The sequence below is a fragment of the Hyla sarda genome, chromosome 4 (genome assembly GCF_029499605.1).
Source record: "Hyla sarda isolate aHylSar1 chromosome 4, aHylSar1.hap1, whole genome shotgun sequence".
NCBI classification, from domain to species: Eukaryota; Metazoa; Chordata; class Amphibia; order Anura; family Hylidae; genus Hyla; species Hyla sarda.
In genome coordinates, this window is record NC_079192.1 from 96217553 (window position 1) to 96289641 (window position 72089).

General features: G+C 46.0%; 1 long non-coding RNA gene across 1 annotated transcript; it reads right to left on the minus strand.

Moving 5' to 3' along the window:
- Positions 1-26716: 26716 nt before the first annotated feature.
- Positions 26717-45527, minus strand: LOC130368271 (uncharacterized). Its single transcript, XR_008892397.1, has 4 exons — positions 45473-45527; positions 45018-45156; positions 44302-44352; positions 26717-26845 (listed from the first exon to the last, which is right to left on the minus strand). It is a non-coding gene; the product is annotated as an uncharacterized LOC130368271 (long non-coding RNA).
- Positions 45528-72089: the final 26562 nt, after the last annotated feature.

Here is a 72089-nt window from a genome sequence, read left to right on the forward strand (position 1 = left end):
TTTCAGTATGCCCGTTGGCATTCTGATATGCAGCGTAAAAGTCTAGGCTGCATATGAGAGCACCGATGGGCATACTGAAATGCTACAACAATCCACATAAGTACCCAGGGGTGGACACAGACAGCAGAGGGCCCCTGTGCAAAGAATGTACCTGTCTCCCCTCTCTCATATGTCAATTGTTCAGGAACCCCCCCCATATATGTCACCTGCTCAGGGGGGCCCCCTCCCATATCAGTTGCTCAGGAAGACCCCCCCCCCCTTAATATCAGTTGTTAAATGGGCACTGTCATAAAAAAAACATTTTTATTAAATAGATTATGTAAAAAAAAATGTTTCTAATATGTTTTATTTTAAAAAAATCGGGTTATATGTGTTTTTTTTTTTTTATTTGTAAACCTGGCCACTAAGTGTCACCCTATATGGCTCAGGATTACTTTTCCCCCCTGACGTTCAGCACGTTTGGACCAACGCTGGCCGGGCAGTGTGGCACAGCTTGGTCCGGAACGCGCGTTCACATGAATGAGGAGAGCTCCTGCAGCAGTTAAACATAAGGTATTTTTATGGGGATTTGTAGAAATATAAAGACAGGGATAGATGTAGTTAGTGTCAGGGACAGATGGGGAGGGGGAATAGGGAAATTTAATTTAGTAATAGCTACTCTTTAATTATTTATTAAGACACCTCATGTGCTGCAGTTCATTCAGGCCCCCCCACACAGGAATAATACACAGTGATGTCACAGTACAGGGATGATACACCGAATGATGTCACAGTACAGTGATAATACACAGTGATGTCACAGGTGTAGTAGTATTAGTAGATCACATAGCATGGGCCAGCACCAGAGCACGGTCAGTATTTACTTTATTTTCCTCATTACAGCTGGCACCAGGCACTAAACCCCTTGCCGCAAATGGACGAAAATTTATGTCCATTGCGGCATCCCGAGGTATCATACCCGGTGGGTCGGGGTTGCTGATAGCGGCTAATACCGGACATCGCCAATCTGGCTGATGTCTGGTATTAACCCAAAGCTGAAATGGGAGTTAACAGTTGCCAGTTAGCTCAGTGGGCTGTTCGGGACCGCCGCGGTGAAACAAACAGATGAGAATACAGTGGGAGGGTGTTTACCTTCCTTCCTGCTGTCCGCTTGTCGCATCATTGCTCTAAGCCTGAGATCCAGGCTGGAGCAATGGAGCACAGATTACACTGATAAATGCTATGCTATGGCATAGTATTGTTCAGTATATGCAATCAAAGCATTGCAAGTAATAGTCCCCTATGGGGACTAAAAAAAAAAGTATAAAAAACAGTTTAAAAAAAGTGAATAAATGTGATATAACCCCTCCCTGAATAAAAGTTTGAATCACCCCCCTTTTCCCATTAAAAAAAAATATATTTGTAAACAAAAATACATATGTGATATCGCTGCATGTATAAATGTCCAAACTATAAAACTATAACATTAATTAAACCACACGGTTAATGGCGTATACGTAAAAAAAAAAATATCCAAAATCCAAAATTGCGTATTTTTGGTAATTTTGTATACCCTAAAATTTTTTTATAAAAAGCAATCAAAAAGTCTGATCAAAACAAAAATGAGCCCTCAAACTGCCCCATATGCGGAAAAATAAAAACATTATAGTGGTCAGAAGATGATAATTTTAAACATACTAATTTTAGTGCATGTAGTTATATATTTTTTTAGAAGTAAAATAAAATCAAACCTGTATAAATTGGGTATCCTTGCGACCGCATGGACCTAAATGGTCCGTATGGACCTACAGAACCAAAAACTGCATTGCATAGAAATGGAAGCTGCTAAAAAATACAAAATGGCATTTTTTTTTTTCAATTTTGCCCCACAAATAATTTTTTTATTTTTTCTTATTTGCCCATAGATTTTGTGGTGAAAATATTAATGGTATTACAAATGTAATTTGTTGGCACAAAGATCAAGCCCTCACATGGGTCTGTGTAACGGTTGGTCGTGTGGATCCACTATACCTGTTGTGGATGATGGCGTGAGCCATACCAGGGAGCGGAGTTTAAGGAGCCGCTGGTTTTCACCAGAGCCCGCCGCAAAGAAGGATGGACTTACTGTGGCAGGGGAGTCACAGGTCGCTACCCCTGGCACGACTCGTCCACAAAGGCAGCTGAAAAGATGCGTGGCACAGAAGGAATGAGATGGAGTCGTATTGAGGGAAAGGCAGGAGGTCAGGGCTGGTAGCACTGTAGCAAGGTCAGGTCACGTAGCAAGAGGTCAGAGGGCAGGCGGCACAGGAGCAAGGTCAGGATACGTAGCAATGGGGTCACATACAAGGCAAGGCAAGACACAAACAGAACGCTTTCTCTTAGGCAGAATGGCACAAAGATCCAGCAAGGGTCAAGAGGAAGTGCAGGGTTAAATAAGGTCAGGACCAGAAAAGCACCAATCAATGGTGTGCTGGCCTTTTAAATCACAGGAAGCCGGAATACGCGTGCTCTAGGAGGCGGGGAAGCAGACGCTGGGCGGTGAATGACGGCCCGGCGTTCGCATGCGGGCATGTCCCGCAATGCAAACCGCAGCAGAGCCAGCACGGCAGGATGGGGCAGGAGTGTGCTCTCGGCCAGTGCGCCTGGCCGCAAAGCTACTCATAACAGACCCCCTTAAGTCTCCCCCTCTTTTTGGGCTGCAGGAACCTCAGCACCAGGTCCCGATCTAGGATGTTCTTGTCAGGTTTCCGGGACCTCTCCTCGGGACCAAAACCCTTCCAATCCACCAAGAAGTACCGTTTCCCCTGATAGTCTTGGTGGCAAGAATCTCCTTACCCTCAAAAACATTGGCACCGAAGGACACGGGAGTAGGAGAGACTTTGCCCTGGGAGAAACAGTTGAGGACCAGTGGCTTGAGGAGAGAGACGTCGAAGGAATTTGGAATGCGTAAGGAAGGAGGCAGGCAGAGCTTATAGGAGACCGGATTGATTTGATGTAAGATCCTAAAAGGACTGAGGAACCGAGGACCAAGTTTGTAGCTGGGGATCTTCAGTCGAACATATTTGGCAGACAGACAAACTTTATCACCAGGAGAGAAGAATGGAGGTGGTCTTCTTCTCTTGTCTGTGTGAGACTTCATAAGGGTAGAGGCGTGTACCAAGGACCGTCGAGTCTCCTGCCAAATAGTCATGAAATCCTGGATCTGGTCATCCACAGCAGGTACCCCAGAAGAAGCAGGAAGAGGAAGAGGAAGGCGAGGATGGTGGCCATAGAAAATGAAGAATGGAGATCTTTTAGTAGCCTCAGAGTCCCAGTGATTATAAGATCACCCAGCCCACGGCAACAAATTGTCCTATTGTCCTGACGTGCGGAGACAAAGTGATGGAGGTAGTCACCCATAATTTGGTTCACTCTCTCTACCTGGTCATTGGTCTGTGGGTGATAAGCAGAAGAAAAGTCCAACTTGACTTTGAGGCGTGAACAGAGCGCTCGCCAGAATTTGGAGACAAATTGTACCCCTCGGTCAGAGGCAATGTGTAATGGCAAACCATGTAAACGAAAAATATGCCTGAAGAATTGATCCGACAGCTGAGAAACAGAGGGAAGTCCAAGCAAAGGAACAAAATGAGACATTTTGGAGAAACAATCTGTGACAACCCAGATGACTGTGTTGTTAGAGGAGGATGGTAGGTCAGTGTTGAAGTCCATGGTGATGTGTGTCCAAGGGAACTCTGGAATGGGCAAAGGTTGAAGAAGGCCTGCAGGCCTAAGACGTGGAGTCTAGTCTCGGGCACAAGTAGTGCAGGAACGGACAAAATGAGAAACATCGCATTCCAGGTTTGGCCACCGATAATGACGAGAGATGAGCTGAGTAGACTTTAAAATTCCGGGGTGCCCGGCCAATAGAAAAGAATGTCCCCAATTCAATACCTTAATTCTAAGGTGGGATGGTAAAAAAGACTTCCCAGACTTCCCTTGCTGAGGGGAGGAGTCCAGACTCACCACATCAGAAGCACTGGAGAGAGCATCAGCCTTGATATTCTTATCCACGTGCTGAAAATGGATTAGGAAATTGAATCTGGAGAAGAAAAAAGACCACCTGGCCTGCCGGGGATTCAGATGCTAAGCGGACTGAAGGTACAAAAGGTTCTTATGTAGATACTGACTGAATGAGTAGAGCCTTTGAGTAGGTGACGCCATTCTTCCAAGGCGAGCTTAATGGCCAATAGTTCACGATCTCCAATGCAATAATTCCTCTCGGGAGGCAAAAATGTCTTGGAGAAAAAAATCACAAGTCATGGTTTTACCCCTGGAAGTCTTTGGGTCAGAAAGCTCCAGACAGTGGACCCCCAGTGGGTGATTTCACCAGTTTGCCAGTCTAGAGCCGGAGCATGACGTTAAAGCCAAGGGAGACTGAGAAGAAGTTCTGAAGTACAATGAGGAAGCACATAGAACTCGATCGTCTCCTTGTGCAATACTCCCACTTGCAATAAAAGAGGTTCAGTGCAGAATTGCACCGCATAGTTTAGGCATTCTCCGTTGATAGAAGAAATGTTACAATGGCTTAATGAGCTGTGTCAACGGGACACTGTATTCGTGGACCAAGCAGGCGTTGATAACGTTTCTAGCAGAATGTAAGTCCAGAAAGGCTGAGGCGTAAAACGAAGCACTGGTAGAGGTATATATTGAACTAGTGTGGTTAATCGAGGAAAGGTGGAATTCACACCTAGGGTCGCCTCTCCCACATTTCCTAGGTGCATGCGTTTCCTGGACGTGGTGGTCGGAAAGGACAATCTTTGAGGAAATGCTCCAGGCTGGCACAGTAGAGACACAAATTTTCATATAGTCAGCGGAACCTCTCCTGCTGGGTTAGATGGGCACGATCCACCTGCATAGCTTCTTTGGCTGAGGGCAAGGAGGGTGGTTGAGGTGGCCACTAGAACACAAGCGCCAAACGGAGAAGACAACGTGTCCGAACTGGTTCACGTTCTTTGTGAAGTTCCTCCTGCCTCTCGCCAAAACCCACATCTATTTGAGTGGATAACTGTATGAGGTCACTCAGGGAAGATGGAGGATCTTGTGCAACGAGAGCATCCTTACATCTACTGGAAAGTCCTTTTTTAAAGGTAGCACACAGGGCCTCGTCATTCCAGGCCAATTTGGAGGCTAGGGTGCGGAACAGAAACGTGTAGTCACAGTAGAGTCCCCTTGGCGGAGGTTCAGTAGTGCGGTTTCAGCCGAGGAGGCCCATGCAGGCTCTTCAAAAACACTGCAGAGAGCTGAGAGGACGGCTTGCAAGTTGGAAGATACGGGATAATTTCGGTCCCAGAGAGGAGTAGCCCAGGCGAGAGCTTTCCCGGAGAGTAGACTGACCACAAAAGCCACCTCAGCTCACTCCAACTGGTCAGCCATTAACTCCAGATGCATGGAACACTGAGTCACAAACCTTCTGCACAATTTTGGCTCACCTTCGTACTTTGTTGGCAGGGACAGACATGGCTTGGAGCCGATGGAGGCCACGGAAGCTGCAGACACCGATGGAGCCACAGGAACAGGTAAAGGCTGTTGCGGCTGTTGAACGGAGAGAAGCTGCTGCATCATTGCGGATAATTGATTCAACTGTTGTGCTTGATAAGCTAGCTGCTGCGATTGTTGAGCCATGATGGTGGTGAGATCAGCAACGTTAGGCAAAGGCACCTCAGCGGGATCATGGCCCGATATTACTATAACAGCTGGTGGTGTGGATCCGCTATACCTGTTGTGGACGATGGCGTGAGCCGTACCATGGAGCGGAGTCTACGGAGCTGCTGGTTTCCACCAGAGGCCTCTGCAAAGCAGGATGGACTTGCTGCGGCAGGCGACTCCCAGGTCGCTACCCCTGGCACGACTCGTCCACAAAGGCAGCTGAGGAGATGCGTGGCACAGAAGGAATGAGATGCAGTCGTAGTGAGGGAAAGGCAGGAGGTCAGGACTTGTAGCAATGTAGCAAGGTCAGGTCACGTAGAAAGAGGTCAGAGGGCAGGCGGCACAGGAGCAAGGTCAGGATACGTAACAATGGGGTCAGATAGATGGCAAGGCAAGTCACAAGCAGAACGCTTTCTCTTAGGCAGAATGGCACAAAGATCCGGTAGGGGTCAAAAGGAAGTGTGGGGTCAAATAACGTCAGGACCAGACAAGCACCAATCAATGGTGCACTGGCCCTTTAAATCACAGGAAGCCGGAGCTAGGAGGTGGGGACGCACGCACCGGTGGCCAGGGACAGCTGAGGGGACAGAGACACTGGGAGGTGAGTGACGGCTTGGCGAACCGCAGTAGAGCCAGCACGAGAGGACGGGGCAGGAGTGCACTCGCGGCCAGCGTGTCTGGCCGCAGCGCTACTCGTAAAAGTCTGTAGGTGGAAAATTGAAAGTGTTATGATTTTTAGAAGGTGAGGAGGAAAAAACAAAAGCGCAAAAATGAAAACTGGCCAAAGACGCAAGGGGTTAATGCTTACTAGCCACTGCAGAATAATGGAGGCTGCGTGATAAACACGGGTTGGTAAGGAACACACCTGGAACAGGAAAATACACAGGTCGCAGGCGTGATGAGGCAGCTGCTGAGGGGACTCTCCTCTGCGCTCCTCTCTGATGAGCATCTAGGGGCGGGCAGGGATATAATAGACAGGACTACACGCAGCACAAAGTATCAGAGGGGTTGATTGGACCAGGACACTGATGTACAGTACTTGCCAGAATGAGTCCCTCACCAGCGTAAGGCATTAGTTGGCGGTCTTAATGGCCTCACAGAAGAGTTGCCTCTGACTATACATATACATCATATACACACAAAACAAACTGTACACATTTCATACATATACACTTTATACAGATACACATGTGGTAATAAAGGGCAATAAAGACTCAGACGCCAAGTTACGGACAATGGTAGCTTTACTGAGGTTGGACAGGTGGAAAAGTCTATACAGTTCAGCCAGGGCCAAAGGAGGTGACCAGTGACTCAAAGACCTTAAGGGCTTGCTGGGAATTGTAGTAGATGGGGTCAATTTAATGCAGGCCATGTCGACTTGACAAGTGATGACTGTGACTGACTTGACTGATGACTGACAATACTGAGACTGTGGTTACTTGTAGCTGCTTGTGGCTGCAGACTGGACTTGAGGCCTCTTATGACTCTGGACACACACTTAGGCATGACTTGACTGATGACTGACAATACTGAGACTGTGGTTACTTGTAGCTGCTTGTGGCTGCAGACTGGACTTGAGGCCTCTTATGACTCTGGACACACACTTAGGCATGACTTGACTGGACCTCAGCAGGAAGCAAGAAAGCAAGGAAAGAGAGGGAGCTAACTCCTCCCAGGACTTATATGGGGGAGACTAGCAGGGAGCCCATAGACCACCCTTGGGTCATCAGGTCACTGATACCTCTTGGGTAACAATCACATGACAACTCACATGACAACCTTCTGAAAGTTTTAACACCTTTTTACACATTTTATAATGCAACAATTGGTGAAACATATGTACATGGGGGAACAAGTGCAAGGGGATACTGAAGGAGGCTGCCTGACACACAGTTTGCCAAGCAGGGTGCCTCCGGCTGTTGCAAAACTACAACATGCCAGTGGCTGTCCAGGCATGCTGAGAGTAGTAGTTTTGAAACAGCTGGAGGCACCCTGCTTGGGAAACACTGCACACACACAAATATAGACACATGGCCACTTACTAAGCCTCTAGTTGTAAAGTTAGGTCCCTCTGCATGACCTCTTCTGCCTCCAGTCGGTGTGCTCTCCGCTCCTCAGTCCGGACAGCAGAGGAAACAGCATGAGAGGAGCAGAGGCCGGGGAGACTGTGAGTGCAGGGGAGTGCGGCAGCCGTGCGGTCCTCTGAGAGGCTGGCTGGAGGAGTATTTGCCCAGTCGGCTGAGCGCTGCACGCCGGCTCCCAAAGGCCATTGCATCATTAATTTGTATTAGTGCATTAGTATGAAAGGGCGGCGGGCCCCCTCACATGCTGGGCGATATGTCCACCCCTGTAAGTGCCTAAAGGAAATTTGCAATTTTTCTTTAATATTGCCAATACATTTATGATAATTAATGGCTACGGTTATCGTACATTCAGGGGCGGACACAGACAGCAGAGGGCCCCTGTGGAAAGAATGTACCTGCCACCCCCCCCCCCCCCAGTACCAGCCTGATCCTCAGCACTGTGCCACCTCATGTAACCAGACCCCACAGGAGTGCCCCCACTTATTCCTTGCATGTAGTGTCTCCACCTCCCTCGTCCGGCACAGCCCTGGGTGCAGCAGCCCAAAGGTGGATGGTACTGCTCCTGAGGTGGGCTTCGGGGGGGCCCCTGTCCCTTTCAGTGTGCGGCCCAGGCCCGGCGAGTACTCACCCCTCCCCCCCCGGGTCAGCATCTAGCTGGGAGGCGGAAGTCAGAGGTCCCCCTTATACTTGCACTCCTGGACTCTGCATGACACCCCTCTGCGCCCCCGCTCCTGCTACCTGGGCAGCTCCTGGTTCCCTGGCTCCTTAGGAGAAAGATGGGATGATTAGGAGGTATGTGAAAGGGCGGCGGGCCCAGGGGCGTAGCAAGAAAACACAGGGCCCCGATGCGAAAAATTGTCCTGCTGCCCACCTACCCCCCAATGACCTGCTTTCCCAATCCCTGAAGACCCCCTTACTCGGCCTTGGCCGCACAAAGATATCATTGACAACAACACTGATGGGACACATTCAGGAGAATACACATTGATATAAGTGACTTACAGGCAGGGCCGGAATGGGACTAAAAATAGGTCCGGGCATTTTAAAATAAGCAGCCCATTTTTATGGTAGGGGTCTGACTGATAGGACCTCACCAATCAACTCGGTTCAAGTGGCTCTCCAGATGTTGGAAAGCTGCAACTCCAATCATGTCTGGAGAGCCTCAGGCATTATGGAAGTTGCCGTTTTGCAACAGCTGGGGAGCCACAGATTGGGGTACAGCATCTCTCATCACAACTACAGAAGTGACTCCAGCTCTGATGGAACAGTAAGACAGAATACATAATGATATCAGTGACTACAGCTCTGATGGGACAGTCAGAAGAATACACAATGATGTAAATGACCTGAGTGACATCTTCTCTGTTGTCTTTACTTTTCTTCCTCATCTGGTCCAGACACCAGGATTTCTTCCAGCTACATCTTCTCTCTTCCTTAATTTGTCAGCAGATCCTCATCCTCTGTATGAACACAATAGCCATTTTAATTCTCCCAAATACTGTACCCCCTGAATATAATACTGCCAACCACTGTAGCCCCTAAATATAATACTGTCAAATACTGTACCCTATGAATATAATACTGCCAACCACTGTAATCCCTAAATATAATACTGCCAACCACTGTACCCCCTGAATATAATACTGCCAACCACTGTACCCCCTGAATATAATACTGCCAACCACTGTACCCCCTGAATATAATGCTGCCAACCACTGCACCCTCTACATATATGAAGGATATGTGTATGTATGATGGTTGTATGTGTGATGGATGTGTGCATGTATAATAGAGGAGTGATTTATCATACATACACACATCTATCATACATACATCATACATACACACATCCATCATACATACATCTATCATGCACACACACATCTGTCACATATACACACATCATTCATACACCCATCTATCATACATACATGCACACAAACACACATCTATCATACATATACACACACACACACACACACCTTCCTCGGTTTCCTCATCAACGCATACCCCTCATCCCATCCTGGGTCTCCTCGCCCACTCCATCATTGGTCTTCTCATCACCCCAATGCTACCCCCCCAAACCCCATCCTTGGTCTCCTTATCACCCCATACAACCCACACACATCATCCTTGGTCTCCTCTTCACCCCATACACCCCACGCACTCCATCCTCGGTCTCCTCATCACCCCATACACCCCATCCTCGGTCTCCTCGTCACCTCATACACCTTACACACTCCATCCTCGGTCTCCTCATCACTGCATACACCCCATATACCCCAAGCACCCCATCCTTGGTCTCCTCCCACCCACCGCCACCCCACAGACCCCTCTCCCCCCAAAAAAACAACCAGTCCTCGGTCACCTCATCATCATTAACCCCCCGGTCCTCCTCATTATTATTACACCCCTGCCCCCCCCCCCCTCGGGTCCTCCTACTGTTCATTACAACAACCACCACATCCCCCCCTGGTCCTCCTCATCATCATTATACTGCTGACCCCCCCTCTGGTCCTCCTCATCATTACACCGCTGACCCCCCTCTAGTCCTCCTCATAATTATTACACCCCTGACCCCCCTCTGGTCCTCCTCATCATCATTACACTGCTGACCCCCCTTTGGTCCTCCTCATCATCATTAAACCCCTGACCCCCCCTCTGGTCCTCATCATCATCATTACACCCCTGACCCCCCCTGGTCCTCCTCATCATCACTACACCCCCCTCCCCACCCCCAATCCTCCTTATCACCCACCCCTTCAAACCCCCCCGGTCCACCTCATTATCATTACAACCCCCTCATTCTCCCCCCCACCCCGCATCCGATCGTCCCTCTCCTCACCTGCCTACAGCTCAGCGATGTGGCAGTGTGAGGCGGGAGGGTTTGCCACTCCTGCTGCTCCTGCCAGGGTCAGAGGCTGTGACAAGTGACACATCAGGGGCTTGGAATAGACGTGTGTGCCTGCCCGTGCCAGTTACAGAAGATTTCAACAGATAATAAAACTACAATTGCGGCAGAACGGCCAGGCGGATCCGACCAAGGTAGGGCTCGTTTTGATCAGCGTCTCCCACACTATCCACCAGTACCTGTGGATAGTGCGGGAGAAAATATCTGACAGTTTTCCTTTAAGGTAAATAAGTGCTGGCAGTGGCAGGCCCGGGACCTGTTGCTGCAGCATATACAGCATATAGTTTGAAGTAGTGGAAAGCCCCCCCTGCAGGGCCCCCAGGCTTTGAGGCCCGACCTCTATAGCTATGCCACTGGGTGGGCCCCCTCACACGCTGGGCCCCTGTGCAGCTGAACCGGCTGCACAGGCGATATGCCACTGCCTACATTGACTATTTTCCATATGGATATCACAATATTTCTTGATTCTCTATGTGGTTAGGGCATAATTTATAATAAAGTTTTACTTTCTTAATACAGTAAATACGTACATTATTTTACTTTTGGATGCAGTCCATTACTACTTTTACCTTGAGCTTTAATAATAGTTCTGCATTTCTCCATTTCAGACACCTGGGGGTATAGGTGTCAGTATTGGTAAGCCTCAGTTACCACCCTCTAGTGAGCTCCTTTATTTCCATTATTTTCTAAAACTGCCAGAATGCCAATGTAAGGAATATCAGGGGGCATGTGAAATGCTAGGCCTGTACCTAACTCCTCTCAAATGTAATATAAACTATATAATATAGAAAAAATTCCATCTAATCCTCTTTTACTTGCTTTAAAGGCCACTGGGTAAGGGATCCTCGAAAACAGAGAACTGGAGTACAGAAAGTGAGTAATATTTGGTTAGTTTATTATATTCATATAGCTACACCCAAAGGCACTTTCTTCATTTTGGTTGGAGATGCCCATTAACACATTTTATGGAATAGTTCTGAGAGCTGCTTCTGTTATTTTTAGTTTTTTCATTCTATCACAAAACACATTGCATTATGCACAGACAGCGTAGTTATTTCCTCTCTTTGTGTCTGTTTCAGTACTGGTGAGACATCTAAAGAATGACAACACCAGTTGAATATGGAATGAATGGTTAACCAAGCTCTATAGTCTATCTACTTGAGATCTGTGGAGAACACTTTATCAGTCTAGACTGGAAGAAAACCAGTCTTGTACTATATAAAAGATTGTGTTTTTTCCCTGCCTTATTTGAAAATCAAAGGAGTGAAATAAACTTTTGGGGACATAGTGTAACTAGTGATAGGGTACTTGAGTGAAGTAGACGCAGAACATTTGGCATAACATGCAGCAGAAAAAAAATTATAACCTCTGTTAGTCCAAGAGGGTAAAAAGAACAGAGTTTTCCATTGTAATGATTCATAAAGGTCCTTCCGATTCCCTGGACAATAATACTTGAGCTGCTAGCAGCAAAAACCCTTTATTAATAGCACAATATGTATGTTTTCTTTGACGCAGGAGAGGTGAGTGGCTGAAAACACAAGAATGAGGAGTAAAAAAAAATCTGCATTGCCTTACTATTTGTTTTTTTACCTGGAAATAAACCATTTGCCACATTTACTGACACCCAACCAATACCTGATATACTGTTAGCAGGTTGTACCAAAAAAGTTTATGTCTGTGGGCACATTTAACCCCTTAAGGACCAGGCCATTTTACACCTTAGGACCAGAGCGTTTTTTGCACATCTGACCACTGTCACTTTAAACATTAATAACTCTGGAATGCTTTTAGTTATCAATCTGATTCCGAGTTAATTTTTTCGTGACATATTCTACTTTAACATAATGGTAAAATTTTGTGGTAACTTGCATCCTTTCTTGGTGAAAAATCCCAAAATTTGATGAAAAATTTGAAAATTTTGCATTTTTCTAACTTTGAAGCTCTCTGCTTGTAAGGAAAATGGATATTCAAAATATTTTTTTATTTTATTCACATTTCCAATATGTCTACTTTATGTTTGCATCAAAAAAATTGACGAGTTTTTACTTTTGGAAGATACCAGAGGGCTTCAAAGTTCAGCAGCACTTTTCCAATTTTTCACAAAATTTTGAACCTCGCTTTTTTTCAGAGACCAGTTCAGGTTTGAAGTGGATTTGAAGGGTCTTCCCATTAGAAATACCCCACAAATGACCCCATTATAAAAACTACACCCCCCAAAGTATTCAAAATGACAATCAGTAAGTGTTTTAACCCTTTAGGTGTTTCACAGGAATAGCAGCAAAGTGAAGGAGAAAATTCACAATCTTTATTTTTTACACTCGCATGTTCTTGTAAACCCAATTTTTGAATTTTTACAAGGGGTAAAAGGAGAAAATGTATACTTATATTTGTAGCCCAATTTCTCTCGAGTAAGGACATACCTCATATGTCTATTTAAAGTGCTCGGCGGACGCAGTAGAGGGCTCAGAAGCGAAGGAGCGACAAGGGGATTTTGGTGAGTACGTTTTTCAGAAATGGTTTTTGGGGGGCATGTTGCATTTAGGAAGCCCCTATGGTGCCAGAACAGCAAAAATAACCCACATGGCATACCATTTTGGAAACTAGACCCCTTGAAGAACGTAACAAGGAATAAAGTGAGACTTAATACCCCACAGGTGTTTCACGACTTTTGCATATGTAAAAAAAATAAAAAATTTTTTCACTAAAATGTGTGTTTCCCCCCAAATTTCACATTTTTGCAAGGGTTAATAGCAGAAAATACCCAACAAAATTTGTAACCCCATCTCTTCTGAGTATGGAGGCACCCCATAAGTTGGCATGAAGTGCATTACGGGCGAACTACAATGCTCCGAAGAGAAGGAGTGATATTTGACTTTTTGAGAGCAAATTTTGCTCGGGGGGCATGTCGGATTTAGGAAGCCCCTATGGTGCCAGAACAGCAAAAAAAACACATGGCATACCATTTTGGAAACTAGACCCCTTGAGGAACGTAACAAGGAATAAAGTGAGCCTTAATACCCCACACGGGTTTCACGACTTTTGCATATGTAAAAAAATATATATATTTTTTCACTAAAATGTGTGTTTCCCCCCAAATTTCACATTTTTTCAAGGGTTAATAGCAGAAAATACCCCCCAAAATTTGTAACCCCATCTCTTCTGAGTATAGAGGTACCCCATAAGTGCACCTGAAGTGCACTACGGGCGAACTACAATGCTCAGAAGAGGAGGAGCACCATTGAGCTTTTGGAAAGAGAATTCGTTTGGAATGGTAGTCAGGGGCCATGTGCATTTACAAAGCCCCCCGTGGTGCCAGAACAGTGGACCCCCCCCAAATGTGACCTCATTTTGGAAACTACACCCCTCACAGAATTTAATAAGTGGTGCAGTGAGCATTTACACCCCACTGGCGTTTGACAGATCTTTGGGACAGTGGGCTGTGCAAATGGAAAATTAAATTTTTCATTTTCACGGATCACTGTTCCAAAAATCTGTCAGACACCTGTGGGGCGTAAATGCTCACTGCGCCCCTTATTACATTACATGAGGGGTGTAGTTTCCAAAATGGGGTCACATATGGGGGGGTCCATTGTTCTGGTACCATGGGGGCTTTGTAAACACAAGTGGCCTTCAATTCGGACAAATTTTCTCTTCAAAATCCCAATGGCGCTCCTTCTCTTCTGAGCATTGTAGTGCACCCATAGAGCACTTTACATCCACATATGGGGTATGCACTTACTCAGAAGAAACTGGGTTACAAATTTTGGGGGGCTTTTTTTTATTTTCCCTTGTGAAAATGAAAAATTTAGGGTGACACCAGCATTTTAGTGAAAACATTTTTTTTTTTCATTTTCCCATCCAACTATAATGAAAATTTGTCAAACACCTGTGGGGTGTTCAGGCTCACTATACCCCTTGTTACGTTCCGTGAGGGGTGTCGTTTCCAAAATGTGGTCACATGTCTGTATTTATTGTTTTGTGTTTATGTCAGAACCACTGTAAAATCAGCCACCCCTGTGCAAATCACCAATTTAGGCCTCAAATGTACATGGTGCGCTCTCACTCCTGAGCCTTGTTGTGCGTCCGCAGAGTATTTTACGCCCACATATGGGGTATCTCCGTACTCAGGAGAAATTGCGTTACAAATTTTGGGGGTCTTTTTTTCCTTTTACGTCCCATGAAAATAAAAAGTAAAGGACAACACCAGCATGTTAGTGTAAAAAAAAAATTTTTTTTACACTAACAGGCTGGTGTAGACCCCAACTTTTCTTTTTCATAAGGGGTAAAAGGAAAAAAAGCCCCCAAAATTAGTAACGCAATTTCTCCCGAGTACGGCGATACCCCATATGTGGCACTAAACTGTTTCCTTGAAATACGACAGGGCTCCAAAGTGAGAGAGCGCCATGCGCATTTGAGGACTAAATTAGGGATTGCACAGGGGTGGACATAGGGGTATTCTACGCCAGTGATTCCCAAACAGGGTGCCTCCAGCTGTTGCTAAACTCCCAGCATGCCTGGACAGTCAGTGGCTGTCCGGAAATGCTGGGAGTTGTTGTTTTGCAACAGCTGGAGGCTCTGTTTTGGAAACACTGCCGTACAATACGTTTTTTAATTTTTATTAGGGGGACAGTGTAAGGGGGTGTATATGTAGTGTTTTACTCTTTATTATGTGTAAGTGTAGTGTTTTTAGGGTACATTCACACTGGCAGGTTTACAGTGAATTTACCGCTAGGAGTTTGCGCTGCGGTGAAAAATTTGCCACAGCCCAAACTTGAAGCAGAAAACTTACTGTAAACCCGCCAGTGTGAATGTACCCTGTACGTTCACATGGGGGGGCAAACCTCCAGCTGTTTCAAAACTACAACTCCCAGCATGTACTGACAGACCGTGCATGCTGGGAGTTGTACTTTTGCAACAGCTGGAGGCACACTGGTTGGAAAACCTTCAGTTACCTAACTCAGTATTTTCCAACCAGTGTGCCTCCAGCTGTTGCAAAACTTCAACTCCCAGCATGTACTGATCGCCGAAAGGCATGCTGGGAGATGTAGTTATGCAACAGCTGGAGGGATCACAACTACAACTCCCAGCATGCAGAGACAGCTGTTTGCTGTTTAGGCTTGCTGGGAGTTGCAGTTTTGCAACATCTGTAGAGCTATAGTTTAGAGACCACTGCATAGTGGTCTCCAAACTGTGGACCTCCAGATGTTGCAAAACTACAACTCCCAGCATGCCCAGACAGCAAACTGCTGTCTGGGCATGCTGGGAGTTGTAGTTTTGCAAGATCTGGAGGTGCACAGTATAGAGATCACTTTGCAGTGGTCTCAAACTGTAGACCTCCAGCTGTTGCAAAACTGCAACTCCCAGCAAGCCTAAACAGCTCTCTGGGCATGCTAGGAGTTGTAGTTTTGCAACATCTGGAGGGTTACAGTTTAGAGACCACTATAGTGGTCTCAGACTGTAGCCCTCCAGATGTTGCTAAGTAACTCACCGACTTTCGTTGGATCCAGGGAGCTGCGTCGCGGTCCTCTTCTTCCGCCGATCGTCGCCCGCTGCCGCCGCTGATCGTCGCCGCTGCCGTCGCCGATGGGTAAGTGGATCTTCGGTGCCGGTCCATGCCGCCTATTGTGGGTGGGCAGGACGGGGAAACCGAAAGTAAACCCCTCCGCCCCCGATCTGCTATTGGTGGTCGCGTCTAGACCACCAATAGCAGAGATAGGAGGGGTGGCAACCCTGCCACCTCACTCCTATCGCTACAGGGGGATCGTGGGTGTCTAGGACACCCGCGATCCCCCTTCTATTCCGGGTCACCGGGTCACCATAGACCCGTATGACCCGGAATCGGCGCAAATCGCAAGTGTGAATTCACTTGCGATTTGCGCCGATCACCGACATGGGGGGGTCTAATGACCCCCCTGGGCATTTGCGCGGGGTGCCTGCTGATAGATATCAGCAGTCACCCCGGCGCGATCCCCGCCCGGCGCGCGGCGGGGAACGAAATTCCCACGGGCGTACAGGTACGCCCTTGGTCCTTAAGTACCAGGGAGCAAAGGCGTACCTGTACGCCCTTGGTCCTTAAGGGGTTAAAGAGGACCTGTGGCCAAACCACTTAAAAATTAGATTTTATTATTACTATTATTAATAATAATAAAGATTATAATAATAATAATGAATAGCTTAGGGAGCCCCGATCCCACACCTTTTTTACAGTTCCTTGATATGCCCTCCCTTTCCTGAGATATGGAGGATTCATATGATGTGATGGGCAGGATTGTACAGTCAGGGGGTGTGTATTAGGCATTTATGCCCCTCGATGAATTAAATTCACACTCTCTGACTGTATAATCATGCCCATCACCTCATATTCACTTCCATTATTAAAATTAAGTTCACGCCCATCTGACTAATTCTCTGAATTGTTAGACATAATAAAAACCTAGATATTTCAGGAATGAAAGGGCGTATCAAGAAACCATAAAAAAAGGTGTGTCATCAGGGCACTGTAAGCTTTTTAAAGCTTAATTTTTACCGGTTGGCCACCAATCCTCTTTAAACTAACGGGAAACTATTTAGTCAACACAACCATTTAAAACCAATGGAGATCAGGATGGCATCATTACCTATCAGATCCCTCCTGGCAGCTCCCAGACTCTTCCTCACGCAGCTCTGTCTGAATAGTAGTTATAAACCTCCTTTGAAACTGTGTGCAGATGTTGGGTTTGTGCCACGTTTTTCTCATTTTTTGCTGTAATTTTTCAAAAATCATGACAAAAAATGCACTATTAACCATGATTGTTCAAATTGTGATACAAATCCATATAATGTGAAATGACACAACTTAGTTCCCCTGGTTTATTAGGTTGTTGTTACACACTGCGCTCTGGCCGCAAGCAACGGCCGGGGGTGCAGCGTCCCTGACCACCGGCAGGGCCGGGATTCGCATTGCGGGACGCACCCGCATGCAAATCCCGGCCCTTCACTTACCTAGTCCTGCTCCTGCTCTGGCGCGCGCGCCCCCATCCCTTAGGACTCGCGCGCCGGGGTTATGAAATTTAAATGACCAGTACACCCATAATTAGTAAACGCACCGGAGAGCACATTATAAGTTGTTGCACCTCCAACACCCCCTTCAATGCTCCCATTGCCTGTTTTGCCTACCTGTTTTTCCTGACCTTCCTGCTGCGTTTTTTGACTCCGAACCTTTGCCGCCTGCCTAGACCTTCTGCTACATTGACTACACCTCTGCCTCATCCTCCACGCCTTGCCCAGTTGCCTGTGTGGTCGAGCCTTGTCGGGGGTAGCGACCTGGGTGTCGCCTGCCGCAGCAAATCCATCCTGCTTTGCGGCGGGCTCTGGTGAAGACCAGCGGCACCTTAGACTCCGCTCCCCGATACGGTCCGAGTCATCAGCCACACAGGTAGAGGATCCACATCCAGTTTCGTGACAGCTCGCATTCAGGTGTTTGACAATAAGATCCGGCCATATATTCAACTGGGGTTCCTCGGCCTGACAACACGGATCTAACATCTATCGTGGCGCTCCAGCCCCAGCAGTTGGCCCAGCAGGCACAGCAGCTTAACCAGCTATCCGCCATGATGCAGCAGTTGCTATCTGCTCAGCAGCAACTGCCACAGCCTCCTCCTCCAGCTCCAGTACAGCCTCCCACTGCTGTAATCTCCTTCGGAACCAAACTCTGTTTGTCGCTTCCTGAAAAATATGAGGGGATCCCAAGTCCTGTCGAGGTTTTGTAACGCAGTGCTCCATGCACATTGAACTCATGGCGGACCAGTTCTCCACAGAATGAGCAAAGGTGGCTTTTGTCATTAGTCTCCTTTCTGGAAGGGCCTTGGCCTGGGCACCTCCGCTGTGGGATTGCAGTGATGTCATCACTTCTAATCTCCAGGCATTCCTGAAGGAATTTGGCACTGTCTTCGAGGATCCTGCTCGTGCTTCCTTCACTGAGACGGCTCTGCTGAGTCTTTCTCAGGGCAACTCCACTGTTGGCGAGTATGCCATCCGGTTTCGAACCCTGGCTTTGGAGTTGGCCTGGAATAATGAAGCTCTCTGCGCTACCTTAAAGAGAGGATTATCGAGTCAAATTAAGGATGTCCTTGCTGCCCGGGAATTGCCTTCTACCTTGAACGAACTAATAAAATTGGCATCCCGGATCGATATCCGTTTCTCCGAGCGTCGAGAGGAACTACGACAAGAGAGGGAATCTGCACGACCTTGGCGCTTTCCTCAGCTGGTGCCAGTCTTCCAGCAACCACCGCAATCTTCTACGTTGCCTCCCGCAGTGGAGGCTATGCAAGTGGATCGGTCTCGCCTGACCCTGCAGGAAAGGACTCGCCGACGAACCGAAAATCTTTGTTTATACTGCGCCAGTGCAGACCACTTCCTTAAGGACTATCCTCTGTGTCCTCAGGGGAAACGCTTGCACCTTGGGTTTGTTGGTGAGGCCTCCCTAGGTGTGAATTCCTCCTCTCCACACTTAAATTTGATGGTTCAGCTTCTTCTTCCCTCCAAAGTGAACCTCTCAGTTCTGGCCTTCCTGAACTCTGGCTCTGCGGGAGACTTTATTGATGCCTCTCTAGTGCATAAGTATCGTCTGCCAGTTTTCCGCCTCCTGAAACCTCCCACACTGTACTTCATCTCTCTTGCTTGGTCTAGCTTGGTTGCAGCTCCATGCCCCACAGCTGGATTGGAAAACCGGAGAAGTCCTTTGCTGGGGTCCGCACTGCAACAATCACTACATTCACATACGTGTGACCAAGTTGGTACCTTCGTCTAGACCTCTACCCGGTTTACCTTCATTTCTCCAGGACTTTGCTGATGTCTTCAGCGAAAAGCAAGCTGAAGTTTTGCCTTCACATCATCCATACGATTGTCCAATTGACTTGCTGCCCGGCACCACACCTCCTAGGGGCCGAATCTACCCCTTGTCTGTTCCTGAAACCCAGGCAATGTCAACCTATATCCAGGAGAACCTACAGAAAGGATTTATCGGGAAGTCCTCTTCTCCTGCCGGAGCTGGGTTCTTCTTTGTGGAAAAGAAAGATGGGTCGAGATGGACATTTTGAATATCTTGTTATTCCATTTGGACTATGTAATGCTCCAGCAGTCTTCCGGGAGTTTGACAATGACATTTTTCGGGACCTTCTCTACTCCTGTGTCGTTGTCTATTTGGATGACATCCTCATCTATTCACCCAATCTCCACACTCATCGTCTCCGAGACAACCAACTCTACTCAAAACTAGAAAAGTGTACCTTTGAAAAGACCAGCCTTCCGTTTCTGGGATATACTGTTAACAGTCAAGGACTACAAATGAATCCTAACAAGTTATCCGCTTCTACTGGAGTGGCCTCAACCAACTGGACTGAAATCGGTTTAGTGCTTCCTTGGCTTTGCCAATTATTATCGACAGTTTATTCCCCACTGCTCCACCTTGGTTGCCCCCATCATGTCCCTAACCAAAAAATCTGCCAATTCTAAGGTCTGGACTCTAGAGGCCAAAGAAGCCTTCAAAAAGTTAAAGTCTGGCTTTGCATCTGCTCTGGAGTTGTCAAGACCTGATCCAGACACGCCGTTTACCTTAGAGGTGGTTGCATCTTCTGTCGGGGCAGGAGCAGTCTTGACACAAAGATCTTTCAAGGGTAAGACTGTGACTTGTGGATTCTTCTCGAAGACCTTCTCTCCAGCGGAGAGAAATTATACTATAGTAGATCGTGAGCTCCTGGCTATTAAGTTGGCCTTGAAAGAATGACGTCATCTCTTAGAGGGCTCTGTGCATCCAATAACCATCTAAACGGATCACAAGAACTTGCTTTATCTTCAGTTAGCCCTTCGTCTCAATCCTCGTCAGGCTCGCTGGTCCCTGTTCTTATCCAGATTTAACTTTTTAATTCATTTTTGTCCAGCAGAGAAGAATCTTCGGCTGATGCTCTATCTAGATCTTCTGAGGTACAAGACCTGGAACCCCATCTGCAACATATTATCCCTCCGGATCGTCTTATTTCCACAGCATCGGCAAGTCTTCAGCATCTGCCCCCTGGGAAGACTTCTGTTTCTCCTTGTTTGAGACTCCGGATCTTGAAATGGGGTCATTCTTCTCTGTTGGCAGGTCATGCAGGTATCTGTAAATCCTTGCAATTAATTTCTCGACAGTATTGGTGGCCCACTCTGAAACAGGATGTCATGGACTTTGTTCGTTCTTGCTCTGTTTGTGCCCGGAACAAAACACCACGTGCCAAGCCTGCCGGTCTACTACATCCTTTGCCTGTTCCTGATCTGCCCTGGTCTAACATTGCAATGGACTTTATCACGGACCTTCCTTCTTCTAGCGGCAATACTGTCATCTGGGTTGTTGTGGACCGATTTTCTAAGATTGCTTATTTTGTGCCTTTGCCTGGGTTACCATCTGCACCTCAACTAGCCAAACTGTTCCTTTCCCTTATCTTCCGTCTCCACGGATTGCCGACACATATGGGCCCTCATTTACTAAAGTCCAACCGACTCTTTTTCTAGGTTATTGCGCCTTAATTTTAGTCGCAACGTCTGTGCGACTAATTATGCGACCAAATTTTAGTCGCACAACTGACATTTTAGAAAACACTCAGAGTGTTTTTTTCCACTCTGAAATGGGCGTGTTTTATGCAAAAAAATTACTTCCAAAATCACTCAAGAAAAAGTGTTTACCATTGTGTTTTGTTTGAAAGTAACTTGGTTTATAACTGGAAAACATTTTGTACAGTTAAACACTTTTATGAATAAAGTATTTAATGTTTTGGTGATAATTTTATTTTATTTTTTTACATTATAACACCTGAATAATTTTAATTAATGAAACTGTTTATAAACAAACTAGTCCAAAACCTTTTGACTCACACAAATACATTTTTATTTATAAATGGTCTTTAAGGTACAAAAAAGTTTGTTTTATGTGTTTGGAGTTTGTGCGACACAATTGACTAGTGCGGCACAAAAAAAATGTGAGACAGAAAAATAACCGACATGTGCGACAGATTAGTTAATAAGCCTGGGAAAAAATGGAGTGATATAGAAAACACTCCACAATAAACACTCCACTTTTAGTAAATGAGGGCCATTGTCTCTGACCAGGGAGTCCAGTTTGTCTCCAAATTCTGGAGGGCATTCTGCTGACATCTTCAAGTTAACTTGGATTTCTCCTCTGAGTATCACCCCCAGTCTAATGGTCAAGTTGAGAGGGTGAATCAGATCTTGGGGGATTATCTTTGTTACTTTGTCTCCGCCCGCCATGACGACTGGGCTGAGTTTTCGTACAACCATAGGGATAACGAATCCACAGACTCTTCACCCTTCTATGTTGTCTATGGACTTAATCTTCATCCTCCTCTACCCTTGCCTTCTCGCTCTATCAGTCCCTATGGCTGATGAACTAGTACGGAACTTCACCGCCATTTTGAAGAAGACTCGTCTCTCCCTTCTTCATGCCACGACCCGTATGAAATCTCAAGCGGACAAGAAAAGGCCTCCTCCTCCTGAATTTTCACCTGGGGACAAGGTGTGGTTGTCATCTAAATATATCTGCTTCAGAGTACCTTTCTACAAACTGGGACCACACTATTTGGGGCCTTTCAAGGTCAAGAGAGGTCTTAATCCAGTGGCTTTTTCACTACATCTCCCTTACTCCCTCCGGATCCCAAATTCTTTCCACGTCTCTCTCCTCAAACCAGTCATCTATAACCGCTTCACTAAAAAGGACATTTCTCCCACTCCCATCTCTGGTACCTCTGATGTATATTCTGTCAAGGAAATTCTAGACTCCAGACTCATCAGGTCAACGTTTCTTTCTTGTAGATTGGGAGGGATTCGGTCCTGAAGAGAGGTCTTGGGAGCCACAAGATAACATCCTGGATCAGGATCTTCTCAAAAGATTCTTGAGCCGTAAAAGGAGGGGGAGACCAAAGGGGGGTGTACTGTTACACCCTGCGCTCCGGCCACAAGCACTGGCCGGGAGCGCAGTGTCCTCGTGTCCCCGACCGCCGGTGGGGCCGGGATTTGCATTGCAGGACGCCCCCGCCTGCGAATCCCAGCCCATAACTCACCTAGTCCCGCTCCTGCAGCTCCCTCACTCTCTCAGCTCCGGCACGTGTGTCCCTGTCCCTAATGGCGCGCGCGCCATAGTTTTGAAATTTAAAGGGCCAGTACGCCCATAATTAGTAAACGCACCTTACAGCACATTATAAGTTGTTGCACCTCCCACACCCCCCTGCCGGATCTTCGGTGCTTATTGCTTAAGAGAAAGTGTTCCCATTGCCTGTTTTGCCTACCCGTGTTTACTGACCTTCCTGCTACGTTTTTTGACTCCGAACCTTTGCCGCCCGCCCAGACCTTCTGCTACGTTGACTAGACCTCTGCCTCATCCTCTGGTACCTCGCCTTGCCTAGTTGCCTTTGTTGTCGAGCCGTGTCGGGGGTAGCGACCTGGGTGTCACCTGCCGCAGAAAATCCATCCTGCTTTGCGGCTGTCTCTGGTGAAGACCAGCGGCACCTTAGACTCCGCTCCCCGATATGGTCCGAGTCATCAGCCACACAGGTAGTGGATCCACATCCAGTTTCGTGACAGCCCGCATTCAGGTGCGTGACAGTTGTTCTGATTAGGTAAACTGTAGTGATGATACTTCACCCCCTCTCTCTGCAAAGCCTGAGGCATCATGGGAAATGTAGGCAGCATAGGAATCCATATTTGTGACAAAAAATTGAATTAGTTTGGCTGAAAACCCATGCCTGCCATATCAGCCTAAAACAGGTAACAGGTAAACACAAGACGTACACAAGAGCCTCTACATTATTTTCTTATAATAGCATATGCGGCACTATACAGTATAAGTGAAAAAATTCCCGGAGTGCTTTCTTCACGTTACACTTATAGTGATTAACTAAAATTGGCTATGGATTTCCATTGCAGTGTTTAATGTTTTTTCTTCTGATTCTCATGAAAACCATCTGTCTATTTCATTTTAGGATGATTGTTCCAATGGTAGAACAATGTTGGAAAGTCTTTTGTATCAGGGATTACATTTTTGTATTCATGCCCAGTACTAGATGAAAGATAGATTTATATGTTTGATGGTATAAGTCTATTAAAGTGCACTCTATATAACGTCACTTAAAAACAACTTAAAACATTACCTTTACCCCATAATATGTGATTTGTGCTAAAGCTGTCAGACTTAGGCCATATTTACATGGCATAAAATGTGAGGAATGTCAACATGGAAAACATGTGTGGACATTCCCCAAATGTAAATAATCTGGCAGGCGCTAGGACTGCCCAGAAACGTGTCGTCTCAGAGACAGTAATGCTTTTCCGAGCGAAATCCGCAAAAACAATAGACAAGTCTGTTTTTTTTGCGGACACCAGAATCAGGATTTCAGTGGCAGAAACATCTACCACGGAAATTCCACCGTGTGCACAGTGCAGCAGAATCCCATTGAAATAAATGGGACTCTGCTGCAGCGGAATGTCCGTGTGGACTGGACTATCCATGTGGAATTCTGCACGGACATTCTGCCGTGTGAACATATCCCAAGGTTCGTGATGGCCGACAGAAAACGGCTGAAAATGTGATTGGCCCTATTGGATTGTTTTTGGCTCTGGTTAGCTGAAAAAAGTGTAGAGTATGACCAGCTATTGAATTTGACTGAACATTTCCACTTAACCACAGTGACCTGCCAGTATAGACTGCCATGTTGCTGGTGGGATCATAGGTATGAATGATAGGCCACATTGTGGCTTATAAAAAAAAAACGATGTCCACAACTGATTTATATAAGTCTTTTGTAAGCCAAACAGAAATGGAAAAAGCTCTCTTTGGGAGAGATTTATCAAAACCTGTGCAGTGGAAAAGTGGAGCAGTTGTCCATCTTTTATTTATTTTATCTTTTGTTTTCTTTTTTTTTCTTTTCTTCTTCAGCGGTCTTTAAAAAAAATAAAAAAATAAAAGAGCAATCTGATTTGTTGCTATAGGCAACTGCTCCATTTTTCCTCTGACCAGGTATTAAAAAAATCTCCCCAAAATGGAATGCAACTCACTCTCTAAAATTCAGCATGAAAGCTCATTGCACTCATCACATCCCAGAACCTATGGAATTAGCTTGGTCACAGAGGGGAATTTATCAAAACTGAACCTGCTTTTAGTTCAGTTTAGATTAAAAAAGTTGCGGGGAAAGTGGACTTTAATGAATGCTCGCTAAACGGCTCTGGTTAAATGTTGCAGAGCAGTGGCGGGCCGTGCGACAATTGTATTTAAAGTCTCACAGACCTTAATACAATTGTCGTATAGTGTTATATATGTGATATGTGATTTCTTCTATATCTGGCCCATGATAAATTAGTCACCACTGCACAAAGTGATCTTAATTAGATCACTTCATGGTCAGAAAAATTCAACAGTTTAAATGAAATGTTGCAGGAAAAGTCGCCTGCGACTTTTCCTGGACTTAAGGTAGCCATACTCTTTCACTAACTGTTGGGCAAATATTTGTTTGGTCAACATTTATCTCCCCAATATATCCATGTGAATCTCAAAACAAAAGGGTCACGCGGTGAAAGTCCAACATGCTCGACCCAGTCCTACACCAACATCATTTTCAGGTGGTGAGTTGGGTGGCCAAACCCACTCCCACCCTTCCGATGGGAGTGGGTTTGGCCAACTTTAGACTAAAATGTATGAGTATGAAATTTTAAAGGGATTTTGTCAGCTGTATTTAATTCTAAGAGGTGCAGACACTGTTGGATAGCTATTAGGTTATAAAAGAAACTATTTCTTTTATATGGTGGTTGCCAAACTTATAAAATCAAATTTTTATTTCTCAGGCAAGTGTCAAGGAGGCGGGGCAAAGATAATCACTTTCACCTTTCAGCCTCTCCTTGATTGTAAGCTGAGCCCCGCACGTCAGTTAAGATGGAGCTGCGATGTGAGGACAAGTGAGAAAGTGTGCCAGCCTATAGCACTTAAGCAGCTTGGCTCCATCTCCTTGACACTCATCTGAGAAATAAAAAGGCATTTTTTTTAAAATATGGCAACCATAATCAGCTCCTGGAACAGTTTGCTTTTATACTTCAACAGCTGTCCAACAGTATATGTTGCTCTTAGAAGCAGATACAGCTAACAGATCCCCTTTAAGACCTAGTTTATTTATGCATAAAGGGGTTATCCACCATAAGGTGATTTTAGTACCTGCCAGACAGTAATGTTCATGCTTAGGAAGGATCTGAGCAAGTATTGGGGCTAATTGGCTATGTTGTGAGATTACCATAACACTGTGGCTATCTATTTCTGAACTGGGTATTTCCTGTTGGAGTTCCATTTCTTAAACCACAAGTACCATAATTCCTTGTTTGTAAATGTGAGTTCACTTTTCTCCCTCCCACATATCAGCCACCCTACCCATTGAAACACAGCTGTGCTCCCTTCAATGCAATAGACCAGTGTTTTCTAACCAGGGTGCCTCCAGCTGTTGCACCCCCTCCCACCCAGCTGTTGCTCCACCCATTGAAGCAAAGACAGGCTCCCTTTCATCACTTGTCTAGTGATGTCATGTCTCAGGCTGCACTGCAACCTGGGAAACCCTGAGATGACACTGTTTTTGTATGCTGTTAAAAATAAATCCTGGGGCAAAAAAAAAAAACACAAAAGAATTGCCAGACCACCATGAAACACAGGTACAGACAGTATATTATGAACAACACTAACTTTACATCCCTTGTAGCAAAGCTAAATAGAAAAAATCCTGGAATACCCCTTTAACTTGTGCTTATCCCACCTCAGTGGTGCTCCAGGTAGCTACCTAATGCATATTAGGACTCTGGTGCCAGAATTAGTTCTGCCTCTGGCTGTGCTACATTTTTTGTAGGAGATATCCAGTTATTTATTTTTCTTTTTATTCAAAAAAGTGAGAAAACAAGTTCAGGCTTAGTTTATATGCCATGTGGGCAGAATTATGGAGATGTGCATTTTATGTATTTTTTTTAAATTTAAGAGGATTTAATACTTTGAAAAAATTAAATCATCTTTTAAACTACCTGAAACTGCTATAGGACCACATTCCTGCAGCATCCAAGAGGACTACTCAAGTGAATCCTTGCAATTATCATACGGCTGGAATGAGATTTAGAGCAGGAGGTGGTAAAACAGAATTTCCTATTGAAGAAAAAAATGTAGATTAATAAAGGCAGTAAAAATCTAATGTATTTATAAAAAAAAATAGTGTTATATAAATTATGATTTAAAATGTTATAGAAATCTACTGACAAGTAATATACATAGGCACTAAACAATTGCAGGATGCATTTTATAAGGCTGACAGAGGCTAGGTTGACAAGAACAATCATATGCTCATATTCTGGTGTTCTAAAATTTAGGGCTGTTATTAAATTGCTAGGGCTGGTGAACTACTGTGTTTCCCCAAAAATAAGCCCTACCCCGAAAAAAAGCCCTTGCTGGACTATTGGGGTGGGCTGCAATATAAGCCCTTCCTCGAAAATAAGACCTAGGCAATGCCCGGGCTGCAAATATTAAAAAACAAACTTTAACTTACCTTTGTCCTCTGTTCCCCCGTTGCTAAGGAACCGGCTCACTGTTCTCCGCTGCTCTTGCTGCTTCCTGGTTTTGGGACATCTCAGAGCCTTCAGCCTATCATCGGCCGCAGCGATGTCCCGCCTCTGCCGATGATCGGCTGAGCCCACTGTCATGTAAGGAGCCAGCCGGCTACTTACATGACAGTGGGCTCAGCCTATCATCGGCCGAGGCAGGACATCACTGCGGCCGGTCATAGGCTGAAGGCTCTGTGACGTTCCCATCCCCAGCAAGCAGCAAGAACAGCGGAGGGACCATGAGGCCGGTTCCTTAGCAACGGGGGAATGGAGGACGAAGTTAAGTTAAAGTTTGTTTTTTAAAATTTGCAGCCCGGGCACAGGAACACAAAGTACAGCGCAGCGGCTGATAATTATTTGGCAGGAGGGGGGGAGGGACATACGGTACGATTAGTCCCCCGATGTGGGGTGCAGCGCTGGGCTGATAAACGTTGGGGAGCAATGTATGTTGTTCAATGTACATACCGTAAATAAATTAGCCCTACCCCGAAAATAAGCCCTAGTGTTTTTTTTTTTTACTAAAATTAATATAAGACCAGGTCTTATTTTCGGAGAAACACAGTATATGTATATATATATATATATATATATATATATATATATATATATATATATATATCTATACACACAGTGGGGCAAAAAAGTATTTAGTCAGCCACCAATTGTGCAAGTTCTCCCACTTGAAAGTTGAGAGAGGCCTGTAATTTTCACCGTAGGTTTACCTCAACTATGAGAAACACAATGAGAAAATAAATCTGTGAAATCACATTGTCTGATTTTTTTAAAGAATTTATTTGCAAATTATAGGGGAAAATAAGTATTTGGTCAATAACAAAAGATCATCTCAGTGCTTTGTTGGCAATGACAGAGGTCAAACGTTTTCTGTAAGTCTTCACAAGGTTTTCACACACTGTTGCTGGTATTTTGGCCCATTGCTCCATGCAGATCTCCTCTAGAGCAGTGATGTTTTGGGGCTGTCGCTGGGCAACATGTACTTTCAACTCCCCCCAAAGGTTTTCTATGGAGTTGAGATCTGGAGACTGGCTAGGCCACTCCAGTACCACCTTGAAATGCTTTTTATGAAGCCCCTCCTTCGTTGTCATGCTGAAAGACCCAGACACCCTTCATCAATGCCCTTGCTGATGGAAGGAGGTTTTGACTCAGAATCTCACAATACATGGCCCCATTCATTCTTTCCTTTACACAAATCAGTCATCCTGGTCCCTTTGCTGAAAAACAGCCCCAAAGCATGATGTTTCCACCCCCATGCTTCACAGTAGGTATGGTGTTCTTTGGATGCAACTCAGCATTCTTTCTCCTCCAAACACGACAAGTTGAGTTTTTTTTAATCAAAAAGTTCTACTCTGGTTTCATATGACCATATGACATTTTCCCAATCCTCTTCTGGATCATCCAAATGCTCTCTAGCAAACTTCAGCTGGGCCCGGACGTGTACTGGCTTAAGCAGGGGGACACGTCTGACACTGCATGATTTGAGTCCCTGGCAGCATAGTGTGTTACTGATGGTAGCCTTTGTTACTTGGTCCCAGCTCTCTGCAAGTCATTCACTAGGTCCCCCCATGTGGTTCTGGGATTTTTGCTCACCTTTCATGCAATCATTTTGACACCATGGGGTGGGATCTTGCATGGAGGCTTAGTTCAGGGACATTATCAGTGGTCTTGTATGTCTTCCTTTTTCTAATAATTGATTTCTTCAACACCAAGATGCTTGCCTATTGCAGATTCAATTTTCCCAGCCTGGTGCAGGTATACAATTTTGTTTCTGGTGGCCTTCAACAGCTCTTTGGTCTTGGCCATAGTGGAATTTGGAGTGTGACTGTTTGAGGTTGGGGACAGGTGTCTTTTATACTGATAACAAGTTCAAACATGTGCCATTAATACAGGTAATGAGTGGAGGACAGAGGAGACTCTTAAAGAAGAAGTTACAGGTCTGTGAAAGTAAGAAGTCTTGCTAGTTTGTGGGTGACCAAATACTTATTTTCCACCATAATTTGCAAATAAATTCTTAAAAAATCAGACAAGGTGCTTGTTTGGCTGATTTAGCGCTTCATAAAGTTGAGAGGCAGTTATTGTTTGCTTGGCAGCGCTTTTATGAAAGGGAATGGGGCCATATCACCATCAAATGGGGTTGACTTATTCTAGATTATTGGGGCTCATGATATTGCCAGAACCTGGATGGGATGAGTTTGAGTAGAACTGTAAAACCCACAACCTACTGCTGACTGTACACTACAAAAAGTATTGACTTAGTGTGGACGATGTTCTGCATACTTTGTAAAAATAGTGCCAGTCGTTATATTTTTCTTTTCAACGCCAAATGGGATAATACTGCAATTTTTTTTTTGTTAACAAAAATGACACCAGGCAAAATTATCAACTGGAAACTAGCAACAAAAATTCCCACAAAGTGGAAAATGGAAGAAAGAAAGTAAAAGGCAACAAAGAAAATCATATGAAGGGCTATGTGCTGAACCTACAAATAGATGTATTCTTAATAAAACTTGCTTTCCACAACTCCACAGCTTCCCTAGGGAGAAAGAACAGCTTGCGCATAGCATCTGAGATATAAAAAGAAACATTTCTCTCCAGTTTTCCAGAAATTGCTTTAATTTTAGTAAACGGAATAGTGCGTTGCTCATAGTTCATTGACCTGATGCTGTACTGCACCATCTGGAGATTCCCGAGGTTCAATGGGATACCTAAGGAGCTGTTTGTGTAATCTGAGGCTGAGAGTATTGACTGCACACACTCCTCACAAATAACATTGGCACTCTCCTCTACATTACGACTCTGCACCCGTTTGGCCTTTTTCTTGTAAACACACTGTACGCGTGGAATAACTCAGCGCCTGGTCAGAGGCAGAAGTGGAGAGGCAGCGCAATAAAGATTTTATTGATTCATTTTGCAGGTACTTTTAACCTTGTTATTTCACCGGAGAGTAGCACCATGACACAAATTCTTGTTTAGACACAAACAACTGCTGCTGTGGCTTATAAAGTAAGGATGTTCGCCATTTGGCCTTTGCCTCAAACATCTTTTGTGTAACATATTGGTTTTGTTCAGGGAAAATGTAGGGTTCCTAAAGGGGGGGGGGGGGGTACAAGAGCACTGCTGCTGATAGTAGACACTGGAAAATGGGCTCTGGGAAAACCCCATAGGGTGTTTCCACAGTAGAATTTCTTCAAAGAAAAATCTGCAGCAGACCCCATTGAAGTCAATGTAATCAGCTAGGGATTTTCTGCTGTGGAAAATGGGCTGTGGAATACCTGCAGCAGCTCAGACTCACAGTGGGAAACATGCTCGTAACCCACCTGTGTGAAAGTGCTTTTACTTATATATTTGATTCCGGGATTGTTTTTTCGTGACATATTCTACTTTAACACAGTGGTACATTATTGCATTGGCATCATTTCTTGGTGAAAAATTCCAAAATTTCATGAAAAATTAGAAAATTTTGCATTTTTTTAACTTTTAAGCTCTCTGCTTGTAAGGAAAATAGGCATTCCAAATAAATTATATATTTATTCACACATACAATATGTCTACTTTATGTTGGCATCATAAAGTTAGCATGTTTTTACTTTTGGAAGACATCAGAGGGCTTCAAAGTTCAGCAGCAATTTTCAAATTTTTCACGAAATTTTCTAAATCGGAATTTTTCGGGGACCAGTTCAGTTTTGAAATGGAGTTGAAGGGCCATATTAGAAATACCCCATAAATGACCCCATTATAGAAATATGCAAGTATTCAAAATGACATTCAGAAAGTTTGTTAACCCTTTAGATGTTTCACAGGAATAGCAGCAAAGTGAAGGCGAAAATTCAAAATCTTCATTTTTTACACTCGCATGTTCTTGTAGACCCAGTTTTTGAATTTTTATAAGAGGTAATTGGAGAAAAAGTCCCCCAAAATTTGTAACCCAATTTCTCTCGAGTAAGGAAATACCTCATACATGTATGTGAAGTGTTCGGCAGGCGCAGTAGAGGGCTCAGAAGGGAAGGAGCGACAATGGGATTTTGGAGAGTGAATTTTGCTGAAATAGTTTTTGGGGGGCATGTCGCATTTAGGAAGCCCCTATTGTGCCAGATCTGCAAAAAAATCCCCCACATGGCATACTATTTTGGAAACTAAACCCCTCAAGGAACATAACAAGGGGTACAGTGAGCCTTAACACCCCACAGGTGCTTGACGACTTTTTGTTAAAGGGGTACTCTGGCGCTAAGACATCTTATCCCCTATCCATAGGATAGGGGATAAGATGCCTGATTGTGGAGGTCCCCGTGATCTTGCACGCAGCACCCCGTTATAATCAGCCCCCGGAGCTATCGCACCCCCTCCCATAGGCTTGCATTGAGGGGGCAGAGCGTGACGTCACACGGGGCGGGGCCGTGACGTCACAATGCTACGGCCCTGCGATCACCAGTAATCAGACCTGGAGCGAACATGCTTCCAGGACTGAATATAACGGGGTGCTGAGTGCAAGATCACGGGGGTCCCCTGCAGCGGGAGACCCATGATAAGGTATCTTATGCCCTATCCTTTGGATAGGGGATAAGATGTCTTAGCGCCGGAGTACCCCTTTAAAGTCGGATGTGTAAATGAAAAAAAATAATTTCACTAAAATGCATTTTTTCCCCCAAATTTTACATTTTTACAAGGGGTAATAGGAGAGAATACCCCCCAAAATTTGTAACCCCATATCAGCAGTCATCCCAGTCCGATCCCTTCCCGGTGTGCGGCGGGGACCGAAATTCCCACGGGCGTACCTGTACGCCCTTGATCCTTAAGTACCAGGGAGCGAAGGCGTACCTGTATGCCCTTGGCCCATAAGTGGTTAAAGGGGAACTCTGGTGGAAACAAGTAGAAAACAAATGTTTTCAAATCAACTGGTGCCTGAAAGTGAAACAGTTTTTTAAATTTCTTCTATTAAAAAAATAAATAAAAAATTCTGTATTGACAACAGTGCTCTCTGCTAACACCTCTGTCCGTGTCAGGAACTGTCCAGATTAGAATCCTATGCCCATAGAAAACCTCTCCTGCTCTGGACAGTTCCTGATGCAGACAGAGGTGTCAGCAGAGAGCACTGTTGTCAGGCTGGAAAGTACTTCACAAATTTTTCTGTGGTATATCTGTAGTATGCAGCAGCTGATAAGTACTAGAAGGGTTAAGATATTTAAATATAAGTGATTTACAAATCTTATTAACTTTCTTGCACCAGTTGAATTAAAAACATATTTTTTTCACCGGAGTTCCCCTTTAGGGTGTGTTCCCACCTGGCATATACGCAGCATATTTCACGCTGCGCAAAATTTGCGGCAGCGGTGGGAAATATGCTGCGTATTCCTTGCTCACTATGCACACAGGTCTTTCCTGCGGCAGCCCTATGTGTGTAGTGAGTTTTGGAGGCGAGGCCGTGTGTCGGCGTGACTGTGACGCGCAGCTCCGCCTCCAAAACTCACTGCACACATAGGGAAAGCCCTGTGTGTATAGTGAGCAAGGAATACGCAGCATATTTCCTAGTGCTGCCGCAAATTTTGCGCAGCGTGAAATACGCTGCGTATACGGCAGGTGGGAACGCACCCTTAAAGTCCCAGTAGATTGTGATGGTGCACTTGTTAATTCGGTGCATTAGGTGGCATTATGGAAGGATAGTGAATCTAATTGAAAGGGGTTATCCTTTAATTTCTCTTTTTAGTGATTACAGATGCTGAAACATGTTCTCATTTTCTAATTGGTTTCTATTTTTTGACTGTATTTTTTTAATTTCATTTTTATACATTATGTGGGCAGTCATCTTGCATAAGCTGATTTTAACAGCATTTGGAGATATGATTTACAGCATGCCTTATGAACAAAGGCAACAATAGACAAGAGCTGTCCCATTAACAAAATCGGCTGCTGAAATATTTGTGCTCTGGCACAATGTAAAATGGAAAATTAGAAACAATAGCACCAAACGTTCTTACAAAATATCTTTAACATAAAAACTTGATTTACACAATATCTAAGGGATATAGGATAAGTAGGCAAACAGTGGGGATCCAACTGCTGGAATCGCAATGAAGGAAGTGCACTGCGTACCCTTGGTCAGCACTCTTTTCATTGTCTATGAATGAACCTGCACATTGCTAATGAAAAAAAGACAATGAATTAAGTGATGACTGCACCTTTTTTATTGCTGGGGTTTAACTCTGTTCTGGTGAACGACAGGGTTTAAGTGATTGGACCCCTACTGATCACCTATTTATCCCTTATCCTATAGATAGGGAATAACTGTAAATTGTGTGATAACCTATTTAACTATATTTCATTTAAATAGGTATAAAATTCTGCATAGATACAAAATTTAAGTTACTGGGAGAAGTAGGCCTTCCTGGTGACCAAATGTGTCATGAGGCATCAGTCTTAAGACGCTTGCTGGATTGGGCTGATCACAGAGCTAAGTAGTTGTTTCTCTCAATAGAGATTTCTTAGTCTCCCCTTGATCTTTTGTTGGCTCCTTGGCACCAAGTTGTCTATAGAGGAAAGATCACCTTGCTCCTTGCCGCCTGCCTACTGACCATTTGCTACGTTCCTGACTACGCTACTGTGCCGTCTGCCCTGACCTTCTGTTATCCTGACTACGAGCTGTCTTATCCCTCCTGTGCCTCACATCGCCTCAGCCGCCTGTGTGGTCGAGCCATGCCAGGGGTAACAACCTGGGTGCCGCCTGCCAGAGCAAGTCCATCCTGCTTTGTGGCGGGCTCTGGTTAAAACCATCGGCACCTTAGACTCCACTCCCTGGTACGGTCCAAATCATCTGCCACACAGGTCCAGCAGAACCACATCCACCGGGGTTCCTGTCTTCTGAAACGTGAGTGTTACAGTAAGATACGGCCATGGATCCCGCTGAGGTACTCCTGCCTGAAGTCGCGGATCTTCCCTCCATTGTGGTACGTCAGTCGTGGCAGTTGTCTCGACAGGCGCAGCAACTTTCAACTTTTTTCTGCTATGATGCAACAGCTTTTGGCCTTACAACAGTAGCAGGTACCACAACCTGGCCCACTACCACCACCAGTTCCTGCAGTGCATTCTGGCTCCCAGCTACGTCTGCCATTACCTTCCAAGTATGATGGGGATTCCAAGTCATGCAGAGGCTTCTTTACACAGTGCTCCATGCACTTGGAGCTAATGTCTGAACAGTTTCCGATGGAACGTGCTAAGGTGGCCTTTGTCATTAGTCTACTGTCCAGAAAAGTCCTGGCCTGGGCTACACCCCTTTGGGACCGTGGTGATCCGGTATCCTCCAATATGTCGGCCTTCTTGGCAGAATTTTGCAGTATCTTTGAGGAACCCGCACGTGTCCCTTCTGCTGAGACGGCTTTGCTGAACCTCTGTCAAGGGAATTCTTCCGTTGGAGACTACGAGGTTCAATTCCTCACTCTTGCCTCTGAACTTGCATGGAATGATGAGGACTTGTGTGCCACATTTAAGCAGGATTAAATATGCCCTCGCAGCACGTGATCCTCCTTCTTCTTTGACTGAACTTATCCACTTATCCTGCCCCAACAAGGAGATATCCTCGTTTAGCACCCATGTTTCAATGTCCACCACTTCTGTCTCCTGCGCCTCTTGCCGAAGAGGCTATGCAAGTGGATCGTTCTCGCCTTATGCAACAGAGGTCGCGAAGATGTAGTGAGAATTTGTGCTTGTATTGTGCTAGCCCGGAGTATTTCCTCAAAGACTGTACAGCTCGCCCACAGCGTCTGGGAAACGCTCGCACCTAGGGTTTGTGGGAGAGGCGTCCCTGGGTGTGAATACTACCTCTCCATCCTTAACTATTTCTGTACAAATCTTTTCTTCAGCCAAGTCTTCCTTCAGCGCTACAGCATTTTTGGATTCTGGATCAGCAGTTGACTTTATTGATGTTTCTTTGGTCCACAAGTGTCATCTTCCCCTTACTCGGCTTGCCAAGCCCTTGTTCATCTCCTTTGTTAATGGACAAAATCTGGACTGTATGGTTCACTTCCATACTGAATCTCTTGTCATGCAAGTGGGAGTATTGCACAAAGAAAAAATTGAATTCTATGTTCTGCCACACTGTACTTCAGAGATACTTCTTGGCCTTCCTTGTCTGCAACACCATTCTCCGCAATTGGATTGGAGAATTGGGGAGATTATTCGTTATGACAATCCTGTCAAAATCTTTGCCTTCAATCAGTTCAGTCTAAAATTGTTTCTCGTCGTCCTCCTTTACCTGGCCTGCCACCACCTTACCAAGATTTCTCTGATGTTTTCTGCAAGAAACAGACGGAGTCTCTGCCGCCACATCGTCCTTACGACTGCCCTATTGATCTTTTGCCTGGTACCACTCCTCCTCGTGGAAGGATATACCCTCTATCGGTTCTTGAGACCAAGACTATGGCTGTGTATATCCAGGAGAATCTCCAAAAGGGATTTATCCATAAGTCCTCTTCTCCTGCTGGAGCAAGTTTCTTCTTTGTTGGAAAGAAGGATGGCTCACTCCGTCCATGCATTGACTACAGGGGACTTAACAAAATCACGGTCAAGAACTGTTACCCTCTACCTCTTATCCCTGAACTTTTTTACCGTCTACATGGTGCCAAGGTCTTCTCCAAGTTGGACTTACATGGAGCGTATAACCTCATTTGTATCCGCAAGGGAGATGAATGCAAAACGGCCTTCAATACTCGTGACCGTCATTTTGAGTATCTCGTAATGCCTTTTGGTCTCGGCAATGCTCCAGACGTTTTTTAAGAGTTTGTCAATGATATCTTCCATGATCTTCTCTACCCCTGTGTTGTCATATACCTAGATGACATCCTAATCTTCTCTTCTCTTCCTACGTGCTATTCAATGCTTTCTGGGATTTGCAAACTATTATCCTCAATTCATCCCACATTTTTCATCCTTGATTGCTCCAATTTTGGCTCTCACTAAGTCTTGGCCTCAAGAGGCTGAAGAGGCCTTCTCCCGTTTAAAGTCTGCATTTGCCTCTGCTCCCGTGCTTACAAGACCTGATCCGGAGAAGCCATTTGCTTTGGAGGTTGATGCCTCATCTATCGGATTGGGTGCCGTTCTTACTCAGAAAAACGCCAAGGGCAAGACTGTTACTTGTGGGTTTTTCTCTAAGACCTTCTCTCCTGCTGAGAGGAATTACTCCATTGTTGATCGTGAACTCCTTCGCTATCAAGCTAGCTTTGGAGGAATGGCGACATTTATTGGAAGGTTCTTCTCATCCGGTCAGCATCTACTCCGACCATAAGACCATAAGCGTTTGAACCTCCGCCAGGCAAGGTGGTCATTGTTCTTTTCTAGGTTCAACTTCTTCATTCACTTCCGTTTAGCAGACAACAACATCAGGGCTGATGCTCTCTCCAGGTCCTCTGATATCATTGGTTTGGACTTCACGCCTAGGCATATTATTCCTCCTGACCATTTGATTCCTGCCACTCCTACCGAGATTCAGCAAGTTCCTCTGGGAAAATCCCTTGTGCCTGCCAGATTGAGACGCAAGGTCCTGAAATGTGGTCATTCTTCCTTTACAACAGGACATCCTGGAATACACAAGACTCTACTTCTTATCTCCTGGCACTACTGGTAGCCCCATCTTGAACGTGATGTTTCTGATTATCTTCGTTCCTGTGAAACTTGTGCCCGTGACAAAACTCCTCGACGGAGACCCGAGCACAGTGCTCTCTGCTGACATCTCTGTCCATTTTAGGAACTGTCCAGAGCAGCATATGTTTGCTATGAGGATTTTCTCCTACTCTGGACAGTTGTTAAAATGGACAGAGATGTCAGGAGAGAGCACTGTGCTCATGATTCAGCAGAGAGCTCTGTGTTCCAAAATGAAAATAATTTCCTCTGTAGTATTCAGCAGCTAATAAGTACTGGAAAGATTAAGATTTTTTAATAGAAGTAATTTACAAATCTGTTTAACTTTCTGGCACCAGTTAAAAAAAGTTTTCCAACGGAGTACCCCTTTAAGTGCTTTCTTTCTTCAATTTTCAATCTATTACGGTTCAGAGAGGTCCACTGTCCCTCTGTGGAAGGGTGTCTCCAGGTTCCTTGCCATTTTTTTCTCAGCTTGAGATGTTTGGGGTTCCTTTTGTGGTGTGGGGTGTGATACAAAGGGCAGATGGAATTACCCTAGGGGCAGATGGCATTAACCCCTTGTATTCATGACACCAGGGCGTGGTTTATCCTCAATACCACTCAAAGGTATACCGCTAGATCCTGGGCTAGACAGGGGGGCAATAATGACTCTGACGCCAAGTTATGGACAACAGTAGCTTTACTGAGGTTAGACAAGTGAAAAAGTCTATACAGTTCAGCCAGGCCCATGGAGGTGACCAGTGACTTCAGAGACCTTAAGGGTTTGCTGGGACTTGTAGTAGAGGTGGACAATTTAGTGCAGGCCATGTTGACTAGACAGATGACTTTGACTCGACTGACTTGTGACTGACAAGACTGTGACTGTGGCTTACTTGCAGGTTTGTAGCCTGTGGCTGCAGACTAGACTTGAGGCCTCCTATGACTCCAGACACACAATTAGGCACGACTTGACTGGACCTCAGCAAAGACTAAGAGAGCATGCAGAGGCTCCAACCAGGGCTTATATGGGGGAGGCTCTGGTGGGATCCCATTGGTCACCCCTAGGTCACCTAGTCACTGATACCTCCTGGTTAACAATCACATGACAAATCCCATGGCTAACAGTCTTAAAGGTATAACACTCTTACATATATAACATAGGGATTATATACAATTACAATAAACAGATGCATGAGGGGGGGGGGGGGCTAGGGAACACTGCAGGAGGCTGCCTGACTGGACAGCAAGGGTACGGGGTAACACCTCCCGTACTGGGCCACCACAAACTCCCCCTCTTAAACACAGCCGTCCTCGGTGCCCAGTCCTGGAGGGCGGATGACTAACAGTGGCCACTGGGGCCTAGTGAGAACAGTTGGTATAATGTCCTTCACAGGTCTGATTGTGGAAAACTAGTCCATGTGGCACTTGACGAAAAATGGCCATACATGCTCTTTGTGTAAACATGTGGCATTCATTACCCTTGCAACTGCAACTTCAACACAATTACTACACTTGAACACATTTGTGTGGATTAGGCTGATGGAGGCTATCTATCCAATGCCTTAACTGCTGGGGTCCCTTGGCACTAACCACTTCTCCCCAGAACGTGCTAGGTAATTTTATACTTTACCATGAAGTTACCTTTCCATACTGTACTCTGTCACTATTCGTGTCTGACTTTTTCCTCAGGGGAACCCTCTGGTCAGTAGTGTACCCTGCACACGTGGACAGGAAGAAATGGTAGACATTTATACTACAGTCCTAATCTAGACATTACATATGGCTAGACTAAATTAGTTATACTTAGACTGACTATGTGGTACAACTTTATACAATATACTGTGACATACTCTTTGTACCTAGCTGGTATTTGTCCTTGTGTCGACCTTTGGGACCTGCGCAACACCACCTCTGGAGAGTCTGGTACTCTTGCGTCTTCTGGAGCTCTTGGAACTTCTGGAGCTGAGGCTGGCTCTTCCTCAGCGAACTCAGAAGCTGGTATGAGTTCAGGACTAACTGGAACTGAAGTCGCTGGCAGCTGTGCTGGAGAGGCTGGTGACAGAGTTGGTACTCGGGAGACTGGCATATAGGCTGGAGCCAACAGTGACAAGACTGAGACTGGTGTGGAGACTAGTGTGGGTTGAATCAGCCCAGGGGTTGGTGATGTCAGGACTGATTGGGGGAGACAGGGAGAGTGAGCCCTAAACTGACCCTAAAACCACTCTCCCTGCCTACTTGCCCATCCATCCTAAACGATGGATTGACAACTGGGCGCCGGTCCCTTTCTGCGCTTACGTGCAGTGGAGTAAAAACACACATACATAGTCGGTCACAGACCAGAAACGGAAAACTACTAGTCAACCAGATATACAAGACAGGATACAAATACTAACAGGGCAGAATATAAACATGCAAACTGAAACAGGAACATAGGACACTGTTCACACTGGTACAAATACAAAGGACAAAGATCAGATAAACCAAACAGGATATAAATATAGGACACTTCACACTGGGACACAGAACGTAAGACTCAGATATAGTGTGAACAGATACATAACACAAGATACACAGATTAAAATCTACTATACGCATGCTACATAACTATGGCTAAAACCATAACATACAAAGTGCATGCTAAAGCAAAAATAGTAGATCAGACAAAGAGTGTTTCACCAAGAGCTCCATAGCAGCATGTCAAGCATGAAAGGATGTCACTCACCAGCTCAGAAGCTAGACAGAGCTGGCCTCATCTAGACACACCAAAAGAGCTATTGGATGAAAGGGTAAAAGCATTAACTATTCCCTGGCCAGGGAACATAAAACTGTTCAGACCACCAAAATCAAACGGCAGTCTGAACATAATCCAAGACAGACATTACTGGTGAGATACAGAAGATCGCAGGCTGACTTGGAGAGAACATTGGGAAATCCATAGAGGGGTGGATTCCCTCACCTAGGATGTACTCCCTTGCCGGTCTAACAGCTGGAGGAGGTGGTGCTGGGAGCACTGGTAGATCTTCTTTCAGACATAACTTTATCCCGTTTCGGTGGACATCTTGCAGCTCATGCCCAGGCATTTGCACCTCATATACATCAGATTCCGGATAAGGTACAGCTGTTACCATGTACGGTTCTGTCTCCCAAATAGAGTCTAACTTGAGGGTCCTTGGAAACTTCCGCAGCCAGACTTTATCACCCAACTGAAGTGGTTTGGCAGAGGTATGATGATTATGGTCCTCCTGTTGTCTCTGCTGGGCCTCACCCATCTTCTTGCTGACAATTTCCTTGGCCTCTAGGATTCTTCTTTGGTGGTCAGAGACCCACTCCAGGGAGGCTTGCGGAGAGTTGTTGAATGGGGCTTGGAGCCCAAATGTTCGGTCTTTAGGCAGCTGCCCATGTTGCCCCATCATCAAATAGAAAGGGGTTTACCCCGTAAAACAGTGGACTGTATAGATCTCCAATAGTTTGGGCAGCAGTCAGGGCCACTCTTCTTGTCTTGATACAGAGGCTGCTCGCAACATGTGGGTAAAGACTTGATTGATGCGTTCACAGAGCCCGTTCCCCTGGGGGTGGTAAGCAGTAGTCTGGAGTTTCTTGCAGGCATGAAATTGACACAGCTCTTGGAAGAGTTGGGCCTCGAAGGCCATTCCACGGTCTGTCAGGACAGACTCCGGACACCCAAGGGTTTGCACCCAATTGGAGTAGAACATCTGGGCTGCTGTCTTGGCTGTGAGGTCTTTAACGGGTACAACGACAACCCATTTGGAGTAGTGATCCACCATGGAGAGAGCATTAGTGTACCCGGACCGGGTAGGAGACAATTTGACATGGTCTAGTGTGACCAACTGGTTAGGCCTTTCACTGTGGAATGGAGGGGTGCTCTTGTTTCCTTGCGCGCATTCTTGGTGACGTTACAGCCTGCACATTCACTGCACCATTTCTCAATGTCCCTCCGCATTCCGATCCAACAGAATCTTCGCCTGAGAGTAGCTTTGGTCTTGTGGACTCCAAAGTGTCCCGACAGATCATGGTATGCGTTGAGGACCATCGCCGCGTCTCTTTGTGGAACCAGAATCTGATGAAGTCGATCACCAGAGACTGGATCCAAAGAATTTCGGTACAACAGTCCTTTGCGTACAAACAGTTGCTTCCTCTGTCACCACAGATGTTTCAGTTCGTAGTCACACTGGGCCCGACATTGGTACCTTTTTTGCCAGAAGGTAGTCCAACAGATCCCCCATGACTCGACTTTTGTCTTGAAGAGAGACTTGAAGTTTCCAGGTGTATAGATCTTCTTTAACCTTTTTGGACCTGGGTTCACTGTCCACGAGGGCGGTCACAACATTCTGGTTCACCGTTGATAGAATGGGGGAATCTTCACGTCTTCCCACACGTCTTCGACAGGAGGTTCTTCGCCAGGGATTATCTGAGACAGTACATCGGCAATGACATTTGACTTGCCGCTTCTGTACTTGATGGTGAAACTTTAATTGGCTAATCTTGAAGCCCAACGCTGTTCGATGGCACCCAACTTGGTAGTGTTCAGGTGGGCCAACGGGTTATTGTCCGTGTAGACAGTGAATGGTGGGGCAGCCAAATAGTATTGGAACTTTTCGGTCACAGCCCAGGGCAAGAAGTTCCAACTTGAATGAACTGTAATTTGCATCGTTCATCTCTGCTCCTCGCAGGATACGACTGGCATAGGCAATTACCCGCTCTTGCCCCTTTTGGACTTGGGACAGGACAGATCCCAGACCTTCGAAACTGGCATCAGTATACAGCTAGAATGGCTGACTGTAGTCTGGATATGCCAAGATGGGGGTTCTGTCAGAACGCTGTCTCTTGCTCTTCGGCCCATTCAATAGGTAGTCTTCCATTGCAGTTCTCCTTCACCGTATACCGTAAAAGAGCTTTTAAAAAACACTTTTCACTAGTAAAGTCCCGTACACTTTCTGTCGCAAATTTTTTTTGCATTGGCATGCCATTTTCCCTGACAATACTGGACACAGTTCAGACTGGGGGAGGACTTGTGGCATAAGGCGCATACCCGTATCCTGTTCGTAGGTCCCAAAAGTTGGGGTATGGGTTGTGATGCAAAGGGCAGATGGAATTACCCTAGGGGCAGATGGCATTAACCCCTTGTATTCGTGACCTCAGGGCGTGGTTTATCCTCAATACCACCCGAAGGCATACTGCTGGATTCTGGGCTAGGCACAGGAGCAATAATGACTCCGATGCCAAGTTATGGACAACGGTAGCTTTACTGAGGTTAGACAGGTGGAAAAGTCTATACAGTTCAGCCAGGCCCACGGGGGAGGCTCTGGTGGGGTCCCATTGGTCATCCCTGGGTCACCTGGTCACTGATACCTCGTGGGTAACAATCACATGACAAATCACATGGTAAACTTTCTTAAAGGTATAACACTCTTACATATATAACATAGGGATTATATACAATTACAATAAACAGATGCGGGGGGCAGGGGACACTGCCAGAGACTGCCTGATAGGGCAGCAAGGCTACGGAATACCACCTTCCTGTACAGGGCCATCACACTTTAATTTTCCCGTGCTCCATTCTTTGCTCTGATTTTATAATAATGATGCTTATTAGGAATACTTTATCGGGTCAAAAATCATCATTTGTCATTTGCTCACTACTGGTATTGCAGTTTCCTTCTAAATTAATTTAAAACTTAAACATATATGGGTGCAACATCATATATATTCAACATCATATATATTCATATATATTTTGACTTTAAATATCCTTTTTACATTCACACAGCCATAGGGTTTTATATGTTGGGGGTATTTCCAGCCCTGATCCCCCACAGTTGCCATTAAGATAGTGCACAGTCCCTGATGTGTCGTCCCACAGAAAATACCGGCTCAGCAAGTCACTAACTGAAGTGGGTCACCACTGTGACCAGTAACTGGTAGAGCAGGTAGTTCCTGCAGTTTTGACACATCAGAGGAAGCAGGTAGCAGCAAAGAGCAGCAGGGACCAGGCATCATCAGAACAGCGGCTGCATGGGATAATGGCAGATGCTTAGAGTATGCTTTCTTTTTCATATTTAAAGCACCCAGCCTCACTTTAAAAAAAATGTTTGAGTGCTGGAATACCCCTTTAAAAGGTTGTTTGCCTGAAACCACCACTTGGAGGTTTCATATGGAATTATATAGCTCTCAAGTACAGCGCTTGACTGTCTACATTGGTTCTGCAGTGTTGAATAGAGCTGCAGCAATCTCCATTCACTTTAGAAACACCTATTGATCATGAGATCAGGAGTCCCTTGGACTGATGAAGTAATGGGGTTTCCAGTGATGAAACAAGTATAATTTATTCTGTTGACAGATAATAAGTGTTGTTAGTGGAAAAATCCCATTAAACTGCATGATAAAAGGAGGTATGAGGGGCATAGGTGTCTTCCTGGGTACTAAGACACTTTCTCTGAGGGTTCCCATGCACCTGCAGTTTTTCATTAGGTTTCCTATTAATCTACTCTTGGTTTTTGCTTCAAAAACAGCATCTAAAGACCAGATGAAAACCTGCATAATATACCTCTATTACTGGTCACTATACATTATATTCATATCAATTGTTTACATCAGTACATTGTCATTAAGAGAGGAATTCATCAATTGTTGTCTAGTATGTGTACTATTTTAGAGCATAAAAGTCCCGGTAGATGTTACCTTCCTATGCCAAATTCATCAAAAGTCGCACGCCATTTAATGAATTTACCAGCTCCTACGCACATGGTACCCATTTAGACTGCTTTACAGGGCTGAAGTAAATGAGTGTGGGTTTGTATCTATAAGATGGCCGCTGTGACCTTTTTGCGACTTTCAGAGAACTAATCTAAAGCACTGCAAATGGTGGTTCACTTCCAAATATGATCAAAAGCAAAAGTCTCACAAAAGTTGCATGGGAAGTGACTGAGACTTTTTATGCGACAATTTTAGACTAAAAAAAAAAGTTTCTAAATAGCTTGATGAATTCCCCTCTAAGGGGGAGATTTATCAAAACCTGTGCAGAGGAAAAGTTGCCTTGTTGCCCATAGCAACCAATCAGATCCCTTGTATTTTTAACAAGGCCTCTGCCAAACGAAAGAAGTGATCTGATTGGTTGCTATGGGCAACTAGGCCACTTTTCCTCTGCACAGGTTTTGATAAATCTCCCCCTAAATGCCTACCCTAGGTGTCATTATTCTTGTGTCATTGTTTGAGGACATCAGGTATAAGGAAACCAGTGTTCATGACCGGAAAGAATTTCCCTATGTCATATATTACAGCCATTATAATTATTGGACACAAGTTGTGATTTTTATTTGAAGGCAAGTATAGAAATAATCATTCATTCCACTATAATTTACATACCAGTATTGAGCACAATATGACATTTTCCTCTTCTGGGCGCCTTGTGATGTACTAAAAAGTATATAAATCAATTTAGTCTAGTAGGCTACCAATTAGATTGCTTATATTTATGGCTGTCTCCATGCACATGCATCATTTCTATCTACAACACAGTGAAAAGCCGAAATTACAGCTCTGCTTACTAGTGAATAACACAAGCAGGAACAAGACAAAGCACTGAATGCCAAAGCTTAAAGGGGTATTCCAGGAAAAAACTTTTTTTTATATATATATATATATATATCAACTGGTACCAGAAAGTTAAACAAATTTGTAAATTACTTCTATTAAAAAATCCTAATCCTTTCAGTACTTATGAGCTTCTGAAGTTACGGTTGTTCTTTTCTGTCTAAGTGCTCTCTGATGACACCTGTCTCGGGAAACGCCCAGTTTAGAAGAGGTTTGCTATGGGGATTTGCTTCTAAACTGGGCGTTTCAAGAGACACGTGTCCTCAGAGAGGACTTAGACAGAAAAGAACAACCTTAACTTCAGAAGCTCATAAGTACTGAAAGGATTAAGATTTTTTAATAGAAGTAATTTACAAATCTGGAGCCAGTTGATTTATAAAAAAAAGTTTTTTCCTGGATAACCCCTTTAAGCAAGGTCGTATCTGATTTGACATCTATTTTATACATCTTACTGTAAAAACAACAGGAATTCACAATAGAGAGGTTACCTATAGCAGCCAGTCAGATTCCAGATTTCCTTTTTCAGTGCAGCTTAAAAATTGGAAGAACTGACTTGATTTGGCCTTATAAATAGCTTCTCCAGTTTTCATCTGCTTTAGACTTCATACATGAGTCCCTTTATGTAAACTGCACAAATAAAAGTAGAAAACAGTAATAAAGATTGTTTTGTACCAGACAGCATAATGAATCGTCACTTAGCGCTGTCTTCTTATTAAAACATTCCATCCTGGGCAATAAGGGGTTATAAACGCGTTAATCTGGCATTATGGAAGTTTCCCACATGCTGAGAGAGTCATTAAAACGTAATTTTTAACAAAATCTTTATATTTTTATTTCCTATATGCAATTATATAAATATTACCTTTACAATTACTGGTAATTAGGTGTCTATTTTATAAAGCTGCAGCTCATTAACCTAAACTAAGAAGCTATTAATACTCACATCCACAAGAAGCCTCAAACTGCTGCTGCTCGGGCCGTGCTTCTTTCTTTACCTTAAACACATGAGAACATGAGTCAAATAAAAGATTTGAGATATAGCATTTCAGGAAACATATTTTAAGTTTGTAGCAAATACTTGTGTCAATGAGACAGCAAATATCCATTTGTGCTAAACAAAAAATTTGAAGATGTTATCCAGCTTTTCAAAATTCATGACCGATCCTCTAGACAAGCCATCAATATTGGATTGGCAGGGTTCTGACTCCTGGCACTCTCACCAGTCATCTGTTAGAAGAAGCCTCTTCGTTATTTACCTGTGTTCTAGATCTGCACCAGATCCGGATCTGCACCATTTACTTTTAGTGGCAGTGGTGCAAGTGTTGTCCCGTTCGTTTGATTGGAATGGTACTGTTACGCCGAGCGCTCCGGGTCCCTGCTCCTCCCTGGAGCGCTCGCGGCGTTCCTCTCTCTGCAGCGCCCCGGTCAGACCCGCTGACCGGGAGCGCTGCACTGACACTGCCGGCGTGGATGCGATTCGCATAGCGGGACTAATTAGCCTCCACCTGCTCCCTGTCTATTTAACCTCACTTCCCCTTCACTTCCTTGCCGGATCTTGTTGCCTTTGTGCCAGAGAAAGCGTTACAGTGTTTGCCTTACCAGTGTACCTGACCTCTTGCTATTGCTATTGACTACGAACCTTGCCGCCTGCCTCGACCTTCTGCTACGTCTGACCTTGCCTCTGCCTAGTCCTTCTGTCCCACGCCTTCTCAGCAGTCAGCGAGGTTGAGCCGTTGTAGGTGGATACGACCTGGTTGCTACCGCCGCAGCAAGACCATCCCGCTTTGCGGCGGACTCTGGTGAATACCAGTAGCAACCCTAGAACCGGTCCACCGACACGGTCCACGCCAATCCCTCGCTGACACAGAGGATCCCCATCCAGCCTGCTGAATCCTAACAGTAGATCCGGCCATGGATCCCGCTGAGGTCCCGCTGACAGTTGTCGCTGACCTTACCACGGTGGTCGCCCAGCAGTCTCAACAAATAGAGCAACTTGGACAACAGTTCGCCAAACAAGGACAGCAGCTGTCGCAGTTGACCGCCATGCTACAGCAACTTCTGCCACAGCTACAGCAGCAACCATCTCCTCCGCCAGCTCCTGCACCTCCTCCGCAGTGAGTGCCCGCTCCTGGCCTCCGCTTGTCCCTGCCGGACAAATTTGATGGGGACTCTAGACTTTGCCGTGGTTTCCTGTCACAATGTTCCCTACATTTGGAGATGTTGTCGGACCAATTTCCTACAGAACGGTCGAAGGTGGCTTTCGTGGTTAGTCTCCTGTCTGGGAAAGCCCTGTCATGGGCCACACCGCTCTGGGACCACAATGATCCTGTCACTGCCACTGTACAGTCCTTCTTCGCTGAGGTTCGTAGTGTCTTCGAGGAACTAGCCCGAGCTTCTTCTGCCGAAACTGCCTTGCTGAACCTGGTCCAGGGAAATTCTTCTGTAGGCGAATACGCCATCCAATTTCGTACCCTCGCCTCAGAACTATCTTGGAACAACGAGGCCCTCTGCGCGACCTTTAAAAAAGGCCTATCCAGTAACATCAAAGATGTGCTGGCCGCACGAGAAATTCCTGCCAACCTGCTTGAACTTATCCAATTGGCCACCCGCATTGACATGCGTTTTTCTGAAAGACACCAGGAGCTCCGCCAGGAAAAAGACCTTGATCTCTGGGCACCTCTCTCACAGTATCCTTTGCAATCTACCCCTGTGCCTCCCGCCGAGGAGGCTATGCAAGTGGATCAGTCTCGCCTGACCCATGAAAAGAGGACTCGCCGCAGAGATAAAAATTTATGTCTGTACTGCGCTAGTACCGAACATTTCTTGGTGGATTGCCCTATTCGTCCTCCACGTCTGGGAAACGCACGCACGCACCCAGCTCATGTGGGAGTGGCGTCTCTTGGTCTGAAGTCTGCTTCTCCTCGTCTCACTGTGCCCGTATGGATTTCTCCTTCTGACAACTCTTCCTTCTCAGCTATGGCCTTCTTGGACTCTGGTTCTGCGGTAAATTTTATTTTGGCCTCTTTTGTTAATAAGTTCAACATCCCTGTGACCCGTCTCGTCAAGCCGCTCTACATTTCCTCGGTCAACGGAGTTAAATTGGACTGCACCGTGCGTTACCGCACAGAACCCCTGCTCATGAGCATTGGACTGCATCACGAAAAAATTGAATTTTTTGTTTTGCCCAACTGCACCTCTGAAGTCCTCCTCGGTCTGCCATGGCTCCAACGCCACTCTCCTACCCTTGACTGGACCACCGGGGAAATCAAGTGCTGGGGTACTTCTTGCCACAAAAAATGTCTCACGTCTGCTCCCAGTCCCGTCAGGCAAGCCTCAGTGCCTCCTCCTACACCTGGTCTACCCAAGGCCCTTCAGGACTATGCTTTGCCTCCTCATAGCCCCGTCCTGGTAACACTCTGCCCCGTACCAAGCTTCACCCTCTGCCCCCCCTCCCCATTCCCATTCCTTCTGAACTGCCTGCCGTTGATGACTATACCCAGGACTTCACTGTCCTCCAGAAGGAGACTCTACAATCGCTCCCAATGTCCTCCTCCCATGTGGAGCGACATCCGGACAAAAAGAGGGGGAGACCTAAGGGGGGGTGGGGGTACTGTTACGCCGAGCGCTTCGGGTCCCTGCTCCTCCCCGGAGCGCTTGCGGCGTTCCTCTCTCTGCAGCACCCCGGTCAGACCCGCTGACCGGGAGCGCTGCACTGACACTGCCGGCGGGGATGCGATTCGCATAGCGAGACGCGCCCGCTCGCGAATTGCATTCCAAGTCTCTCACCTGTCCCGATCCCCGGCTGTCTCATTCTGGCGCGCGCGGCTCCGCTCCTTAGGGCGCGCGCGCCAGCTCTCTAAGATTTAAAGGGCCAGTGCACCAATGATTGGTGCCTGGCCCAATCTGTCTAATTAGCCTCCACCTGCTCCCTGTCTATTTAACCTCACTTCCCCTTCACTTCCTTGCCGGATCTTGTTGCCTTTGTGCCAGAGAAAGCGTTACAGTGTTTGCCTTACCAGTGTACCTGACCTCTTGCTATTGCTATTGACTACGAACCTTGCCGCCTGCCCCGACCTTCTGCTACGTCTGACCTTGCCTCTGCCTAGTCCTTCTGTCCCACGCCTTCTCAGCAGTCAGCGAGGTTGAGCCGTTGCCGGTGGATACGACCTGGTTGCTACCGCCGCAGCAAGACCATCCCGCTTTGCGGCGGGCTCTGGTGAATACCAGTAGCAACCCTAGAACCGGTCCACCGACACGGTCCACGCCAATCCCTCGCTGACACAGAGGATCCACATCCAGCCTGCCGAATCCTAACAGGTACTATAGTTCCTTGCACCGACATTACTAAAAGTACAATGAGTTCATACAGCACATGTAAACATTGGGTGGCGGAAGTCAGACCCTAGCTGATATAATATTGATGGTTTGTCTGAAGAACAGGTAAACAATTTTGAAAAGCTAGATAACCCCTTTACTATCAAACCAAGTAATTTTATTAAAAGTAAAAGAATCATGAATACAGCAAACTGAATCCAGGAATAACCCGGACAAGAAAATATAAGCAATAACATAAGGGGAAAAATCGCCAGCCACAGAATCAATAGAAAACAATAGAAAGTATAAATCAATACAATGATAAAGTATAGCCCAGATCAGGGCAATAAGAACAGTCAATGGTCGCACACCCTCCAAAAACCATCAACTCCACCTTTCCTCATGCCAAAAAGTTTCTCCGATAAAAGGATACTACTAACCCTCTGGAGCTCTCCGCTATGTTTATGTGTCACTATTTGTGGGCGGAAAGAGGTAGTGAAAGGGACATTGGGGGACATTTATCATTGTTGGTGTGTGGTGGGCTTTTTTTTACCCTGTTTCTCCTGGTTTATATTTTGTGCTGTTTATATTTTGCGCACGGCCTCATGGTACCTCAAAGTAGTCGATCATCTAACACATTTCTGCGTGTCCTCATTGATGGTGTAGGGTTGCACAAAATTATGCTGCTGTGTGCAAAATCAGTGCGCATTTTTTAAAAAGCATACATGATAACTTATGCAGTGGTAAGGAAGAAAAAAAACCTTTTCAAAGGGCGCTGCTGTTGTCCTGGTGAGATGAAGATGAAAAGTCCGAGGCAGAAGTATTTTGCAAGATATAGCTTCTTTATTGGTGTAGAATCATAGCAAGCAGGGATACAGGCTAGATAACGCATTTCGGGGGACAGCGCCCCCTTCTTCAGATCAGTGATCACTGATCTGAAGAAGGGGGCGCTGTCCCCCGAAACGCGTTATCTAGCCTGTATCCCTGCTTGCTATGATTCTACACCAATAAAGAAGCTATATCTTGCAAAATACTTCTGCCTCGGACTTTTCATCTTCATCTACCAGGACAACAGCAGCGCCCTTTGAAAAGGTTTTTTTTCATCCTTACCACTGCATATCTATCCAGGACTGGCTAGTCCTGTCCTGTACCCTGGGCTTAGCAGCTGTATCCAGTGGACTATTATCCATACCACTAACCCCACTGTGGGTCTACATGCGAGTTTTTTGCTCGCTCAAGGTGAGCACCCATCATCTACTCTTCGACTAACCCCTCCCACCTGTCATCAACGGTATCACACTAGGCGCCTTTCCGTCGGTCTTTCCTTCTTTTGTCTTTTCAGATTTACATGATAACTTGGGATCAACTGCAAAAAAGTATCCACCAACCACCATAACATAGAAAACTATTTGAAATCCTTTATCAAAAAATGTACACAAAAAGATGCAAAAGACAAAACAAAAAAACACTGCACATAAAAGAGCAACATAATAGAACAGAAAACCAGTGTTTCTGTACAGAACTGAATGATTAATGAATACGTGGTGAAATGCAAAGCTGTGGGAGATGTGGTCAGTGGCCATTTCATGTCTTCTCTTCCCTGCACTATGACTGATAGGTCTATTTTTTTCTTTGTACAGAAGTAATACATCTGTCACTATCTCATATTGCCCTTAAATAGGGCAGTCGGAACATAATGACAGGTTTCATATAACATATTCAAAAACTGCATTCCAAAAATGTTCTCTTTTCACAACTGCATCAGAATAAAAGCCAGAGAAAGTAGGGCAGTATGCAGCTTTATTGTTTAAGATACAATGATAGAAACTTGATGGACCCCAATATGCCGTTGGTGTCCATCATGTAATGGATCCTGCACTATGATTATTTTCAATTTCCTGTTCCTATGATTAAAGATACAACCATAAATTTTAGTGCAGAGATTAAAAGACGTACTGCAGTAATGGACAATAATCCCCTATCCAAAGGATCTCTTGCCTGCACACGCCCTCCATTCATCTCTATGGAAGAACCGGAGATACCTGAGCACTGTACTTGTGTATCTCCGGCTCTCCCATAGAGATGAATGGACGGCACGTGCTAACCCTCCGCTCCATGTGCACGGAGAGCTTGAGCGCCAGGCAGGAGATCAGGGGGGTCCTAGCGGTCGGATGCCCTGCAATCAGACACTTATTACCCTATTCAAAGGAAATTGGATAAATTCTCCTACACTGCAGTACCCCTTTAAAGGGGTACTCCGGCCCTGAGACATCTTATCTCCTATCCAAAGGATAGGGGATAAGATGTCTCACCGCGGGGGTCCCGCCGCTGGGGACCCCCACAATCTTGTATTCACCACCCACCTGTTTGAGCTGCACGCTGCGGTGCCAGCTCACAAACAGCCGGGTGGCGACCACGGGGCCGGAGTATCGTGACGTCACGACTCTGCCCCCGTGTGACGTCACCCCCCGCTATGCATGGACCCCCGCGGTGAGACATCTTATCCCCTATCCTTTGGATAGGGGATAAGATGTCTCAGGGCCGGAGTACCCCTTTAACCTTAGCTTTTATATACATTAATCTGATAATGTATAATGTACAGAAACTCTTGCTTGTTACCTTAATTGTTCCCTCTTGTTTCTGGGAAATCTCTTTTTTCTGGATTTTTGGGCCTATGTGGTGAGATGCACATTGCAGTGAGTCAGTAAGGAGCTAAACATAAATGTACAAAGTGTACCGAAGAGAGAAGGTACTTGTTCTCATACAATATGTCAAGTGGGGGATCAGTTCCCTTAATGGTTAAAGAACCTGTGTGATATAAGGATTACTGACCACTTGTGGTATCTGAAGTAGAGTTTATTGATACCTGAACCTGATAATGCACCGTCACTTTGGAATCATTAAAAAACAGGTTCAACACTAGGAAGCTGAACTGAAGTTTATTTGAGATTGTCAGGTTTTTAAAAAGTGGTCCCTTTTTTTCTTACCAACCCCCTAGTCTGTATATATGTGGCATTTTGAAGGGTGGTTTGCTCAATTCAACAGTTTGGAAGCCATTATAGGGCAAATGGTTGAGTTTTTCTTTCTTTATACTATTATATGAATGATCATCATTAGGGATGAGCGAATCGAATCTGACGAATACGAATTTGTTTCGAATTTCAGGAGAAATTCGATTCGGAACGAATGCAAACATCGGCACGATTCAATTGCGCTAATAGCTTAATTAAACTCCACTTAGTGTGGTCTAGGCTCCAGGGCATCTAAAATGACGGATCCACATGTGAGGACATGGGGCAAGGAATCCTGGAAAGGTGTGAACAAGGGTAGGTGGATTGACCCTGAATCACATGCAGCATGCAGCCTATCAGCAGCTAGCCACCCCTGTGATTTCACAGCCCTATATAATCAGCAGCCATATTGCGGCCAATGACTTTAGCCTTTCATTGCAGAGAGATAGATAGGGAAAGACAGCGCTGTGTGTTGCACAGAAAAGCTTTTTTCCAGCAGCGATTCACCTCCTAGTCACATCAGCGTTCTGTTGCACAGAGGGACAAAGAGAAGTGTGTGTTGCACAGAAAAGCATTTTTACTGCAGCGATTCACCTCCTAGTCACTGTCTAGAGCATTCTATTACAGAGAGGGACAGAGAACAGTGTGCTGCACAGAACAGCAGCGATTCAGCTCAAGCACAAATCCTGCCTAGAAGCACTGATAGGGAAGGGAGTGAGATTGAGAAAGTGCAATTTTGGGTGTAGTAGACAGCGACCATGTGCTGCAGTACTGGTGGGTACTGCTGGTATTGTACACAAATACTTTTTTAAGTGCACTGGAGCGCATTGTCCTCCGTTCATACGTGCATACCACATACATACATCTAAGTGGTGTACTATTTTGTTCCTGTTAAAGTCTCAAGGGCCTATATACTGTGAAAGTCCAGGCAAAAGTACACACCTGCTGGTGTTGTAGACAAATACTGTTTTAAGCGTAGTGGAGCGTATTGTACTCCCCTCATATATGCACTAAGTAAGTCGTGTCTCGACCATCAACCCATCTGCCGTCATCGGTTGGTTAACACGGTCATCCACTTCATCACAAGTGACATCTGACACCCCCAGTCAACAGTTGGTGGGTTCCTCAGACACAACCCTCAGTTGGCATGGCACGGGAGCACTCCCTGTCCTCCCATTTCCTCTGTCCTATGCTTTTCCCTTCCCCACCAAAGTATCTAATGCTGTAGGTTCAGCTTCACTATTTAGTGAGGACGATCTAGAGGACAGTCAGCAGCTACTGCCCAGCCAAGAAGTGGAGGAGATATCCGCCGCTTCCTCCACTAGGCGGGCAAGTAGTAATGAGGAGAGTGGTGTGGGAGGTGGTGTTGCGAGCATTCAGGCTCCTGAAGCAGACACTTTTGAGGAACCTGAGGAGGACATTGGTGACGTGCAGACACAACTCGATGATGATGAAGCCGATCGCACTTGGGAGCCTGGTGTAGAAGGGGCTTCATCATCATCAGGTGAAGAGGGTTGCAGGTTGCTCGTGAGGCAGCAGCTGTGCCAGCAAGGTGGGAGCATGGTTGGCAGTCAGCATGGTGGCAGAAGTGAAAAGTCTGGAGCCAAATGTGCCCGGGGTAGACTACCTGTTTCGCGGCAGCCTACCTTCCCGGGAGGTAGTGGAACAGGGGTTCCTGGAGTCGGCGGCAGTAGCAGTCAATCAGTGCGGACTGTTGGTGGGAAAATCAACTACTCGGCGGTGTGGCAGTTTTTCATCAAGCATCCGGAGGAGGTTAACATGGCCACATGCAAGATGTGTCAGCAGAAGGTGAAGCAAGGCCAGGGTCCCAGTGGCACGCCGCTCCCTGTTTTAGCCACCCAAAGCTCCACCACCTCAGCTGAAGCTGTGTGTCATACCCATCTTCTGTCACTCCAGATGCTCCTGCTCCTCCTACTTCGAGTCAGTCATTTCGCCAGCAATCCATCGGCGAAGCCATGTCCAAGAGACAACAGTATGCTCCCACTCATCCAACCGGCGCAGAAGCTGAATGTGCTCCTGTCCAAGTTGCTGGTGCTGCAGTCTTTCCCTTTTCAAGTGGTGGACTCTGCACCTTTCAGAGAACTGATGGCTTGTGCCGAGCCGAGGTGGAGAGTGCCAAGCCGGCAAAGAAGGCAGTACCAGCCTGCCCAATTTTGTGCAACAGAAGGTGGGCCAGTCCTTGAGCCTGTCGGTGTGTAGTGTTGAGCGGCATAGGTCATATTCGAATTCGTGATATATGGATGAATATTCGTCATATATTCGCTAAATTCGCATATTCGTAATATTCATGTTTTATTTTTGCATATGCGATAATTAGCATATGCTAAAATTAACATAAGCAAACATTTGCATATACAAAAATTAGCATATGCAAAATTTCGCATATGCGAAAATTCGCACGCAAGTCTCACACAGTAGTATTAGAGCCTTCTTTACACCACACAAGCTAGAAGCAGAGAGGGGTGATGACTGTGATGTGTACAGTGAAAAAAAATTCACGAATAAAATTCGCATTGCGAATTTCCTATGCAGTTCTTTCATACACATCTATTTAACAGTGTACTCACGACTTGTGACTACATTCTGTTCATTTCTCAAAGGTACATTTTTTACAGACTCAGAAGCATGGTCTACTGTGTTTTTGAGTACTGTAAAGAATTAAAGAGTAGCTATCACTAAATTAAATTTCCCTATTCCCCCTCCCCATCTGTCCCTGACACTAACTATATCTATCCCTGTCTTTATTTTTCCCCAAATCCCCATAAAAATACCTTTTGTGGCACAGCTGCAGGAGCTCAGAGTTGAGCTCTCTGGTGAGGGCAGGAAGTGGGCGGCCCCAGCAGGCGCGACGTCATCTGAAGCCTGGCCGGGGCTCACTTCCGCCCATCTGCTCTCTCTACTGCAGCTCGCGCGCTGCAATGAATGAGGAGAGGGAGATGCAGGGGAGTGGGGATATTTACATTTCACGTCACGCGTGTGTGAGCACTGAGCTCGCTCTCTGCCTGTATAGGAAACAGGCAGAGAGCGACATGCGAAATTTAAATATTCCCGCCCCCCTGCATCTCCCTCTCCTCATTCATGTGAACGCACATTCCGGACCAGGCTGTGCCACACTGCCCGGCCAGCGTTGGTCCGAACGTAATCAACGTCGGGGGGGGGGGGGGGGGGGGAGTAATCCTGAGCCATATAGGGTAAAGCCATATAGGGTGACACCTAGTGGCAAGGTTTTCAAATGTGAAAAAAACATGTAAAATATGATTTTTAAAAAAAAATAAAATATATTACAATGGTTTTCTTTTTACATAATGTATTTAATAAAAAATAAAAAAATGTTTTAATGAGAGTATCCATTTGGGGAGCCGGTGCCCGATACCTGCTGAAGTCGTTCAGCAGGCATCGCGGCATATCACCCAGGGGGGTCATGACCCCCCATGTCGGCGATTGCAGCGCATCGCTCGTCAATTCAGACGAGCGATGTGCTGCGATTCCGTTCCCCGCCACATCCCGGCAGTGTTCCGAAGGAGGTCCGGAGGACCTCCTATACCGGCGATCGCTGCAGGACGCTGTTAAGAATTAACCGGTGTTCTGCAGCGGTTCCGGGTCATCAGGGTCACTGTGACCCGGACATAGATGATGAATGGTGGTGTAATATACACCACCAATCATCATCAGTGCTGTACTGGGGCTGGCATTGTTGCCACCGCCCCCACTACAGTGTGATTGGGTGGCCAAAGTGGCCACACCAATCACAGTGTAATGGGAGGGGATGGTGGGGGCTAGGAGCATGTTGCTCTGTTCTGCCCGCCATTCCACAGAGATCTGGCGAGCAGGACGGAGCCCCGTACTGCCCACCATCCCCTCAGTTGAAAAAAGTGCCCCTCCCCCCTTTCTGTGGCCCCTTGGCACAGAAATCCCCCAGGGTTAGCTTTAGATTAGGTAGGGACAGGTTACGGTAAAAAAAAAAACAGTTATTTTTTTTGTTTTTTCCCCCAGCGTACCTCAGTGGGTGTCCATGGGTCTGTAGCACCTTTAGCTGCGTGACCCCGGCCCTGCTGGGTCGCTGCGGTCTGCCGCCAGTGTTTTTTTTGCGCAGATCTTTTTTTTTTCACCTAAGCGTGTGTGCGGACCCTCTTAGTTATAAAAGAGCGGCCCGCCACCGTTTGTTAAAGCCCACCCGCCGCTGATCAGTCCCGTAGTACTGATCAGCATTTTTTTTTGTGGTGCCAGCTCTTTTTTTCGAGTTTTGTAGCGCATTTTTGCACCCATAGGCGGTTCGTGCCACCAGTAGCAGGCGTGTACTGTGTGGCTGGACCGTACCTGTGTGTGTACGGTATTTTCTTTTTTGGGTTTTTTGTTTGGGGGTCTGTGAAAAAGCCACCAGCCACTGTTCTGGGCTGAGTGGCCGGACCCCCCACTGACTTCTGCACCCCCTGCCGCCACAAGCGCTAATCAGAACGCACACCACTGATTAGATAAACGCTTTTTTTTTGGCGCAGGGCTTTTTTTTTTTTAAAGTCTCCTTTTTTATTTTTATTTTTAAGTCCCCTTTTTATTTATTTATTTTTTTCTGTTAGGGCGGGTTAGTTTAGTTAGGTTAGGGCGGGTTAGAGAGGTAGCATCGCACCACACTACACGCAGCACATACACAAATAAAGTTTCCCCCCCCCCCCCCACACACACACACCCATATCCACATTAGAGTAGGGAAATGGCCCGCAGAGTGTTTGCGGCGGAGGAGGCATTAGCCATACTTGCCTCCGACTCTGAAAGCATCTCAGAGGACGTTGCAGACCCCACCTTCCTTATTTCATCGTCCTCCTCATCATCTAGTTCTGATGATGAGCCACCAAGGCGGCGAACTCGCCACTGTGCTGTGCCGCAAACCTCCTCTGCCCTTGACCCTGTCCCCCATGCTAGTATGAGTCCCCCTGGCGCTCATACTAGTGAAGCCCCCCAGCCACGTTCACAAGCCCGTGATTCCTGAGTTTGTTGGCGACTCAGGAATCAAAATTAACATTGTCGGGTTCACTGAAATGGACTTTTTCGGTCATTTTTTCAGTGACGACTTTGTTAATTTGATGGTTACACAGACGAATCTGTATGCCCAACAGTTTGTCGCCGCTAACCCGGGCTCATTTTTAGCTAGACCTGGCGGCTGGACTTCAGTCGATGCAGCCGAAATGAGAACCTTTTGGGGCCTCGTGCTGCATATGGGTCTAGTTAAAAAACCCAGTGTCAGGCAATATTGGAGTGGGGACGTCCTTTACCAGACACCCCTCTACAGTATGGCCATGACACGTCCCCGGTTCGAGGCCATTCGGAGATGTTTGCATTATGCTGATAATGCGGCATGTCCCCCCCGAACTGATCCTGCGTATGACCGCCTGTATAAAATCAGGACGGTCATCAATCACTTCGGGGCCAGATTTTAGGAGGCCTATGTCCCGGGGCGGGAGGTCTCTATTGATGAGTATGAGTCTCTCATCAGCTTCAAGGGGAGACTCAGCTTCCGGCAATACATCCCTACCAAGCGGGCGTGGTATGGCGTGAAGATGTATAAACTTTGCGAGAGTACCGCCGGGTACACTTGCAAGTTTATACTGTATGAGGGACGAGATTCCCGTTTTGAACCCCCAGAATGTTCCCTCACTCTGGGTGTTAGTGGGAAAATCGTTTGGAACCTTTTGCACCCATTGCTAGATAAAGGTTGCCACCTTTACGTTGATAACTTTATACAAGTATCCCTCTCTTCACATCCCTCGCCGCCAGATCCACGATCGCTTGTGGGACAGTCCGGAAGAATCAAAGAGGCCTTCCGCCCCATCCCCTACATGCTCCTATCCCCCGGGGTGAGTCCCGTGCCTTTTCCCATGAGAACCTGTTGTTGGTCCGGTATAAGGACAAGAGGGATGTCCTTATGCTCACCACTATTCATGGGAATGGCAGCACCCCTGTCCCTGTGCGAGGTACCGCGGGACCGGTCCTCAAGCCCGATTGTATTCTGGACTACAATATATATACTCGGTATATGGGGGGAGTTGATCTTTCTGATCAAGTCCTCAAGCCATATAATGCCATGCGGAAAACACGTGTATGGTATAAAATGGTTGCGGTCTACATGGTACAGGTTGCCATGTACAACTCTTTTATACTGTACAAGTACGCTGGCAACACAGGGACATACCTGCAGTTCCAAGAGGCAGTTCTCTCATCTTTGGTGACCGCCAAGGAGCAGGTCAGAGCACCTCTGGAACTTTAGGTCCCCGGATCGTCCCGGGCCAACACTTTCCAGGTATGATCCCCAACACTAGAAGGTCAGGACGAATCCAGAAGAAATGCAGAGTGTGTCACAGGAAGGGGAGACGGAGGGACACCACCATTCAGTGTGACACTTGCCCAGATAATCCGGGCCTCTGCATAGGCTGCTTCAGGGAGTATCACACTTCCATGGAGTACTAAATTTTCCATCCTTTGCCCTAATTTTCATTCCCCAGAATTCGGCTCCAATGTACCAGTCCAGGGTACATTGACCCCCCCTAAAAAATGGGTCATGGGACACAAAGTCAACAGCATTGGAGGTTTGCAGTTGCCTCAAATGCGCAACGCTCTCTCCCCACCTGAGCGGGTTGCGCATTTGAGGTAACAGAATAGGGACAGCCCCACACATCCCCTTCCCAGAATGATGATTCAGAGTATAGGGTTTGGGGCGGGCATCATTTTTACTTTTGGCTGTACTCTGGGTCATCATTCTGGGAAAATAATTGGCATATCAGTAAAATTGCAATTTTCTTTCCCCCCCCCCCCATAGTACACTTCATCCATTCCTGAAAAATAAATGAAGGGAACACTCGTCTGTTCCAAATCTCCATTTCACCCTATACACCTTCCCTAGGGGGTGTACTGTTTGTAATTGGCTCACATATGGGTGTTCCTTTCTTGTATTTTCCTCTGAATGTATGTAACTGTTAGATCCGTAACAAACATTCGCCTCAAATGCCAAGAGTTCTCGCTGAGCTCTGTCGTATTTCCAGGCAACAATTCGGAGTCACATGTTAGTTGTTCCCAGAAAGAAGAAGCAGAGCATAGGTTGAAAATTGCAATTTTCAAAAGCTATCCTTCATCCATTCCTGGAAAATAAATTTAGGAAACACCTGTGCGTTCAAAATGTCCTCTTTACCCCTATACCCATTCCTCAGGGTGGGTACTTTCTGTAATGGTGTCACATGTGGGTGTTTCATTTTTGTATTTTCCTCGGAATGTATGTAACCATCAGCTACTGATATGCCATAGGCCACAAATACAAACTGACCTCTATGACTTCTGAGCCTTGTTGTGCGCCCGCCCAGCACGTTACCCCATATGTGGATGTATTTTTATAGTCAGGAGAAAAAGCCCTCAAAAATTTGTAACCCAATATCTCATATTACCCCTTGTGAAAATGTAAAAAATTGGGTGACCCCAGCATTTTAGTGTAAAAAAATCAAATTTTTCAATTTATGGCCCATTTTTCAAAAAAACTTTGAGGTGTTATTTCCCACTGTACCCCTTGTTACGTTCATTGAGGGGTGTAGTTTCTAAAATTGTGTCACATGTGTTTATTTTTTTGCTGTTGGGAGCTTTATAAATGCACATGACCCCCGACTTCAATTTCAACAAAATTTCACTCCTTCTATTCTGAGCATTGTAGTGCGTCCACAGAGCAATTTACATCCACATATGGGGTATTTTTTTTCTCAGATGAAGTTGTTCTACAAATTTTGGGGGCCTTTTGCCCTATTACCCAATGTGAAAATGAAACATTTGGGGTAACACTATCAATATAGTGCAAAAAAATCAAATTTTTCACTTTTATGGCCCACTGTTCAAAAAACCTGTGAGGTGTAAGTACTCACTGTAACACTGTTACATTCCCCGAGGGGTCTAGTTTCCAAAATGTAATGCCATGTGTTTTTTTTTTTTTTTGCTGTCCTGGCACCATAGGGGCTTCCTAAATGCGGCATGCCCCCAGAGCAAAATTTGCTTCCAAAAAGCCAAATGTGACTACTCCTCTTCTGAGACCTGTATTGCGCCAGCAGAGCACTTTTCACCCCCATATGGGGTGTTTTCTGAATCGGGAGAAATTGGGCTTCAAATTTTGGGGGGTATTTTCTGCTTTGACCCTTTGTAAAAATGTAAAATTTTTGGGAAACCAAGCATTTTAGGTAAACATTTTTTTTTACATTTGCAAAAGTCATGAAACACCTGTGGGGTATTAAGGCTCACTTTATCCCATGTTACATTCCCCGAGGGGTCTAGTTTCCAAAATGGTATTCCATGTGTTTTTTTTTTTTTGCTGTTCTGGCACCATAGGGGCTTCCTAAATGCGACATGCCCCCCAAAAACCATTTCAGAAAAATGTTCTCTCCAAAATCCCCTTGTCGCTCCTTCCCTTCTGAGCCCTCTACTGCGCCGGCCGAACACTTTACATAGACATATGAGGTATGTGCTTACTCGAGAGAAATTGGGCTACAAATACAAGTAAAAATTTTCTCCTTTTACCACTTGCAAAAATTCAAAAATTGGGTTTACAAGAACATGCGAGTGTAAAAAATTAAGATATTGAATTTTCTCCTCCACTTTGCTGCTATTCCTGTGAAACACCTAAAGGGTTAAAACACTGACTGAATGTCATTTTGAATACTTTGGGGGGTGCAGTTTTTATAATGGGGTCATTATGTGATAGTTCTAATATGAAGACCCTTCAAATCCACTTCAAAACTGAACTGGTCCCGGAAAAATATCGAGTTTGAAAATTTTGTGAAAAATTGGAAAATTGCTGCTGAACTTTGAAGCCCTCTGGTGTCTTCCAAAAGTAAAAACTCATATATTTTATGATGCAAACATAAAGTAGACATATTGTATATGTGAACAAAAAAAAATATTTAGAATATCCATTTTCCTTACAAGGAGAGAGCTTCAAAGTTAGGAAAATGCAAAATTTTCATTTTTTTCATCAAATTTTGGGATTTTTCACCAAGAAAGGATGCAAGTTACCATAAAATTTTACAGCTATGTCAAAGTAAAATATGTCACGAATAAACAATCTCATAATCAGAATGATAAGTAAAAGCATTCCAGAGTTATTAATGTTTAAAGTGACAGTGGTCAGAATTGCAAAAAACGTCTGAGTCCTTAAGGTGAAAAAGGGATAAGTCCTTAAGGGGTTAAAGAATAAATCCAGAAACAGACCAGGCAGAGTCTTCAGTAGACTACAGCTCAGCGTATTAAGGTGAATGGGCATGTTGCAGATATACCAGTATGCTGACGTATAGGGCAGACATACAGCTAATGTGATCCTAGTCTGATCTGTATGATAAAATAAGTAGAAATCTCATATTTTTGAGGAAGCTGGATGAGTACTGTATATAGGTATTTATGAATTATATTATATTAATTATATTATATAATATTAATTTCTTCATCATTTAATTGGTGGAATAAATGGTCTCATGTTACTCATAGCAGTTTTATTACCATTTCCTGTTTATTGGTGAGGTAAGTATGTTGTCTGACACGCTTTATTCCTACTTAATATATTTCAAACATGGACAAATATATGCAAAGAAATAATGTTGCTTCACTTTCATCATACTAAACAACAGTTCTATGAACGATCTTCTGCCCACGTTAAAGTACACCAAGTAGCTGACGCACACTGTAAGGTTTTGAGACATCTTGTGTCTATCAATGTGTACATCTGTACTTTGCTCCCAGGAAATTCCTCTAGTGTTCCTAGGTGGGAGGGGAAGGGTGTTTTGATGACTGTGTAAAACTTGAAACCACCCACACAGGTCTATAGTCCTACCATTTCAAACAAATTCATGTTATTACTATTGATTTAATAGGATTCTGTACTAATATAAATAAAGTTTGAGCATAAAGACAGGCATTTATTAATCCTTAAAGGGGTACTCCGCCTTTAGACATCTTATCCCCTATCCAAAGGATAGGGGATAAGATGTCTAATCATGGGGTCCCGCCGCTGGGGACCCCCGCGATCTCCCTGCTGCATCCTGCGTTCGTTTAGAGAATCGAGTGCAGCGTCAGAGGCACGTGACATCACGGCTGTGCCCAGCTCGTGATGTCGCGGCCCTTGATGCAAGTCTATGGGAGGAGGCGTGACAGCCGTCACGCCCCCTCCCATCGACTTGCATTGAGGGGACATGGCAGTGACGTCACGAGCGGGGCATGACCGTGACATCATGAGCCTCCGCCCCGCAAATTACCCTTTTTTGTGCAGAAATTGTGATTTGCTTAAAAATTGCTTTTTCTACGCCCAAAAACTTGCAACTTTGGAGCAACTTAGTGCTCAGCTTCACACTGAGTGGGGCATGCGGGGGGGGGGGGGGGGGGGGGTGCACCTAAAGTTGTAGAAACATACACAAACTCATTTCTGCGCCGGGTGCAGTGGCAGCCACAGTGCTGCTGGATTTACTTAGAGGTGCCAGCACACTCTGGTGGGAAATATGGCGCTAATATTTTTAGATTTTTCTGCCCAGGCCTGCGCACCTGTGAGTCACAGGCTTGCAGGCCAGGTGGGAGGGAAGTCTGTGTGCAATGCCGGGACGGGTGATTGCTACAATGACAATCCTAGTAGATCCTCCCTGTAGAGCACCTCTGGACTCTAGATTTTCCCTGGTCCCTCAGCAAAATGATGTGGATGTAGGGAAGGAGCAGGGGCAGTGCTGACAGAGGCCTACTCAGCTTCAGCTAGTGCACCTCCACCCTTCTTTCACTCCTCTACACCTCTCTGTCACCCCTTGTAACCGCTCTGTAACCCCTGGAAACCCCGCTGTTATCCTGTACACCCTCCTGTCACCCCTCTACACCCTTCTGTCACCCCTCTAAACCCTTCTGTCACCCCAGTACACCCCCTAGTTACCTCGTACACCCCTCTGTCACACCTGTATGCCCCTCTGTTACCCATGAACACCCTTCTACACCCCTGTCTCCCATGTACACCCCTCTGTCACTGTGTGGGGTAACACAGGAGGCATTGTGTGTGCTTGTGGGGGGGGGGGGGGGGGGACTGGAGGCTTTTGAGTGAGGATGGAGAAATTGGGTAGATTTATCAAAATCTGTGCAAAGGAAAAGTTGCCCAGTTGCCCATAGAAACCAATCAGATTTCTTATTTCATTTTGCAAAGGCCTTGTTAAAAATGAAAGAAGCAAGCTGATTGATTGCTATGGGCGACTGGGCAACTGGGCAATTTTTCAGGGAGGTGTTGATAAATCTCCCCTCTTGTGCATTGTGGGAAGGCTGGTGGCATTGTGTTTGGAGGAGGCTGGTGTAATTTGTAGGGAAAAGGGGAGGATAATGCTGGTAAAGTGCTGAGTTTAATACTAATATGTTTGTGTTGCAGGTTCTGCACAAGAGTTTTGGCTGGAACAGATTTTCATGATTTCCTGTGCCAGCTGAGGAAGAAGAAAAAAATAATTACTCTGATTATTTGGTAAGGGTGTCCCGCTAATTTTTTTCCTCCAAGGGGCACAATTTTCTGTTCTCGGCTCAGGAGCAAAAAGACCTTGCTTCAGCTCTGTCTGCAATGCACATCATATAACAATGTTTAGTACTTATCTGATTGCTGTTATTTTCTGTTCTCGCCTCAGGAGCAAAAAGAGCTAGTGTCAGGGCTCTCGCTCCGGCCGGGAGCACTCTCTTATGTTGCCCTCTGCCCCCGGCAGTGCCGCTCACCTTCTGCCCTTATTTCTCTGGTGCTCCTGTTCCTTGCATTGCAAGCCCTGCTCTGGCCTCCTCCTGCCCGTCTCTGCCGGCGTGTGTGCGTGCCAGTTATTCTAAATTTAAAGGGGCAGTGCACCAATAATTGGTGTTTGTCAAAATCAATCCTATTTAGTTCTGGCACTTCCTCTATTTCCTGCCCCATCTTTGTGCCTTGTGCCTCCTGACCTTGTGCCTGTGACCTGACTATGCTTCTTTGCTGCCTGCCCTTGACCTTCTGCTACGACTGACTATTCTTGTGTACTCCAGCGCCAAGTATCACCTAGGCAGCCTGTGTGGACGAATCGTGTCAGGGGTAGCAACCTGGGTGCCGCCTGCCGCAGAAAGACCATCCCACTTCAAGGTGGGCTCTGGTGAAAACCAGCGGCTCCTTAGACTCTGCTCCTGTCATTGTCCACACATGTCCAGAGGATCCACTTCTGTTATTTTCTGTTCTCTCCTCAGGAGCAAAAAGAGCTAGCTACAGCTCTGTCTGTAATGCACATCATGTAACAATGTTTAGCACTTAGCTGATTGCTGTTATTTTCTGTTCTCCCCTCAGGAGCAAAAAAGAGCTAGCTACAGTTTTGTCTGTAATGCACATCATGTAACAATGTTTAGCACTTATCTGATCGTTGTTATAAGAGCCTTGTAGTTTGCAGACTTTGTTTAAAGACTTTTATAATTTATGAAAAGTGACTAGCAAATTTTTAAATAATATTTAATATAATTTAAATAAATAATTGCTATACATAAAAGCCAGGTAAGAAGTCCAGAATGGAAGGTAACTCTTGTCACTACATTCTCATGGCATGAAGGACATTTCCAAAAGAATCTGCATGTCATACCAAATAACAGTATTATTTCACTAACCAAGCAGACACCCTATGCGTGTTACAGCAAGGCAAAATGTTCTACACCCCTATTGAGGCTCTCTGTAGGCCAGAAATAGCCATTTTTAATATCGATTCACAGCAAAAACATTCGGACCAAAACTAATTTTGGGGGGAAATTCGGTGAATCGGCCGAATTGAATGTTTCAAAAAATTTGTTCACCTCTACTCACTGCCTTTGCACAAGTAAATATTTATATTGGTGTACTATAATGGTTCTGGTGTGCTGTAATAAAATGTGTATAATATGTTTGTACAGGGATGTATAAGGGTATAGTGTAGTTTATACATGGCGATCTAAATGGGAGGTATGCTGACCCAGTCAGGAGAAGCGTAGCCACTACCTCACCACCATGACAAATTCCCGCCAGGTACAAAGAATAACTCATAATGTAAAGTTATGTACCACACATAGTCAGTTCACATATGGTAAAAGTAGTCCACACATATGCAAATAGTTAAGATAGGACTGTAACATTATTTGTCGTCCCAGTCCTCAAGTTCTAAATATATACAGTTATATGTCTAATGTTCTCTCTCCTGTCCACGTGTACAGGGTACTCTACTGGCCAGAGGGTTCACCTGATATCTAGATAATGCACATAGAGTGACAGAATTGATTAATGTAAAGGTAACACTGTTGAATAGTGTAACAACATATATTGAGTTTTGGGGAGAAGAGTTGAGAACCGAGGGGCCCCAGCAGCCAAGGTATTTGGTAGATAGGCTCTGGCAGCCCAATCTGGGAATCTGTGTATATTGATATGTATATTGCTGTCTTGAGTGTCTTCAGAAAGCAGTTACAAAGTCAAATTAACCCCATATGTTTAAAGAGCATGTATGGACATTCACCATGCCACATGGACTCATCCTTATCTCGTTTCATGATCCAGACCCGAGAAGGACATTGTGCCCCAGGAACTGTCACTAGTTCTCAGTGGCCACTTCAGTCCTCTGTCCTCCAGGACTGAGTGTAGAGGACGACTTTAATTAAAAGGGGGAGTTTGTGGTGGCCCAGTCTGGGAGGTGTTACCCCGTGCTCCTACTGTCCTGTCAGGCAGCCTTCTTCAGTGTCCCCAAGGCCCCCTGCACTTGTTTACCCATTTTAAATATGTTTTACCATGTAAAGTGTTGTAAAATGTAATGTTGCTTTAAGAGTTATACCATGTGATATGTCATGTGATTGTTACTCAGGTACCAGTGACCAGGTGATCCCAAGAGTGACCTATGGACTCCCTGCTAGTCTCCCCCATATAAGCCCTGGGTGGAGCTAGCTTCTCTCTCTTTGAGCTCTGCTCTTCTGCTAAACTGAAGTCGAGTGCAGTCGTGCCTAGTTTGTGTGTCCAGAGTGTTGGAGACCTCAAAGTCAAGTACTGCAGCCACCATCAAGTCAAGTAAGCTAAAGTCACAGCTTTATGAGTCAAGTTAAGTCAGTCCCTGTCATCTGTCAAGTCAGCGTGGTCTGCATTCAATTGTCCAGTCCTACTATAAGTCCCAGCAAGCCCTTAAGGTCTCTGCGTCACTGGTCACCTCCTTGTGCCCTGGTTGAACTGTATAGACTTTACTAACTGTCTACCCTCAGTAAAGCTACCATTGTCCTTAACTTGGTGTCGGAATCTTTATTGCCCCCATGCCTAGCCCAGCATCCAGAGGTATACCTTCGCGTGGTAATAGGCTAAACCATGCCCTGGCATCATGAATACAAGGGGTTAATGCCATCTGCCCCTAGGGTAACAACATCTTCCCTGCACCACACAGCCTGCCACCACAGTACTGTCAGGATTCGGCAGGCTGGAGGTGGATCCTCTGTGTCAGAGAGGGATTGGCGTGGACCGTACCGGTGGACCGGTTCTAAGTTACTACTGGTATTCACCAGAGCCCGCCGCAAAGCGGGATGGTCTTGCTGCGGCGGTAACAACCAGGTCGTATCCACCGGTAACGGCTCAACCTCTCTGACTGCTGAGACAGGCGCGGTACAGAAGGACAAGGCAAGAGCAAGGTCGGACGTAGCAGAAGGTCAGGGCAGGCAGCAAGGGTCGTAGTCAAGGGAAACAGCAGAAGGTCTGGAACAAAGGCTTTGAACATACACAAAACGCTTTCACTGGCACAAGGCAACAAGATCCGGCAATACTGGGAAGGGGAAGTGAGGTTATATAGGCGTGGAGCAGGTGGGAGCTAATTACAGTGATTGGGCCAGGCACCAATCAGTGGTGCACTGGCCCTTTAAATCATAGAGCGCTGGCGCGCGCGCGCCCTAGAGGGCGGAGCCGCGCGCGCCAGAACTTGACAGCAGGGGACCGGGACAGGTAAGTAGCTTGGGATGCGATTCGCGAACGGGCGCGTCCCGCTATGCGAATCGCATCACCGCCGGCAGTGTCAGTTTAGCGCTCCCGGTCAGCGGGACTGACCGGGGCGCTGCAGAGAGGAGAACGCCGCGAGCGCTCCGGGGAGGAGCAGGGACCCGGAGCGCTCGGCGTAACAGTACCCCCCCCCTTTACGTCTCCCCCTCTTTTTGTCTGCTTGTCCCTTCAATTGAGACGAGAACATTGGGAGCGACTTTTGCGTTTCCTTCCGGAAGAAAGAGAAGTCCTGGGTAGCTTCATCAGCGGCAGGCAATCCAGAAGGAGTGGGAATGGGGAGGGGGGGCAGAGGGTGAAGCTTGCCACGGAGCAGAGTGTTACCAGGAAGGGGGCTATGAGAAGGCAAAATCTCAGCTTGCTTTTTGCTGAAAATATCCTGGTAAGCCTTGGGAGGGGCTGGTAAGGGTGGAACCTCAGGAGTTAGACAAGTGGGAGCAGTTGTGAGGCATCGTTTGTGGCAAGAGGAACCCCAATTTTTGATCTCCCCGGTGGTCCAGTCAAGGGTGGGAGAATGACGTTGGAGCCATGGTAGACCGAGGAGGACTTCAGAGGTGCAGTTGGGCAGAACAAAAAATTCAATTTTTTCGTGATGCAGTCCAATGCTCACAAGCAGGGGTTCTGTGTGGTAACGCACAGTGCAGTCCAATTTTTCTCCGTTGACAGAAGAAATGTAGAGCGGCTTGACGAGACGGGTTACTGGGATGCTGAATCTATTAACAAAAGAGGCCAAAATAAAATTTCCAGCAGAACCAGAGTCCAAGAGGGCCACAGCTGAGAAGGAGGAGTTGGCAGAAGGAGAAATCCACACAGGCACAGTGAGACGTGGAGAAGCAGAAGTCACACCAAGGGACGCCACTCCCATGTGAACAGGGTGCGTGCGTTTCCCAGACGCGGAAGACGAATAGGGCAGTCCACTAGGAAATGTTCGGTACTAGCGGAGTACAGGCATAAGTTTTTATCTCTGCGACGAGACCTCTCTTCATGGGTCAGGCGAGACCGATCCACTTGCATAGCCTCCTCGGCGGGAGGCACAGGGGTAGATTGCAAAGGATACTGGGAGAGAGGTGCCCAGAGATCAAGGTCCTTTTCCTGGCGGAGCTCCTGGTGTCTTTCAGAAAAACGCTTGTCGATGCGGGTGGCCAAAAGGATAAGTTCAGACAGGTTAGCTGGAATTTCTCGTGCGGCCAGTACATCTTTGATGTTGCTGGATAAGCCTTTCTTGAAGGTCGCGCAGAGGGCCTCATTGTCCCAGGCTAGCTCTGAGGCGAGGGTACGAAACTGGATGGCATATTCGCTTACGGAAGAAGTTCCCTGGACTAGGTTCAGCAAAGCAGTCTCGGCAGAGGAGGCCCGGGCTGGCTCCTCGAAGACACTACGGACTTCAGCGAAGAAGGACTGGACAGTGGCTGTGGCAGGATCATTGCGGTCCCAGAGCGGTGTGGCCCAAGACAAGGCCTTTCCAGACAGAAGACTAACTACGAAAGCCACCTTAGACCGTTCAGTAGGAAATTGGTCAGACAACATCTCCAAATGTAGGGAACATTGAGACAGGAAACCACGGCAGAGTCTAAAGTCCCCATCAAATTTGTCCGGCAGGAGGCTAGGAGCGGGCACTCGCTGCGGAGGAGGCGCAGGAGCTGGTGGAGGAGATGGTTGCTGTAGCTGTGGCAGAAGTTGCTGTAGCATGGCGGTCAACTGCGACAGTTGCTGTCCTTGTTGGGCGATTAGTTGGGATTGCTGGGCGACCACCGTGGGTAGGTCAGCGAGACTTGGCAGCGGCACCTCAGCGGGATCCATGGCCGGATCTACTGTCAGGATTCGGCAGGCTGGAGGTGGATCCTCTGTGTCAGAGAGGGATTGGCGTGGACCGTACCGGTGGACCGGTTCTAAGTTGCTACTGGTATTTTCCAGAGCCCGCCACAAAGCGGGATGGTCTTGCTGCGGCGGTAGCAACCAGGTCGTATCCATCGGTAACGGCTCAACCTCTCTGACTGCTGAGACAGGCGCGGTACAGAAGGACAAGGCAAGAGCAAGGTCTGTCCGACAATACTGGGAGTTGTTGTTTTTCAACAGCTGGAGGCTCTGCTTTGGAAACAGTGGTGTACCGGACGTTCTTATTGGGGGAGGGGGGCTGTGTAAGGGTATGTGTATATGTAGTGTTTTTAACTTTTTATTTTATTTTGTGTTAGTGTAGTGTAGTGTTTTTAGGGTACAGTCACATGGGCGGGGGATTACAGCGAGTTTCCCAGCGCAAAATTTGCTGCATCTCAAGATGCGAGAAACCCACTGTAAAAGCCTCGCCCATGTGAATGTACCCTGTACATTCACGGGGGTGGCGGGGCGGGGGGGGGGGGGGGGTGGGGGCTTGCATCAGCTGTTGCAAAACCACAACTCCCAGCATGCAGACAGGTTAGGAAACACTGAGTTAGAAACAGACAATGTTTCCCAACCAGTGTGTCTCCAGTTGTTGCAAAACTACAACTCCCAGCATGCCCAGACAGCTGAAGGGCATGCTGGGAGTTGTAGTACGGCAACATCTGAAGGGCCAGATGTTGCTGAACTAAAACTCCCAGCATGCCTGGACAGTCAGTGCATACTGGGAGTTGTAGTTTTGCAACAGGTGGAAGAGCACAGATTGGAGACCATTATACAATGGTCTCCAAACTGGGGCCCTCCAGATGTTGCAAAACTACAGCTCCCAGCATGCATGGTCTTTTAGTGCATGCTGGGAGTTATAGTTTTGCAACAGCTGGAGGCACACAGGTTAGGAAACACTGAGTTAGAAACAATGTTTCCCAACCAGTGTGTCTCCAGCTGTTGCAAAACTACAACTCCCAGCATGCCCAGACAGCTGAAGGGCATGCTGGGAGTTGTAGTTCGGCAACATCTGAAGGGCCAGATGTTGCTTAACTAAAACTCCCAGCATGCCTGGACAGTCAGTGCATGCTGGGAGTTGTAGTTTTGCAACAGCTGGAAGAGCACAGATTGGAGACCATTATACAATGGTCTCCAAACTGAGGCCCTCCAGATGTTGCAAAACTACAACTCCCAGCATGCCCAGACAGCCAAAGGCTGTCTAGGCATGCTGGGAGTTGTAGTTTTCAGACTCCTAGAAGCAGCAGTGAAGATCTTCACTGCTGCCTCTGAGGACCACATACTTACCCGTCGCTGCTCGTCCACGTGGCCAGTCCCGCGCTGCTCCTCGGTCCCGCCGCTGGATCAGGTAAGTCCGCCGGTCCCCACGTGTTCCCCCCGAATGCCGCAAGTCCCCGCGAGCCCCTGCAGCCTTCGTCCCCCGTTCTGCCCGACTTCCAGGGGCGGGCAGTGCGGGGGATCTGAACTTTCACCCCAGATCACTGTGATTGGTCCACAGGGACCAATCACAGTGATCGCTGACCAGGACCATCAATGGATGGTCCTGGGGGTGAAGCAGAAGTTGTCCCCTGCTGGAAACAGCGGGACTTCTGCTGCGCATCGCCGGGTTAACTGAATGTCATTTATAAACGCCGGGATGCGCGAACGCACTGCACAACCCGGCGTTTATATATGACATTCTGCGGGAAGGGGTTAAAAATGTCTTAGATTATCATCCTTTAGCAAATGTAGTAGCAATCTTAGTGGTTTCTACCTCATGTCTAAGAAATCAAAAGGCCAAAACCTCGTGCAGTTTTAGAACATTTTTGCACAGAATTGCAGGATGTTTCCCAGTCATATGGAACACTAATGGTATATATATTTGTACAGGCACCATTGGTACTACCAATGGTTAGAAACAAAATTATTCATCATAGAGGTTTCTATTTTATCATTGGATATAATTCAAGTAAAAGCAAGAACCATTGCATTGTGTAATGTGGTATGGCGGTATGGATAATTAGCTTTTACATTCAGTTTGCACAAATGTCAAGTTCATGATGTCTGAAGTAGGGTTGTATGATGTAGATGATAGTGAATGATGAGGATTGTAGTATCACGTGGCAAGAGTGGTGGAATCCTTTGCTTTGGTGTAGAATCCCACAAAACCACTACTTCAAACATACTTTCTTACATATACAAGGCCCCAGGAAATAACACATCTAAAGCCAGGGTTTTTAGAAAACAAATTGAATTTTACTTCAGATGCAATTTCAACACAGAAGAATAACATCTTGGAATGATGCAGATTTTGGATACAGTTCTTGAGAAACACTTTGTTGTTTAGAAGCAATTGGTAAATTCTCACTGAGCATAGTCAAGAAATAATTTGCAGATTTGGTTGTCCTATGACTTATAGTTTTACTGAGATTTAGATTTGTTTCTCCCTTGTTGTATGTGCTAGACTCAGAGACATAGTTTAAAGAATGTAGAATGTACATGTGACTAGAACTCTACACTAGCTTTACTAGATATCTAAGCAAGCTATCAGGGGTCTTCACAAGGATGGTTGGTGACAAACTGTGTGAGGATCCCTTTCCTCACTTACATTTCCTCACGGTTATCTGAGACATGACTTTCTTCCTCTTCCTCAGGTTATCTGAGACAGGACTTTCTTCCTCTTCCTCAGGTTATCTGAGACATGACTTTCTTCCTCTTCCTCAGGTTATCTGAGACAGGACTTTCCAGAAAGGATATGCCAAAACATGAGCCTGTCGCTGACTAGGCCAGGTCCATAGTAATAGCGCACCTAGTCTTCCCTTTGCAATCAGGCCCTTGCAAATAGGCATTTCTCCAGTATGCTACCTCTTTTAGTACCTCTATAGCAAGATACACTAGGCAGACACACTAGACAAGATAAACGAATAAAGAAAAAGGCAGGTTGTACCCGGAGGCAGGTAAAAATTGTCCAACTTTATCAACACGTTAAAAACGTGACCAGAAGAAAGATGTGCAGGATTAGCGTTAGAATGTTGCAGATGTAGGCAGACTCCCTCTGAAGGCGAGAGAGCGGCCGGACAGATGTCATCACCTTTCTGGCCAGGCCAGAACTAGACTCCTGTTACGCCGAGCGCTCCGGGTCCCCGCTCCTCCCTGGAGCGCTCACGGCGTTCTCCTGTTCGCAGTGCCCCGGTCAGACCCGCTGACTGGGTGCGCTGCGATAATGTCCCCAGCCGGGATGCGATTCGCGATGCGGGACGCGCCCGCTCACGGTGCGCATCCCGACCCGCTTACCAGACTAGTTCCCGGTCTGTGCTGTCCCGGCGCACGTGGCCCCGCTCCCTAGGGCG